At 39.0% G+C, this 69,614-nt stretch overlaps 1 protein-coding gene across 6 annotated transcripts; it reads right to left on the bottom strand.

Moving 5' to 3' along the window:
• Window positions 1–9,147: 9,147 nt before the first annotated feature.
• Window positions 9,148–53,694, bottom strand: LOC140228486 (uncharacterized). 6 transcript variants are annotated; one of them, XM_072308698.1, is made up of 22 exons: window positions 53,532–53,694; window positions 52,560–52,847; window positions 49,485–49,715; window positions 49,003–49,125; window positions 46,964–47,143; window positions 44,269–44,526; window positions 43,182–43,376; window positions 41,548–42,276; window positions 37,285–37,402; window positions 34,826–34,977; window positions 33,679–33,894; window positions 31,302–31,452; window positions 29,391–29,587; window positions 23,891–28,537; window positions 21,433–22,886; window positions 20,660–20,764; window positions 18,727–18,910; window positions 17,891–18,045; window positions 15,810–15,870; window positions 14,812–15,028; window positions 14,102–14,156; window positions 9,148–12,967 (listed from the first exon to the last, which is right to left on the bottom strand). In XM_072308698.1, exons 1-22 carry the CDS (start codon window positions 53,646–53,648, stop codon window positions 12,859–12,861), a joined length of 9,942 nt encoding a protein of 3,313 aa, XP_072164799.1. In that variant the 5' UTR covers window positions 53,649–53,694; the 3' UTR covers window positions 9,148–12,858. The 6 variants fall into 6 exon arrangements, with proteins under 6 accessions (XP_072164799.1, XP_072164800.1, XP_072164801.1 ...); XM_072308699.1 differs by having other exon boundaries at window positions 15,813–15,870; XM_072308700.1 differs by having other exon boundaries at window positions 33,709–33,894.
• Between the last annotated feature and the right edge of the window lie 15,920 nt (window positions 53,695–69,614).

Below are 69,614 nucleotides of genomic sequence, written 5' to 3'. Positions count from 1 at the left end.
TGCATGCAAAGACCTGCTCAAGCTGTGCAGCAAAAATTGACAAGCTGAAAAAATGCCTACAAATAATCAGATATTTCACACTTTTCTGGTAAGTGTGACACTTGAAATATGAGTTTAGTGGTACTAGTTAAAACCCTGTCAGCCACAAATCAAAATTTTGATTTTTTATCGGTACCTCAAATAAAATCTGATTTTTCTCGGTTGTAGTACAATGTACCAGCGAATTGTGGCTGCTTTTGATGTGATAGGTCACATACATGCATATATATATTTCTTTTTTTTTTTATAGGAGATACATGTATAAATGCATTATATTGACCTTAAAAAATATAACAAGCAAAAATATAAATAAATGCCATTAATGAGGGTGAAAAGAAACTAGAAATGTTGATATGGCAACTCCTAATATTCTCCTAATAGGTCTATAGTACGTCTTGACAATGTGTGATAACAGTTTCATCTAATTGACAAAATATTAAAATGACATGTTATAAGTGTTCACTTTCCTTGTAATAGGTTTATTTGGATGAATGGCTACATTTTCTAAGAGAGCATGTATTTGGGGATTTGATGACATGACCCTTTTATAAGTCTATTCATTGAGTAATTTTCAAGGTATAGAGAAAAAGTGTAATATCTGTATTAAAGTGAAAACATAGTTTTGGTTAACTATACACAGCCCAGTCGCTGTACATGGTACGTCGCGACAGGGCTGTACGCGCGCGACCACCAATCACTAGGAGAGCGACGTAATCGTATCACGATAGCTTTGACTTTTGATACTTACGATCATTTTTGTCACCTCAAACTCATCGAGTATACTCTTCAATATTTACTCTACATCTGATGCTATCAGTATTCAAATGTACGTAATGAAACTTACCGAAATTGATCATCATATCCAGCATGTCCACACCGTACACAATCTTTCACGCCAGGCCAAGCTTAGATATCGGGTGGTCACGTGATGTGAATGCCCTTTCAAAAGGTCGCGCTGTCGACCGTGCTGCTACACTCAAGCAGCGTACGCACGGTTACTAGTATACAGCTATAAACTGTACTGGGCTTGGCGGCGGCTGGCGTCTGGTCGGGCGAGGAACATTGAGCTCCATACCACGGTTATTGTGTAGCAGACGCCAAGGTTTGTTCGACACTTTCAACGCACACGCGCTCGCTCTGGAGCACATCCGGTCACGCATGCGCATAAGTCAAGGCGCCATTTTGAATCCTGCAACGACGAAGCCCGACGGTCAGGAATTGCGCCAGAAAGTGTCATTTATTTGTTCCACGGACTTATCGCAAGTGGTCTCCATGGACCCAGTGTGGCGAACTATTCTTCTGTAATAGAAACATGCATTTAACGTGAGTAAAGTATTCTGTTTAAAGGAGAAAAGTATACATGTTCCTAAGTTTTGTAGTTGTATTGAGGTTCCTCACTTCGAGGCTGCATGCCGTGCTCGTCAGACGCTGTTTTCGCATAGCGTAACAGTGTCTGGTCGGGCTAAGTTTTGGTAAGGGTTTTAGAACCCGTCTGGCACCATTTCATATTTGCTTGCAATATATCAAAAGAATCTACCAAGAAACTTACCTGGCTGACGCGATTTGCCGGAATGAGGAGCTGTTTTGGAGTATTTCGAGATCAAAAATAAGAGTCGGTATACCGACTTTTATTCCAGAAGGATCCAGACTAACTTGGTCTCGGGGCAAACTCGGCCCTATAATTTGTATTTCAGACAATTTACACGCAGTTTGTGATCTCCATACTGAAAAGACAATCGAAGACACTTGATATACAACAACAACTTCAAAGACAGCGCGTCGCATCTCAGGTGATGTGCGTAATATGCTTGAGGACCGCGCGCTGACCATTTGTTTTAGTACAGGATTAGCGCGCACTTTCCTGTCTTTTCAGTCAAGCGTCTTTGGGTATCAACTCGGACCATAACTGTGACTAGCCAGAACGCGAAGTGCTACAGGCCGCTCGCAGGCCGCTCCCATAGTACAACACTGTAGAAACTACTTAATCCAGAGGGACAACTCGTCCCGCCGTCAAAGCGAGGCCGAGTTGTCCCCGAGTCTGAGTTTAGCCTGACCCCGATCGCGTAAGTTCTGAGACTGTGACTCCGGCGAACCTTTTCGGTTATTATTTCGTATTTTCGCCATTACCCATTGAGTATCTTGTTGTTTACAGCGTTATTCCACACATTTCTTAGGCATACGTGCACATTTGGGAGTGAAATTTGACAACTTTTGCAGGCGTACCAGAACTATGTTTTGGCTTTAAATAGTAAATTGTTAGCATTTTGACCCTTGACCTCTGACCCTATAACCTTAGAATTCCCAACAGAATCACTGTCACGCAGAACATGCATAAATATTAGTTTCATTATGATACCTTGAGCAACTTCCAAGATATAAAGATGAGGTGAAATTTAGCACTTTTACTTGACTTTTGACCTTTGACCTTTTTGGCCAAAAACTTCCCAGAGAATCTCTATTGGGTAATACATGTATTTACTAAGTTTCAAGAAAAATCCTGCAGGCATTACATAAATATGATGGAAAGAGTGAAATTTAATGAGTTGATCTTGACCTTTGACCTCTGATCATTGACCTCGTGACCCCAGAGTTTCCTAGATAATCACTACCAGTCAGTACATGCATATGTATCATGTTCCATCAAGATACCTTGAACCATTTCTGAGATATGGAGAAAAAAGTGAAATTTTAACATTTTCACTTGACCTTTGAACTTTGACCTCATGACCCAAAACTCTCACTAGAGAATCTTTATTCAGTAATACATGTATATACTAAGTTTCATGAAAATACCTTTGGGCATTGCATAGATATGGGGGAAATAGTGAAATTTTGAGCATTTGACCTTTACCTTTGACCTTTGACCTTGAGCATCTGCACCCAAAAGTTGATAGGCACAACTCAAAGAGATTTTCCCCAGTGACTGCTAGAGTGCGGAGTCTTCATACGCCCTGTACTATTGTTTTGTGAGCGCAAGGGGAGCATTGGATGACAACGAGGCGGTACAACGGTAGGCTCACCCCTCGTGCTAACACGCTATAGCAAACGAGCAACCGAGGAGCAGCCACAATCAAGTGCGTACTCGCGTAAAAGTTCAGAAGTTCGCGTAATACGCGCTGTAGAAATGTATACATAGTACGCAAAGTCCGCCATTGTTAAGTGGAACAATGGCGGCCCCCATGAAATCACTGACTCCATTGTAGAGTCCGCCCTCTAGCTCTTTATGCGCCATGGTGGAAACCCCCTGTGTGCCACGTTATTCTGAGACATGAAGATAGTCATGCTTTAGAGAAAGAATCCTGTTTTTCCAATCTGTATAACTTCTACAAATTTCTGTTAAGCTGGACATAATAGTGAGCAAAGTTAGGGGAATGCCAAACTTTGCTTCCATATACAATGTATAACAATTCTATTTTCAATTTTTCTTTTGAATAACCAGTTGCTACATTACTGTAAAGGAATGACTTTTGCACATAAAATAGTGACAGAAACTTAAAGTGTGTATGCAAAATCTAGTTGGAAACACTACCTGATAGTCATTTACCACATAGAATGCAAGCCGTATGTGAGAGGAACAAAAGCGCGAGAAACGCTTTGATTGTACCGCAGGATTAGTGATTTATCGATCGGTTTTTGGCAGCTTTGTTTGTTGAGTAGAATATGCGAAGTTGGCACGCCGTCGACTGAGTCGGAGGTGCGAACGTGGCACATAAAGAGCTAGTGGTGGGGAGGAGGAAAATCTCTTTGGCACAACTTCACCCCCTCATACATACACCTGCCAAGTTTCATTGGGATACCTCAAATGGTTGTTTAGTTATGCTGTCCACAAACTTGATTACGGACGGACGGACGGACAGACGGAAGGATGGACAACCCGAAAACATTTATGCCTCCGGCGACACTTCGTGATGCCATTAATGAGGGTGAAAAGGAAAAAAAAAAACCAAAAGACTCTTATAATACAAAAATGCTATAGATGGGGAGGGATGCTGAAAAAGCAGTGCTTGTATGATACATTCCCTCCAAAAAACATTTAAACCAATTATGTATAAATGATCTTCTATTTTTGCAAATAAAAAGCAGAATTACAAATCCGAATTAGATGAACCAAAATTACAAACCTAACTAGCCCTCAACAAACACCAGACAAATCCCAACTCTAAGTCACTGTCATGCAGAAAAGAAAATAGGAAAGAAGAGGGAAAAGAGGGAGAAAGAGAGAAGACACCTGCATGAGTACTTTCGTGACTAGTCTTTACAGCTTAACATTTTAAATGGAAACATCTTTGTCCCATTCATCAAAAGGAAGTCCATGATGTTGCTTGCTGTTGTGTCTGATCTAGATTGTATTACTTTGTCAAGCCTGCATTACAAAGTTTGTGAAATAAGCTATTGTGACAATCCTAATACTCACCTTTAAATCAGCAGAGGAGAGTCAAGCACACACACCAACATTCTGTAGCCTACCGTAATTAACCCGTTGAAGATGGACTGATCTTGCTACAATACGCATTTCCCACAGACACCTCCCCGAGTATACTCAGGACTCGTCCTCAATGGGTTAAGAAACGTGTCTCTACAGGCATTTTATAATCTCCCATTTGGCATTGACAAATGACACAAAGAAATCTGGACAAAAAACCCAACAACAATTAATGCATTTTGGCATGCTGGGACAGATTGATTTCATCATGTTTTTTATTTTTTATTATTTTTTATTTCAGGAAGGACTGGTTACGGTAGGCCTAGGCCTACATGAAGCTTGATATGATACAAAAAGTAGTGGAGGCATAAGCAGCGGAATCAGATTACAGAGCACTACCTGATTTGGTTACAATATTTGTGACCCGCTACATCAAAAGGATCCGAAAGTCAAGGAAGGTGGATTTTCTGAAAATGACATGACATTATTCCCTTACTCTCCCGCTTTGATTTCATGACTCGAAAGTACTTGGTTGCGGAAATATTGATGATTTTATGAGACCATGTCGAGTGGTCTAGGAAATCAGCGTTTTGAGAAATCCGCCTTCAAAGTTTTCTTTCCGGAACAGTCGTGATCAAGGGGAGGAACGACAGTTTTCATCTTTGGACAATAGAAGGTCTGTTCATATATAGCAACCTCTGCGATGTTAATTCAAGCTTAGCCCTAGCGGTCTATGCATGACCAATCAGTAACCAGGATGCCCCACACTGACCAATAAGATCACTCCCTTGTTGTTAGGGGCGGAGTCTATCTGCGGCACTAAATCCAAATCTTCAGGGCCCTGTCTTATAAAACTTGTGATAGATATCAATCAATCACAAATCTCTTGAAGGCCGCAATCAATCACAACCTGTTATTGATTGATTGCAGTTCTCCGTTGCATTTTAATAATAACGTTTTTATAACATGGATTTGCATTCAATCTTAAAGTTGTGATCGATTTGAATCAATCACAAGTCTTTATAAGACGGGGCCCAGATGTTTCATTGAAAAATCTGAAAATCATGGCCCAGAACAACACTAATTTTGTGCCTTTTCCTTGATCATTTAGCTTCGAAAGTTCGGCAGATGATAGATGAAACACTAGATTACAATATCATGCCAAAAACAGAAATTTTGTGATTTTGACCGATTTTGATATGATTATGACTTTAAACTCAATTTTCTCGGCCCAGCTGTCAGCGACTTTCAGATCCTTTTGTCGTAGTGGGTCATGTGTACTTCTGATTTTGACAAAATTTTTGACCAAGTATTTCATTCCTCATGGTAGACCTGCACTGGTAAATGGGCACTTTGCTGTCAGGAGGTACAATGTAAAATTGGTTCAGATATGTAGACTTGCAAGAGTATTAGTATTCACTATTACGGTATATTTTGGATTAAAAATTTGTCCTCTGGTGATTGGTTGGAAGGGCTTCACATGATTACAGGCATTTTCAGCTATGTCAGAAAGTTGACAATCCATTTTAAGTATTTGCAAAATGACGTCACTTCTATGACGACATTTTGCAAATAGTATATTTATATTGCAAAATGATGTCACAAAGCAATTCTGAAACTGTACGTAGCTCTGTACCCGTCACTCTGTAAAATGTAACAATTTCTATTAAAGCAATTGTTACGTTACAAATCAATTTTGACATTGCGCACTGCTCAAAGCATCAGTCTGTGAAATGTATATAATTTCTAACAAAACAATTGTGATGTCATAAAAACAATTTTGACATTGCGCATTGCTTTGCACTGTGCGTCGCACTAAAAACAAACATCACAAAGCAGTTCTGACATCGTGCGCTGCCCCCATTTCCCCATCTTTTGTTTGAATTTTTGATCCAAAATATAAAACAAATATACTTTGCCTAATTTCGAGTTTCTTGTTAAAACTATGGGCCTTGGTGCCTACAAAAGAACTAAATTCACTTCGGGGCTGTGCCCCTCAGTGAATAGTTCTTTTGGGGTCACCTCTGCCCAGTTTTAACAAGACACTCTCAAGGCCAAGTATTGTTTTATGAGTCACTATTCGAGTCTAGTCTCAGGGAATAATTTTCCTTCTCGAAACTGAATAGCAATTTTTGTCGATGCCGACGATGGACATACATTTTCAACAAAATGGTACCGGTATACAAGTCTACGTAATGAAACTGCAATGCAAATTACATTTTGTATAGACAATCTAGCAGTCATACCAAAATGCATGGCAAATTGCTATGCGATACCAGGAAAATTATTCTCCCTGAATCTACATTATAACAGAACCTAGTATTGAATCCTTCTGTTCTCCTCGATGGCCAATAGTATCTTGTAATATGGATCCCTTTATAACAAACTGGACTCTCTGAATCTGATTGCGCAATTCTGATTCTGATTTTATCACCGGTACTCTTGAGTCTTAGAGGATAGGCCTATTTTAATACTCGTGTGGAGCCCATTAGTTGACAAAATAATAAACAGATCTAGGGGCCTAGGTCTAGCAGGGTCTAGCTGTACTAACAAAACAACTTCCCTTTTTTTTTTTTTTTTTTTTTTTGAATTCAATGCAATGTCTTGGATCTATCTGAGGTTCACACTAGACTCTGGATCTGTAATCTAGCTGGAAATGAAGCAGGTTTAGACGAATGAAGGACAAGACAGTAAGACCAGGGAGGGTGACCTGGTAGGACCTAGGCCTAAAGGTTTAGGTCATCTGAGGTAACGACCTGCTGAATTTTTACTGCTCCATCTCACCTTAATTTAAACCAGATGCCGCGATGTCCCCTGTGGTCCTGAGAGTTGCCGTGTGACTCGCGATACGGTTTCCGTCAAAAGATAACAGTGTCTTGAAGGAATGGACCGTCTGTCAACAAAGTGACAAGATTATTGTAGAATTGTGGGCATTCCAGATGCAGATCGGCATCAGTATTTTGCGATATCAATCATTCAATACCCTATCACTCAGGCTGCTCATCTCCTTATGTTACCAATCGTGTGCAAGCCTCGCGCTCGTAACCTTACATCGTACCTACGTAGCCAACTACTGGTGCAGGCGGCAGGCGCTGGGTGGCATGCACGAAACAAATTACGCAGCTGGTTGACAGCGAGCAAGTCGCGTGGAAAAATAAATAAAAACAAAGTAGAGAAAACACCACGTGCTCGCCGATGTTAGTCTATTTTTATGAGCCCTGTTACAGAAGCGTGAACCATCGTCAGTTGTCCCTCCTCACGTCAAACAATGCATCAGGGATAATCTGTCGGCGAAGTCCTGCATTATGGTGAAAATGAATCAGCTGTACATGTATTTCTTTATTGCATGCTCGTTTGGGTCATTTTGTTCTGTGAATTGCTGAAAGCTGACTAATCATAAGACGTATTCGGTGATTTCAAAAGGACTTGCACTTTCAAATTGATCAAAGCATTTGATTTTAAAAAATCTGATAAATCTCCCCTGATTTGAAGACTAGCTTTTGAGAATTACGGGTAGTTATTATTAATATGATCTTCACAACTTTCCCGTTTTGTGAATTTCTATTAATGAAATTAAATAAAAATAACAGATTATATTACAGCAGTGATTTATTACAACTTTGTAACACTGACTGTTGAGGGTAGGCCTATGCCAAGTGTAATTACTAAATAGACAAACCACGTTTCTATATTTTCATGTATTTTAACAATGGGGAGTTGTAAGCCAATAACATCTTGTCTTACCTTATTTGCATATATGACATGGCAATTGATGCTATCATTATTTAGTGAATATTGAACATTTCCCAATTAAATGTAATTTAGTACAGTAGGCCTACATGTAATAAAGCTTCAAGATTCTGTTAATTCTTTGCGACTTAACTCTATTTAAATCAAATTAAGACTGGGGTCATTTCTATAACTTCAAGACATTGGGAAATGACACTCCTATATTCTAGGGAAAGATAATATAAGGAAGCTGAACATAGCCTAGGCCTTAATTTCTCATATCACTGACCAGAAAACATACAAAATTACATTTGACACAAAGGTCTCATCTCAATGGGAGAGCATGCCAGAGAACTATTAAGTTTGACAGACAAGGATGATTGGCTAATTAAAAAAAAAAAAAGGGAAAGATGTCATAATGAAATTTTCTGATAACATGGGAAACAATAGGAAGATACGCGATCCTTTCAGTTAGAAATTATGAATATCTTCATCTACGTGCTGTATCCAAGTAACAGCTGGAAGAACAGGCAACAACAACAAAAAAAAAAAACAACAAAACAACCCCCCCCCCCCCCCCCCGGCATAATTCCGCAAAATAATAAGTTTGATAAATTTCAGACCTGAAGGTAGTAGAAGTTTGGTCCAATTACTCTTTAAACTGGTTTTGGTAAGATACCTGATGGTCTCATCAGAATTTAGTCTGCCACTCCCCCCCCCCCCCCCCCTCCCCAGGAAAAAAAAAAATATATATATATATAAATTCCTTATATATATATATATATATATATATATGGTGATATCAATTCCATACATAATATGTGAATGTTGTTAACGTTAAGTGTTGATCTATTCTTTCCATGTCCTCTCTTTCTCAGTCCCATACACTCTCAAAAGACAACCAGACTGTCATTGATACAATGTGCACTCCTTGACTTATTAAATATCATCTCTTATTTATTTCATCTTTTTATATCCATATACGGTACTCTATATGGATGGAGACTTAGAATGCATATTCTATTAATTAATGTACAGTGCATGCATCTTTAATGCATGCTACTCATATAAAGGCTAGTGAAACAATGTAATCAATCACTGAAGGGCAATCACACTAGTATTGCAATTTCAAATCAAGATATATCAAACATGCATCCACTCTACTGCTGGTACGTCTTGAAATAAACCTTTATATTGTAGGTAAAGGGATGACTAATCAGCCAGACACTAAAAGAATTTCTCTTTTAAATGTACCCGACTTCTAATTATCTTGTAAATACAATTGTTCTCAATATCAAACAATATGAAATGATATTCAAAGAATATCAAGATTGCTTAACCATGACAAAGTTAATATAAGAATTGACACATACTGCTTGTGATACAAAATATCATCCGTAATTCTGTGACAGCATCAAAATGAATGAATAGCAGATTCTTTTTACCATTATTTCATTCACATCCAAAGCAAACCCACAACAGCTCTACATCTCCTTTTTGATGATTTCTTTGCTGCTGATTAGAAGACTGGTTTCTGTGCAATCTTGGAAATACCTTGGAATGTAGGGAACTGTCAACAAAGGACAAGTGCTGTCGGCCCTGTTTGAAAGCTCAAAAGCAAAGTGAACAGTACAGTAACGTGACAATTTGAGGGGTTTGAGTGCTCTGTTGAGACAGTGAATACCTCATGAGTCTACTATTTTGGATCTCGAGTATCAAGAGGGGTCACACCTTATACAGCAACGGGGTCATTCACCTTGTGTGCTTATGCTACATACAGGTGTCCCTAACAAAGAGGATCACATCCCTGTACTATGATGCAGTGTTTCCTACACACATTCTCATGTCAACAGTTGGTACCTGGCATGGGACGCTTTTGGACCACTTTGCGCTCCGAGCACTCTCTGGCAGGATATTGTACAGTACAGTACACTTTTGGGAGTACATGTATTTGAACACTCCTCTGACATGGGTATGGTATGACACATTGCACTCCAGGAGAATGTTCAAATAACCCCTTGTCTCCACTGTCATTTAACTCTTTATGTGCCACGTTCGCATTCCTGACCAGTCGACGGCGTGCCAACTTCACATATTCTACTCAAACACACGAAGCCGCCCAAACCAATCGATAAACAGCCAAATGCCACCGTACAATGAAAGCGTTTTTTGCGATTCCATTCCTATCACATGTAGCTTGCATTCTATGTGGTGATTGGCTATCAAGTGGTGTTCCCAACTGGATTTGCAAGTAAATTCTAAGTTTCAGGCACTGTTTTGTATGCAAAAGTCATGCCTCTACAGTAATGTAGCTACTGGTCATTTAAACGAAAAACAATCATAGATCTGTCATGCAATTTACATCAAAGGAAAGCTTGGCATTTTTTCTACAATTTTGCTTACTGCAGGTCCAGCTAAACAGATTTAAGTTACATGAATTTGAAATACAGAATGTCTTCCCAAAGCATGACTACATTGCTGTCTCAGAATAACGTGGCAATTAGAGGGTTTATATCATTAGCACATAAAGAGTTAAAAGTCTACCCCACAGGGAACACAGCAAACTTGTAACATATAATATATCTATATATATATATATAATGGCAGAAATTAATTTTGTATCTGGCAGCACAGGTGATTTCTTAACATTTCACTTTTCCACAAAATCATTTGTGAACATCAGAAAAGTCTGCATATTGGTTTATGTCATTTGAATGCAAATGTCAAATTTGACAGAAAAACTTGCAATATATGCATGCAGTGAGTTTATCCAGGTATCTTGAAATATCAACACATCATATGATTTGGCTTACCTACAACTAACATGAGTAACCAAACTGATATTTAGCAAATAATATTACTGTTAAAACAGAAGTCACAAATGGCATATCTCACTCTCCTTCACATATGTTGGAAGAAAACAATACATACTTCAGATACATGGCAATTTTTGATCTGCACAATATGAAGCATGCAATTCATTTGACGTGTTGCAAAACTGTAAATTGGCTTGAGATTCTTTTTCCCCCACTACACCCTAATTGCACAACCTATGCTGACATTTATTCAAAAACAAAACAGTGAAAAATTAGCTCACAAGCATTCAGTGTGCAATTTACAGACATTAGATACTGACAGCTTCAGGAAAATTCATTACTAACACCATCACCATAGATACATTACTCCTGATGCTCTGCCTTGTCACTACAGTGTGGCATTTCATGAGGTGCTCCATAATGGAAATAGTAAGATGCTATTCATTGATGACATCTGTGTCACTTCACACACACACTCACACATACACTCTGACACAGACACGTGCAACACATACTCACTGATAATATAAATGACAGAGGAATCAGGTTCTGCCAGAGGAATATATAGGAAATATTGTCATTTAAGTCATTACACCCTGTGCTTGACAACAGTTACAATGACAAAAATATGTTTTGAAGTATCAAGTAACTGGCAGTATAAATTCTAACAAACGTGTATTAGTGAAAATATCAGCCACAGTAGTGTATAAACAGAAGAACAGACATTGACAATTTCATTTCATCAGATACTGTATATGCCGAAAATTTCACAAAGGTTTTAATTTATGCAAATTTTGTGAATCAGGTACTATTTGCGAATTTAAAAACACGCAAAAATAGTACCATTAATCCAGACATGAATGTGACGTGCACGCATACATTTCTCCGTTCAGTACTGTACTCCAAAATCACGAATTTTAACTTGCAAAATTGTCAGGAAGTCCCAGTTCGCAAAAAAAATTAGACTCAATAAGTATATGACGTACAGAGTACATGTATCAGACATCGAATCATATCAAATGGCACAGAAAATGCAATTAAATAAAAAAAGACACTGTGACAGGGCTCTTGTTATTTACACATCACTGATTTTTGATACACCTAATTTGACTGATGATAATATATAGAGAGAGTTTGATTATGGACATAGAAATTGAAAAGTAAAAGATGTTAGCAGTACATGATACATGTTGTTTATCTTTTATTTCAAAGAATACTACAGTCAAGTAAGTCAAGGCCTATTTCATACAATACATTCTGTATCAAATGGAATGAATACATGCACACCTCCCTAGGCTAATGATAATATCCACATTGGCAGATGTGGCAAAACTCTCTAATCTTAAAAGAATTGTCACTTAGCAACATAAAATAAAAGAGATGATAAGCATTGAACTCATCAAATTGTGGATAAAAAAAATGATAAAAACCTCATCTGAATAAAATTGAGGGAAGCTGAATGACATATGATTTACTATGATATTTCATTATCCTTAAACATGGCATGATATTTCACCATCCCTACACATGGCACTACAGAATCATGGTTGCTCATTGTCGTTGCTCTTCACCAATACAACATTCATAATCATCAAAGCACTTCAGTTTTCTTCAAGTCATAATACAAATCAGTTACAATAGATATATCTCAGCCCCTGCATTAGACATATTGTAACTAACAGGCAATGTCCGTATTCACTACGAGGTTGCAAACTTAGGAAATTGCATCACTGGTCATGGAAACTCACTACTGCTGGCAGCAGCTTTGAGGGTGATTACATTCCTCCAGTCACATGTTCTGTATTTAGTATCCTCTTTCGATGAGGAGCACAGCCAGAGAAGTTTGGAGAATTAACAGCCAAAAGCCAGGAGGTAGACAAGTAAGACATGAAGAGCAGCAGCATAGATGACAGCAAGAGATCGTGGTCTGAGTCCACCTTGAACAACTCTCGTCAGACTTCTGGAGATTAAATACATGATAATGAAGAAGAGCATTATCATTGACATCAAAGTCAAATGGTATGTAGATTACTTGCATCAGACATTTTACTTTATTTTAGAAGAGGATAAGACCTAAGTCTTATTCAATATGATTTCCTTTCCTCATTCTTCCCAGTAAACACAAAACAATGAACTTGTCATAACCATTTCAGCTGCAATTGTGCCTGATATGCATAGCAATCATACCAACCAATTCCTGCTTGAGATGGACTGGACATCGCAGCCTCACTTTCAGAGAAATACATGAAACAACATGTGTGACATTATAGATTAAAAGAGATGAGTTCTAATGGATGAAAGGAGCAAGCAAAATGATGATGTATGTAAAATGTACAAAATAACGTCTTCACAAAAGGTATTGCAGAGGAAGAAATTCTCAAGATATAAAGATAAAAGACATAAAAATGAATGTCCTTTTCTCGATAATGTCAGGTGCACAGTGCCAAGCACGGCACATGAAACAAGGATCCTTATGTTCAAGAATAATGCATCAATTTTCTGAGTTTCTGATAGGACGATATGACCAAAGTATTGGCCAAAGACTAAAAAATATTTTGAGTACAGATAGAAAGTACCACACTCCATCCCGCAAACATCAGTGCCAAGTAAAGCAGTTCCAAGTCTCTCATACAAACAGTGACATCTCCCAAGTAACTGATGGGTCAACATGACTCTATTCACTAAGCCAATCAAAGCTCAGATAATGCAGAGCACACATGTACAACTGAATATATGAAGCTCATCTGTGGGGGAAAGCAAACTGTTAGCATGCAGCGATTAGAAAATAGTAATCTGGTACTCAACAGTATTTTGCTGGTTTTGACATGGTGCTTCAATTTGACCACTGTTTGGTTTGGAACAAATATTTCCTCATTATATTTGCACAAAGTCTGCTTTGTTTTTCTTCATTTTTTATTGAGATGGAACAATTTACCTCATCATTTTTGTGTCTGGCCTCGCTATAGCGGGACTCCCCTGTACTTATCAAAATTCCAAGATCTGATATCATCATGCATACATGCTGACTTAAGCATTTTCAAAAATACTATCAACTAGATGTCCCAATCACCTACATGTATTTCACATCACTTACCCTCTTCCTTTGCAGCATCTCCTTAACTTGTTCGCAAATGTATTACCATGGCGAGCTGTCAAACACAGAAGAGAAATATCTTAATGCAGCGTGTATACACATTTAAGATATCTCCATGGCAACTAGAAGTATGTAAGACAGTTTCATTCATCTACATAAATTTAGAAAGGCAAAAAGCCCCTGTTTGTAATTCATTGCATGCTCTTGAACAGCACTCAATATGGCTTTAACTGAAAGCTCCTATGATATGTACATGTACAACATTACTACACTACACACAAACGGTAGCGTTTCCTTGAAGCTAAGATTTTTTTTTTTTTTTCCCCCCCAATAGAGGTACTTGTAACCCAAAGTTGACTCAAATGGTCAATGGAGTTAGGAAGATATCATTCGAGAATATTTCAACTCTTCATGCTAAAACCTGTAGATGCACATGTATTTGGTGTACAATGTACATGTGTATGTGCCTAATTGACTATGTAAGTTTCTGCTCATGAAAACTTTGCTATATGACTGAATATAGAACCTGTTGCAAATCAACTTGAAAAATAATTGAATGCTAAATTCAATAAAGGGTGATACGTATATTTCATATATTTACATGGCTTGGTCTGACGTACAAGCACAGCCCATTACATGCTTATAAAATAATAAAAATTATATTATATCATAAATAAGGTAGAGTTTGACAGCAGCACCAGAGCACTTACTCAAGCGATGGCCAGCCTTGTATGCCTTCACCATAAGTTGAGTGTCTTCATCATCTGAATCAATGTAAAGACTGTACTCCTTCCTCATTGCCATAGGGGTCGACATTGAGGAGTGATGAGGGTCAGTGTGCTGCTGCTGAGCTCGTAGTCTCTCCTGGGTATGGCGTAAAGCTTCCTCAACATAGGCCCTCTGTTCTTGCTCATACAGAAGGGATGCCTGTAGAAGGAATTAATCATCAATCTTTAACTACAGCAAATCTTAAAAGAACTATAAAAAAAAAATGTGTGGTGTGCAATATGTGGTGCAAATAGGTTGGGGGGGGGGGGGGGGCTAAGGAAGAGGCTTTTTTTTTTATTTTTTTATTTTTTATTTGTGCTGTAGAAGTTCAGTCGTGATATCAAAATGGGGCCCAAATGCTTCTTTTGACTTTAACTAATTGAGTATAATAGTCTGTTGTCGTCATACTAAATACTATTCTTTATAACACTGACAATAACAATAAAACAAAATCATAATTACCCCATAAAGTGTGTTTCAGTGAGCACTGGACCATAGCCAACAGAAGTTCAAAAGTTAAGATCCTTTCTTCAATTTGTAGAATGTGTAGAAAGCATCAAAGTTGAGTACAATGCCCCAATAATAATAATATTCATAAGTTCCCATCCTTACGATTGCTCAATAAGTCACAGGTCTACCAGTACCATTTTAGTCAGCAATGATTTGTGGCACTATGTTGAAGAAAAGTGCCAATGATGATATCTCTTTTAATAGCTCTGTGTATGACCTCTTCTTAATCCTCAATATACCCCTGACTAAAGCCTTCAAAATGACATCCATCTCCAAATTTCCATTTTATTGGAAACAACACATTTCACTAATTTGGTATAATTTAAATTTCACAAAATGCACACACACAGACTCCTTGTAATCTTCAGATAAGCTCATGGGAAAGCATTCAGGCATGAAAACATCAATGTAAGATGAATTAAAGTACTACTACCTCCACTTGGGATACTGTCCTGGCCAACTGTTCTCTTTCCTTCTCAGCTTCCGTCAATCTAAAAATGAGAGAGAAACAAGAGGTCAGGAGGTAGATTGATGTACATTGATATCACAATGGTGGCTGCAAGTGGATAGCAGCTCAGTAAGAGTTTGGTTCTTATTCTCACCAAAAATAAACATTTAGAATAACAAATACGAATGGAACAAAAAACAAGGCAAGTGCCATAATGTGTCTCGCCTATTCGCGTACAAGAAATTGTACGCGAATGGGATATAACAGATAAAAAAAGAGATATAACAGATAAAAAGAGACGTAAAAGGGTAAAAATTTATGGCAAAAACGAAATGTGCCATAAAAACTTAACATTGGACCCTTGCCTGTGATCTTTGATCTCGTGGTGACCATCCACTCCCCAAGGGACATCTACCATCCAAGTTTGGTCACAAACGGACCTATGGATCAAAAGTTATTACCCATAATAGAAACACGCCATAAAAACTTAACATTGGGCTCTAAAAGTTCGTTGACCCATGCTTGTGACCATTGACCTTGTGGTGACCATCCACTCCCCAAGGGACATCTACCATCCAAGTTTAGTCACAAATGGAGTTATGGATCAAAAGTTATGACCCAAAATAGAAATGCGCCATAAAAACTTAACATTGGGCTCTAAAAGTTCGTTGACCCCTGCTTGTGACCTTTGACCTTGTGGTGATCATCCACTCCCCAAGGGACATCTACCTTCCAAGTTTAGTCACAAACGGACCTATGGATCAAAAGTTATGACCCATAATAGAAACACGCCATAAAAACTTAAAGGGACTGTACAGTCCTGGTCGAGGTGGGGATTCAGGTTTATAACATTCCTAAGTGAGATAATGAGAAACCTGTTACGAAATTTGAAAGAGCATGTAATTTTAAGAAGGATTCAACATTTATTTGATGAAAATTGGTTTTCAAATGGCTGAGATATCCAAAAAAGATAATAATAAAAGGCGACAGGCCACGCTTTTATTAGGATCTCTTTGTTTCACCTTGTTTTTGGATATCTCAGCCATTTCAAAGCAGATTTTCATCAAATAAACTTTTGATACCCCTTAGAATTGCATGCTCTTTGACATCTCATTGAGTGGTTTTTTAATATCTCGCAAAACGTTAAAAGCTAAATCCTCACCTCAACCAGAACTGTACACTCCCTTTAACATTGGGCTCTAAAAGTTCGTTGACCCATGCTTGTGACCATTGACCTTGTGGTGACCATCCACTCCCCAAGGGACATCTACCATCCAAGTTTGGTCACAAATGGAGTTATGGATCAAAAGTTATGACCCATAATAGAAACGCGCCATAAAAACTTAACATTGGGCCCTAAAGTTCATTGACCCCTGCCTGTGAGCTTTGACCTTGAGGTGACCTTCATATACGGTAAAATGTGATACTTTGTATGACCCCTCTTCCCTCGAAGTTTGATTGCAATCTAAGCCCAGAATAAAGAGTTATTGAAGTTTTTGTAGCGTTACGGACAGACGACAGACAGACGGACGGACGGACGACGGACGGACGATGGACGGACAGACGCCGCAGGCGATCCCTTAGTCTCCCCTCACCTCCGGTGGGCTCGACAAAAGATGGACTCTCTTGCAGTCTAAAAAGCTGTATTGACAGGCATGAAAACATGTATTTGTAATACTCTCTTAGAGCCTGTGTTTTGAAAGGGTTCACCGATATCCAGGAAAGTTAGATGCTGCCTTATCCAAGGATAGGGAGCTTTAGATTTTTGCGATGTGGATGTTTAGGGAAAAAAACCCAACCCTGTTCTGTACACGCGCAAAATCGCTTATCAAAATTGAATTTGCGTCAGCTGAGATTTCACCACGCGTCCTGGGCAATTTTTGCGTCCACTTGACGCACTGATCACAGGGGTGCCATTCTACTTTGTATAGGCTGCCTCTCCATGTAATCTAAAACTGCTCTGCAATGTGATGCGGGGAGTGAGGAGAATGGTCAATGTAATCAGTGTCTGAAGCGTCCACACAAATCTAAAGCTCCCAGATGTCACAGTGAAAGTAACTAACTTGTTTGTCAGGAGTGTGACTTCTTCCTCTTTGATGGTCAGAGGGGATGGTGAAGTAGAAGGAGCCATCTGGTCTTGGGTTGGAGCCATCTGGTCTTGGGTTGGAGCACTGCGCTGGACAATCACTTCTTCCTTCATCATTGGTGATTCAGCCACCTGCAGCAACAGCAAAACAACCATTTTTTTTTTTCACAAAGATGAATACAACTTACATTTTTTTATATGATTTTATGAAAAGTTATACAGAACATACACAGAACTGTACTCAACCAACCCAATGTACAAAGAACTCGCTATGATAATTCCTTGATACAGAGGTACATTGTATGAAGGTACAGGAAGTCTGGAAAAAATCAAAATTACAAAAACAGTCTGAAGTGCATTAAACTGTTCCTCCATTTGTACCAAAGACCATGCAATAAACTGACAATTTCCAACAAAACATTTGCTGTAAAGAAAGGCATTTTAATATTGCCTTCAATAATGGTCATTACTATGAAAACAAAACCAAAACTATAAATTACAGAGTCATATATTGGTGAGTTACTTTAGGTCTGGAATAATTTTTACATGAATTAATAAAATACTTTTAGCAATGAGGAAGTACAATTATGAATAAATATAAGTTTTTCTTTCTGTGACGTTGTTGTGGTAGCTCTCTTTGAAAATATGTTCACTTAATTAGTCTACATATTACAACAGACTAAGCGTTTTTTGAGGTGTAGATTAAACATGCAGTTAAACTAAATGGAAAGAATATTCTCATAGAGCATTGGGAATACATCACGTGGCATATTGTCATCCACACATCTATTATGATATAACATGCTGGCATACCATCATCTTGCTGACATTCCCTTGACTCTCTTCCACCTGCTGAGTGAGGGCAGCAAACTCGCTCTTCAATCTGTTGATGTATTGCTCTGCATCCTTCAGATTGCGCTCCTTATTTCTGAGGAGGACTTTTAGACTCTTGTTGTCCTCTACAAGGCCAGCTACCCTCTGTGTCAGAGTTTCACATCTACAGTATAGGTCAAAGTGTAACATACAAATATGAAAAATAAATACAAACATTTTCATCTCTGAACTAGAAAAGCACTCTGAGAGTGCAGACCTCCGCCAAGTATGCAGCTCATTTCCACCACTGATCTTGTTCATCCACAGAGATATCAGTGATTTCCACCATACGTACTCATAGCATTGTGTGCTGCAAGTCGCCCAATTTCCCCATGTAGAAGCCTTTGTTACGTCATAAACCCTCAGCTGCATGGTGCGCCTTGCCCTAGCAGAAACTAGAGCACGCACTTTAGTGCGCGCATGCAAACCTCAAATACGCACAGCCTTAACTCCCAAGTTCATTGACCCTACCTGCCAAAATATAAAAAATCCTTCATAAATTCCCCCAAAATTTCGGATCACTACTAAAAGTTAATCGTTTGTTACTTGTGTCATTCTCAAACTTTCCTGCAAGTTTCATCCCAATCCGTTAACTACTTTTTGAGTTATTTTGCACACAGACAAACTAACTAACTAACTAACTAACTAACTAACTAACGAACAAACAAACAAACCAACGGTAATGCTCCCTTGGTGGAGGTAATAACCAATGACTCCACAAGAGAACAACATTCGTGCAATCTTTTGTGGGTTGAAAACTCTGTTAAGATGTACACTTGTAGAGCAACATACATTGCATTGCTTGCCATTGTAAGCTCAAAGTTGCAAACACTGTGTATGCATGTATGATAATCTAGCTAGTCTACAATGTACACATGTGTGCACTGCCTGATGCTTTTAGTGATCCTGTGGGCCCAAAAATGTAGAAGCAATAAGTGTTGAACATGTGCATATCGTTAAAATGCGCAATCAGAGTCATGCACAGAATTTACATACTCAATAAATTCAATAAAGGCCATTCATTATTTCTTGGTTTTCTCAGTACAGAAATCACAGCCATGTTATAAATATCTCATGGATATATTATACAATATATTTAGATATCTATCCAATATGGGGATGGCGTACAGCTTTTTCCCGTTACCTTATTAAGGTAAAGTTATCAAATCGTCGCCGGTCACACGAACCGACGAATCCCTCAGGTTTGCGTAAGAATGACAATTCAAGAAAATCGCATTTGAAGTTAACCCATTTTTTACTTATGGTTGCTACACTTTCATGTCTATAATTTCCAATTATTTTTGTAGTACATCAGACTTCAACTCTTGCTCTAACTTGTGAAGTTTTTATCGAATTGTATTGTTAACAAATAAGCGGGAAATCGTCAAAGAGCTGCATGCATGTATTTTCGGTCTGCAAAGAACGTTGTCATTTTCCATGTGTGTCCATATGTACATGTACATTGTCATTGTCATTGTCAACACATGTATTACATAGTACGCGCACTGTGCGCGCGGTCAATGAACTGTTGAATCTCAAAAATTACACGCAAGTCAATGCGCACTGATTCGTCGGTTCGGTGACCGCGCGTACTAGTACGCGCGGTCACCGAACCGTCGAATCGCCTGATTGTTTAACACACGCGTCTATGGGGAAAACAAATAATTTTCACAAATGGAATTACATACTTCTACAAAAGTGATAACTACGTAAAAATTACACCGAATTACACACTGAGAATTTCAGAATATGTAGTATGGAATATCTACTATCGAAATGATTGAAAATCTCAAAATCGAAAATTTGACCCAAAATCGAGTGATTCGTCGGTTCGTGTGACCGGCGACGAAATGTTGTGCCCCTAAAAACTTGCCTGAGTTCCCTCTGATGTAGGCCTTGGATAGCTCTATCCCTGTCCTCTGTAGACCGGGCCAGCTCGAGTCTTATCTTTTGCTCAGAGTCCAGCAGTTGTTGCAACCTAAAACAGCACAATCAGGAAAACAGAATAAATAAATAAGTCTTGGAAGAAGCCCTTAATATTGTCAAAGAAATTACATGGATGAATTTTTAAAGAAAACCTCCCCCCCCAAAAAAAAAAAAAAAAAATTGAGGAATCACTATTTGCTCAAAGACATGTCATGGACAATTATCATGCAGTTTCATTACTCATTAATGCATTCAACATTCCTTGTCCTTTTGCCTGTCTGCAAATTATAAGAACATCTGTTTGTTAATCTGAATGCACCTTCAGATTTTGGGCTGTTTGTTTCTCTTTGTATTGGCAGTTGATGCATTGAAAACAGTAAAATTAGAGAAATAACCTCTGTGACCCAGACAACATTGTCATCTGCCTCTTGACATAAAGGATAAGTGAGCAAGTTCCCCGACCCCAACCACACCTACACCTGTCTTAGATTCTGGAAAGAGGATAGACTTATATGAGCAAACAAGCTTTTCAAAACTTGGTTTCCAGAGATAAATTTTTTCTATATTACTGCACTTCTGTTTCTACACATATTCACTTAAAAATGTCTTGATTAATCATATCTGTTTGGACAGATTGTGCTCATGGAAAAAATAATGTACTAACCATCAAACATTTCCCTGTCTCTTCCCTAAGCTGTAGAAGCACAAATTGTGGCTTACCTCTCATCCACTGACCCCTGGCCCTGTAGCTGTTGCTCAAGTCCTTGGACACGTGCAGAGAGCACCCCAGCTTCACTCTTCAGCTCATCCCTTTCCTTGGTAATAATCTCTGCTTCAGTAAGAAGCCTAGAACACTCCTCTTGCAACCTCTCCTCTTCCTCCCGGAGACTACTGGTATCATTCAGCACATCCTCATACTGCCTTTGAAGTGACTCCATCTCTACAGCCACGGACGACTTTTCCTCCTGGAAGATGGCAAGTTGAGAAGACATCTCACTCTGGAGGCGTTGGATTTGGTCTTGTTTTCCTGCCTCCATGTCCCTAAGCCTCTGCTGCAGCTGCTTGTTTTGCTCCCGCAACTCCCTCATCTCAGAGCCAACTTCATCAATCTCTAACTGACAGTGCTCTAGTTCATCACCAAGCTCACGATTCTCTTGGGCAAGGTTTGCCAGTTCCTGCTCCAATCTTGCCTTCTCCCCACTCAACTGTTCTGCCCCTTCATTAATACCATGCATCTCAGCAATTTCCTCCTGCAGTCTCACCACCTCCCTTCTTGCTTCATCCAAGGCATGGTCTGCTGTTTGTAGTTTCTCTGCTGCTTCTGTAAGGGTGTTTGCAAGCTCAGTGTTCATGACCTGCAGTGAATTTTTCTCTGTTGTTAATTTACCAATCTCCACATTGGCACTAACAACATCATCATTACTCTTCCTCAGCTCCTCAGTCATGTCTGCTACTCTCCTTTCATAAATAGCAACATCCTTCTCATATTTATCTTCCCACAACTTCTGCTGAGCCTCTAGCTCCCCCTCCACGGATTTTAATCTGGCTTTCAGCCCATCCCCTTCTTTACCCCGTGTCTTCACCACTTCCTTCAGCTCAGCTGCCAACCTGTCACCCTTCTCTCTTGCTACCTTCAGTCCCATCCGCAACTCTTCTAACTCCACCTTGTTAACTTCATCCTCACCCACCAGTCTCTTCACCTCCCCTCGCATTTTTATGTTTTCCTCTTCTAGTCGAACCTTCTTCTTTCTCAAATCCTCCACTTGTGTCTTCATGGCATCACAGTCTCTCCTTGCCTTATCAAGGCTTGATCCTGACTCCTCTACAACACTCCTCAGAAGCTCACTCTCCTGCTGCAGCTCCTTGGATTCCTTGGTAAGTCTGTCAATATTCTCTTGAAGGGATGATTTTTCAGACCAGCTCTCATCTCGAGACTGGCGCAGGACTTCAACTTCCTTCTCCATGCTGCTTAATCTGTCCTGATAACTCTCCTCCTTCTTGACAATGCCCTCAGAGGCACTTTCCTTGTCCTGACGAAGCTGCTCCATTTCTAACGACATCTTCCGCTTGGCCTCCTTGATTTTCTGAATCTGCTCCTTCAGTTTTTCACTTCTCTGCTCAGCTCTGGTCTTTAGGCTCTGCTCCTTTTTAAAAGCATCAGCAAGCTTGGTAAACTGAAGAAGAAAAAGAAAATTTAACAGCACATTTCCCTAGTCCATGTACTTTATTCTACTTGTTTTTCCCCCAAATTGATAGAGCAAACATTTGCATACCTCTTGTTAGATACATATTTTCTATATGTGATTGCACTTTTGCATTTTTAATTTTTCCCCCCATTTTTTCCACTTTTTTTTTCAAAAGCAGATATCTCTTGACATTCATTCAAGAACACATTCAAATAACCTTCTTTCTCTCTCTCCTTTATTGCTATTGTTGCACTGAAGGCCTTATTCACAGGTAGCCTTGGTAATATGAAATATAATTGAAAATGGCTTCGTGCATAATTTTACACATCACTGTTCCTTCACTTTCTGCAAGAACTGGGTTAAGCTTTTTGATACAAGGCAAAACTGAGGGAATTTTGTGATTGCACACAGAATGGAAGGCATTTTTGCATCAGTAGACCAAGAACTCCTTAGATGATGGACAACTTAAAAGCAGAATATAATTGCTACAAAGCATTTTTCATTTCACAGAAAACAAGTACCAGATCCTTTTGACCATATGCATTAAGATAAAGCACTTAAAAAGAGCAAAAGGGATGTTAAGGACCTTAAAAAAAAGGGGGGGCAAGGGGAGAACCAGTTCTATACCGCCAACACCTCTCATGGACAGGTCAACTCATCCATTAAGCCATTAGACTGTTCTAAACTTGTTCAACATGTTATGCTACCTCATGCTATTCCACATCACTACACAGACCAAATGCTGTGGATAATGCAGTAGAAATAGAGAAGACACGACTTCCAAGTAAAAATTTCAATAAATGCCCATATTGCATCTTTACAATATCTTGCACGGAGGTTTGTATTTTCTTGCTCATGTGATCTTGTATTGCCATGTCAAGGAAAGCAATAAAAGATCTACTTGATCTATGCAACAGAGTTTTGAAGATATAGCTACTGTACCTTCTCATTACCTAATTACTAGATTTATTTTTATACACTGGATAACTTACCTCATTCCTGCTCTCCTGTAGTTCCTGTTCAATCCTGACGAGTTCTTCATTAGCTCTCTGCAATCTCAATGCCAGCTCCTCGCTTTCCAATACTGATGTCTTTTCTTGGTCAACCTGATCTTTGAGGACAACTTCTCTTTCCATCAATCCTGCATTTTCAACACGCAACTCCTCCAGTTTAGAGTGCATGTCAGTATTCTGTGTCTGGAGTCTTGCCATCTCCTCCATTGTGGAATTCAGATGTGCCTTCATCGCCTCTTTTTCTCTTGAGTACTCCTCAGCTGACTTTGCTTTATCACTTACAGATGCATGCTCTTCTTTCAGGCACTCAAGTTCTCTCTGATATGCAACATTTTCTTCTTTCACTTTGGCTAGCTGAGCCTCTACCAATTGTAATCTCTCTACGGATGAATCACGCTCTGCTGCAAGACTTTCCACATGCTTGTTTAGTGTAGTAACAGTTTTCTCCATTTCTCCAGAATCTTCCTCAAGTTGCTGTGACTTCACTGCCAATTCCTCAGTGAGTCGCGAAACCATTTCATCTTTTTGCACCAAACGCTCAAACAATTGATCTTTCTCATGAGCTATTGCTCTTAATTCCTCCAGCATCTGTTCTTTCTGCTCAATGGATCTTAACAACTCCTCAACCCGTAGATCTGTATCCTTCACCTGGGTTTCAGCTTCAGCAAACCGTTTCTTCTCGATTTCTAACTCCTGTTTGAACTCACCTAGTAATCTTTCCTTCTCGTTAGCATCATCCTCCAGTTTTCGGATGCCCTCTTCCTTCATCTGACAAGTGTCCATTAGCTCTTTGATCATTCTCCTTTCATTGTCCAGCTTCTCCTCTATTAACTGATTCTTCTCCTGGGAATCCTGTAAGGATGAGTTGAGTTGATCAACTTCAGCAGTCAGCTCAGTTATTGTACTCTTGGTCACATCCCAGTCAGCCCTAAGGTTTGAAACTTCCATGTCCTTTTGAGTGAGTATTTCCTGAAGCTTTTTGAGTTCATTAGTGGTATCCCTGAGCTGGACTTCTTTGTTCCTCATTTCCATGTCCTTGTCTCGGACAGTGGTATCTAGTGCTGAAACCTGAGCATTCAGTTCATCATTTTTTCTAAGCACCTCTAATAGCTCTTCATGTGACTCTTTCTCCTCAGCTTCTGAGACTGCAGCAGATTCCTTCAGACCAGCCTCTTTCCTCAGGGCTGCATTTTCAGCTTCTAATTCCCTATTTTTCTGGTTGGCAGCTTCAAACTTGGATTTCACATCTTTGGCTTTGGTGAGAAGTTTTCCATATTTCAATTTTCCTTGTTCTATCTCCTTCTGCAGTTTCGCGATTTCATCTTTAATGCCATCAGACTCATCAGGAGCTGAAGTCTGTTTCATCTCTTCAATCTTAGCAGTATGAGAAGACAGCTCTTCCTGCAGGCTGGCAATAAGCGAATCTCTTTCCACAAAGCTCTGGTTCATGCCTTCAAGAGCTGCCTGACGCTCTGCTAAAGTGGTCTGCAAGTCTTGGATTACTTCATCTCGCTGCCTTACCTCCGTATTCAGTTCATCAATCTTGGCATTCACCTCTGCTAGTTTTTGAGTTAAGACATCTGCCTGATCTTTGACGTCAGCTTCTCTAGATATCATCATTTCCTTCAAGGTCTTCAGAGCCAAGTCCCTCTCTTCTAATTCTTGTCTCATCCTTGCTAGCTCTTTCTGGTATTCATTTGTTTTCTGAGTCACAATATTCAGGTTCTCTTCTATGTCTGCCTTACTCTTTAGCCTTTCTGTGAGCTCCTCTGCCTCTGTAGTTTTCTGAGCCACTGCACTTCTCAGTTGTTTTACCTCTGCAACAGCCTTTTTCAGCTTCTCACGTAGAGCATGAGCCCTGTTCTCAAGCTCAGACTTTGCAGCAGCATTTTCTTCATCAGTCTGTTTTATCCGCTCATCCCGTTCTTTAATCTGTTGAATGAGCTCTGCGGTCTCCTCACTGTGGCTGGACATAGCGGTCAACTCACTCTGTAGTCTTTCTTCAGTCTCTAACGCCTGCTGGGTGAGATGTTCAATCTTGTCCCTACTGAGTTTAAGATCCTCCTGTAAGGAACTCACTTCTTCTTCTTTGTCATTTAACTTCTTGATCATATCTGTTCTCCACTCATTGTTTTTGTCATCTGCCACCCTCTTATCATCCTGACTGCGGGAAAGTTCAATCTGAAGAGACTGTAGCTCTTCATTAAACAGTTGTTCTCTGTCTGCCTGCTGAATGCTAATCTTTTCCAGTGTTGCCTTCCTCTGATCCAACTCTTCCATAACTTGTTCTTTTTCCATCTTGATATCCATGATGGCTTCTTGAAGTTGCTTAATCTGTTGTTCCATCTCATGTGTGATGGTACCTTTCTGATTTTCTGCATAAGCTAGCTTTTCTTGCAGCATTTCAATTTCTTGTGCTGTTATCTGTTCATTTTCTAGAACCTTCTGAGTGAGCTGTTCTAGAATGTCATTCTTTTCTTGTAGCTTCTGTTGCAGTGTTGTCTCATTCTTTTCTTGCTCTGCCATCCTCTCCATTAGTTTATCAATGGCACTTGTCTTGTCAGCAAGCTCAGTTTTCATTGTCTCCAGAGTTTTCAGAAGCTCTTGTTTTTCTCCTTCATGGAGACTCTTGATGTCCATTTCAACACTTGCTGCTTTCTGAAGAGATTCTTGAATGGCAGTCACCTCTTCCTCCTTTTGCCTCTGTTGGTTTTCAAAGACTTGTTGAGTTTGTACAATCTCCTCTTCTTTCTCCCTCAAGGCTAGATGAAGTTTCTGCATCTGTTCTTTTGCAACAGCTAGCTCTTCAGCAAGCTGAGTCTTTTCATTTTCACTCTGACTACATCTATTCTCTGCTTGGCTCAAAGTCTCTTTCTCATCTTTGACTTGTTTTTCAAGTATTTTTAGCTGGTCCTGTAATGTTGCTTCTTTATGTAAACTGTCTTGCAGCTGTGACTCTACCTCATGCAAAGAGGTTATTCTATTTTTCTTCTCTGTGATTAAATTCTGCATTTCCTGGAGAATCTCTTCATTCTTTCTTTTCTCATCTGCCTTTTCATTCATCAGATCTTCTAATTTCGAAAGTGAAGATGCAGATTCAGCTTCGCTTTTACTCTCCAGGTCTCTCAGCTTCTCAGCTATTGTGGACAACTGATTGTCTCTGTCACAAACAACAGTACGAAGACTTTCAAGTTCTTCACTGTGATTGTGATTGCTCTCTTCAGTCTCAGAAAGAACTTTCCTCAGTCTTTCAATTTCTAGAATGCTCTCCTCATTGCCCTGTGACATTGCTTCTATCTGCTCATCCTTTTCTTTTAGCAACTCTTTAATATTATTCAGTTCTTCTGAGCACTTTTCAAAGTTTGTTTCCAAATGCCCTACATTCTCTGTAGCTTTGCTCCATTTCTCTTCTACATCTTGAATTTGTTCTTTCAAACTAGTCAGGGATGCATCCTTTCCCTGCACAATTTCCTCTTGCTCAGCACCATACCTGACTGCTTCATCCAGCTTCTGTCTTATTGCCATCAAGTTTGAGTCTTTAAGACCTAATGCCTCCTCAAGCTGTTTCTTGTCTGTCTCGATGGAAGCAATCACCTCCTCATGGTGGATAATTTGGTCTTTCAGTGATGAGAGTTCTCCTTCCAACTTTCCTCTTGATTCCTCCAGCTGGCTCTTTTCAGTTTGAGACCACTCAAGTTTCTTCTTCAAGTCATCAATAACATTCACAGACTCCATTTGCTGCACACTCAGCTCTTCCTCTTTCCTCCTCAACAATTCATCAAAGGATTCTGTATTTCTCTTCATCTCCCTTTCCAATGACTCTTTTTCTCCCCTGAGATCTTCAAAGATCTTTTGAGATGATTCCAACTCATTCTTCAGGTGAGCAATCTCGTGACTAAGTTTCATTTCTACATCGTTTGCCTCTTCTTTCTCTTTCTTCAAGAGTTCTTGATAAGATGATTCCTTGTCTTGTACAAGTTTCAGGGAGGTCATGAGCTGCTCTTGTAGGGAGTTAGCATGCTTCTCCTTCTCATCTAGTTCCTCAGACAATTTTGTAAGTTTGGACTCTGACTCTTTCTCAGTGTCTTTCATCTCACTTTTTGTTTCCTCTAGATCTCTCTTCAAGTTCTCTACCACTCTTTCCTGCTCCGTCTGGCTCCTCTGACTATTCATAAGTTCTGTCTCCAGTTCTTCAATCTGACTGAGAAGTGATGACATCTTGGATTCATGTTTACGTCCTTCTTCATTCTGTCCTTCTTTCAGTATTTGTACTTGTCTCTCTAGCTGAGTTATCACTGTCTGCAAAGACTCAACTTTGAAATCCTTTTCAGACACTTCTGCCTCCAATGTCTCAGACTTTGAACTTGCCATCTTAGCTTTTTCTGCCAATTGTTTCAGGTCTTCATCCTTTTCTTGACAATTTTGCTGCAACTCTGCAATTTCTTTCTCTTGTTTTTCTATTGTTGCATCAATCTTGCATTTTTCAGCGGCAAAGATTGAGCTTTGGATCTGTGCGTGTGAGTGAGCTTGTTCAAGGTCCATCTGAAGCATTTCAATGTTGGCTTCAGCTCTCTGCTTCTCCTCAGACAACTTAGCATTAGATTCCTTCAACTCACCAACAGCAGTCTGGAAGACAGAAATCAGAAACAATCCAACCTTTTCAGAACATATTCAAAAACAGATGTCCTCACAGTCTCACTTACTGTTGACCCAAGGGATACATTAGTTGTTGCTTCAACATAGGGCTGTTTTCTTTTTTGCTATGTGCATAGGGGCTTAATCTGAATCTTAAATATTGTACTATGATAGCATAAAATGCCATAAATGTGGGAAGCAGACTAATTTATCTTGAAAACTCAAGCCCATATGACACTTTTCAAACCATAACTGACCAATAAAATTAGTCAGACCAGTAATTACGAATAAAACTGGAGTAATTCAACTGTGGCGCAGTTGACTATCTCTGCTTCTCATGCAATCATTATATGGGCCTTAAATGTTCATGGCCCTTCATGTTGAAGTTCACTGATCTTGACCTTTGACCAACGACTGACCTCCATCCCTCTCTGCATTAAAATTCTTCTCATTCAAGATGTTTTGGGGGCCTATTAACCTTTATCCCTATCAAAAAAGACCATATGAATCCCTTGCTACCGTAAACGCCATATATTTAACAAGTGTACATTTTTGCAAATTGGGACTTTGTGACAATTTCGCGAGTGGTTAAATTCATGATTGTGGAGTACAGTGCTGAATAGAGCAATGTATAGTGTATGCATGCACTTCACATTTATGTTGGGGGGCAAAGTTATTATTTTTGTGTGTCTATGAATTTTTGAATAACACCTGACTCGCAAAATTTGCAAAAATAATTACCTTGCAAAATATTGGTCTATATAGTATCTCTTTTAGAACATAAATAAGGCAAGAGTTCTAGGGATGCTCTTTACAAAGCCACCACTGGGCACGATCAACTCACTTCTAGCCGAGTTTTGGTATCCTGAGTCCTGGTGAGGTCAGTGGTCAGTGTCTCCACCTGTTCCTTCCAATTCACCTGCTCCTTGAGGAGGACTTCCTTCTCCCGCTCCATCTCCACCAAGGACTGGAACTCTGTCTCCATCTTTCTCCGTTCCTTAGCCAGCTCCTCCTCCAGACAGGAGAATGACTTCTCTAGGCCTGGTAAACAAAGGACATTTGCTTTGTTTCAAGTGCACAGATTACTGAAGGGGAGGTATATTTCATATGATTTTTATTATGTAAGATCACTAAAGACAGAGACCAGGATATGAGAACAGATAAAAGCAGACACAATCAACATATCTAGATGTGTTCCTATGAATCAGTCCCTTTCTTCAATTAACAATAAAAAGTTTTGGAGTAAATGTTAACATTCTCAACATTGCAAACAGAGGGAAACTGGCCAGAAATGAATATAATTCATTAGAGGAAAAATGAGCAAAGAAAATGGGATTCCATCAGGATGGAATCCCATTCTGTCTCCATCTTTCTCCATTCCATCGGGATGGAATCCCATTTTCTTTGCTCATTTTTCCACTTATTCTCAACATTGCTCAACATTCTGTGTTATAGAATGATATACAGCAATACAATCTATATATTTATTTGTATTTCTCCCCACCACCCCCCCCCCCCACTCAGTTGAACATTTGCAAAGAGTATAGTATGCATTTATACGATATAAGCACAATCACATTATATATGTGACCCTAAATCACAAAACCAACAGAAAGTCGCCAGACATCTATTCTGAAAGAGCTGACATTAAGCCTTAAAATGTATAACTCAATTAAAATTCACTCTCATAACCTATCCAAATATTGCAAAGAAAGCACAAACTCTGGAAAAGTGTTTACTGAGAAAAGAGTCTCTGAAGAAGAGTCTATTCAAGCGCTTAATCTTACTAAGCCTTGCTAGCTGTGCAATGAATGGGACAAAAGACAGGATGTAAAACACCACAGCAATGACAATGAAGGGACTATCAGATTAAGCTGCAATGAAGCATGCTCTATTAACACATTCTATCCACAGTACTGACTTTCAAAGCAGTAGCATAATCCTTTCAGTTATTAGAGTTGAAAGTGAAGAGTGTGTACAGAATATCTAAGAAATGAAAAGAGGCCTTGGGGATATACCTAGTCACACTATTCCACACAAAAAAAAAGTGTTATGGAAAAACTGCATAGAAAAAGTGCTACAAAAATTGTTATAGAAAAAATGCATAGAAAAATTGCTAAAAACACACTTTCCTATTTGTTCTATGATCCCAAACTTTAGAATAATGTAGAAGAATTGCTCTTTCAGGCAGTATGAAAAACTCAAGATGGACTAGGTTAACTCATTTTACTTATTTTGAGTCCTCAAGTAAAATCAGGGCATGCAACTCTTGGTTGGTTTTGTGATACATGGTCCCATATTATATGATCACAATTTTTAAGCTTTGAGTATGCAGGAGCCATCCACTACCAGACCCATGGGTACCTTTTCAAAGATATCTTAGGCTGCCACTAAAGGTACTTCTGAATAACTTATTATCCAATCACAATAATATTACACTACTTTTTAAATCTAATTTGTCTAATTTCTGGAAATTTTGCTTTCATGCCATCTTCATAAAGGAGTACATGAAATACACAGGAAACATTGTTACAAGCAAAATCATGTACCCAACTATGATATGCCAGTTTCATAATAAAGCACAGATTTTTCTCTTCAGGAACAGCTGAAAGAAACACTATGTGCACATATTTCTGGATCTAGTGCAAAATTATGGTTACCATAAAGGCCTACCTTAGGAGAAATGTAAGAAAAATTATGAGAGCTTGTGAGGCCTACTATCCTTGATATAAGTTTATTAAGAAAGTAGAATTACCCTCTTTTTCTTCCTCAAGTTGAACCATCTTGAGCTCCATGGAAACCTTCTCATCAGCCAAGCCTGCCCTCGCTATCTCAGTGTCCTTCAGAGACTGGGTGGATTCATCCAAAGACTGCTGTAGTGAGGCAATTTTTTCCTCTTGTTCCACCTGCACATAGAAAATCAAATGTAATTAGGCAAAACAGAAACAAATAGTGTGTCAGGACATTTTAGTCAGTCCTAGTAATGTACACCTAGTAGTTTCTTGGAACATATGAATGTTATTTCATTTTCACATGAATGGAAATGCAGAAACAAAAACATATCTTCACTAAAAGGACGTTGACAATGCACATGCACACATATTCTCAACACTGAGCACAGAAAATATACATAAAAAGTTTGTTTCATGTAATATCTTTGCACTTATTCACTTACATTTTTCAACACAAAAGACAATGCATTTTAACAAACTTAATTAACCATGTCTATACTATGATATAATATTATGCTACATTATGTGCATTCATATAATGTGAGCACACTATAAATCACAAATGCCCTGATAGAGCTACATGTATATTTGTCTACTTCTCACATATTTTCAAAGGAGGTAGATGTTTGAAAAACAAGTGTGTTTGTAAATTTTCATGCAAAAGTAATGTGAGACGACCATGATATAAAATCATGACACACTGTGAATATACACCCTATACTCTATACACTATACTGAATGGTCATGACAGATTTGTGACATACTGTAAAACATGATAGATTTGCAGCATGAAAATTTCGTGAACTGGAGCCGACGGCCTTTCTCGCAGCATGAAATTTTAGCGACTTGGCACTGGCATCCAATGCATATTGTGTAGGCAAGAACTTTCGTGTGCATTTTAATTTTGCAAATGTTGCCGCTCGCGAAATTTCCTCGTTTTACAGTATATATTTTTTAACAGAGCTACATGTATATTTCAGAAAAAAGAAATAGTCAAGATGCACATTTTTGATGCCTCGTGTAAAGGAGCTTCAAAGTATCTTGACAAATAAATGGTAACTATCAAACAGGGACTTTCATAAAGCACACATGGCATACACATGTACTGATAATCTTTGAACAATGTCACCATTACAAGATGTCTGCCATGTGAGGAGTGTGTAATACATGAAGTGTAAAGCAGGGCATATGTTTAAATCACCAATGACCTCAATATGTTTGCTTTATAGCAGAAGAACAGGACTTCATTATGTCCTCTCCTTAATTAAACACATATTTTTTTTTCATTTTAACTGAGACAACAAAAGAGAAATTTTGTTGATCATAATTTACACAATATATCACCTATGTGCTATCACTAGAGAACTTGTCCAAGTGCTTGTGATAGCTGTAATAGGCAACAGCAATGTTTGTTTCTGGTTTTCTGGCCATATACAATGTGTACTTTGTGTTTGGGTCAAATCAGGGTACTCACTACACTGCTAAGGATGCTATAGACTTTTGAATAATATTTAAAACAGAGGGTACAATACAATACATGTTTACAGAATCTGGACAGGCTGCATGCATGAAATTATGAATGAAAACAAAATCATTGTCCAAAACACATGCATATAATCAGCATAAAGAGAGCCTATGTATGTATCACACTGATAGGTAAAATTGCATGGTTGAAATCGAAAGAGATACAAATTGTAAAACCTCATAAAGAGAGGTACATCACACTGAGTGCACACCTAAAGTGGACTGATTTCACAGGTGTCTTGTTATCAAAGCTCCAAGAATGGTACATGATCCCTAGTTCTTTTGACCCATGCGCTGAGTTCAAACTAATAATGATGCTTTTCTCTGTTCTGAAGCAAATGTAGGATGTACTTTATCACAAATCAATTGCAACATCATTATATAATAGAGTCTTAGCTATGGGTGACTGAAAGCTTTTTTTTTTTCAGTATCACTTTTGATGGGTAACTTGACTTTAAAAAAAAGTCTTCAACATTCATTAGCAACAAATGTTTATGTACATTGTATGAGTGCATCTTAATAAATGTTTCATTTTCTTTTTTTATGGGAAGGAAACATTCATTGCTTGTTTTCAAAGTCCACAGAAAAATAGTGTGCAGGAAGAACCAAACACAGGTTATATGCAATGAATAAGTCATGCTGTAACATAATTCAGGTGGATATAGATTCCCACATTAGAAATACCAGTACCTATTCTGTCTCTGCAGATGAATTTGAATGTTTAAATGGTGAAAGTTATCATGATGTTAATAAATACTGACAATGCCAAGGACATGTAACATGCAAACATAGAAGACAAAGGACGGTCAAACAGTGAGTTAGAGGGCAAGGGGAATGGGTGGTGGATGGGTTGATGGGGGATGCAGGAACTTTTACTGGTTTGTTGTCTTCTAGTATGTTGCTGACCATTTTGGACTGAGAAGATTTTCTATAGTCAGTGAGCTCCACCAGCCGAGATTCGACACTGACCCGCCATTTCACTTCCTGATGGCACTTCTCTTCAGCTTCATTCAGCTTGCCCTGAAGGTCATCGACCTCCTGGCTCAGCCTGTTGATCTTGTCCTGTTCAGCCTGGTTGTGGTTGACTTGATTCTGGGAGAAACCCAACAAATGACATATCCACCATTACATCAGTGACAAATGTGTAGCACATTACTTTATATTTTGTAATCTACAAGGAGGGGGGCAAATGCAAGGATTTCAGTGGCTTGTCAGTTTGTCAGAGAAAATTTGTCAGAGAAAATATCTGACAAAAATCAATGCTTCATGAAATTCCCCACTTGTGACAAAAAAACTTGAGTGACAAGTGGTTGTGTGTGGCTTGAGAAGTAACTATCACAGCAAGCCAAGTGTTTATTCACTAGTGAAGATGTCTACAAAGGGTAGGCAGTAAAGGAAATGGAATGGCCACATGACTGCACATAGCTTTACCAGAGCATGGATGGAGAGACAGGAGTATATATAGAAAAATCAAAAACAAAGAAACCACAGAAAGAATGACCAGAACGGGATAACATAATAGTACAGTACGATGATACAGATGGCATGTGATGACTTTTTCAGCCAACATACATAATAATCAAAAGGCATCAAATTATCTTCTTGGCAAATTTCAGTCAGGTAAACACTCTCTAGCTTCACATGCTATGAGTTAAAACAAAATATAAAGAATTTATTGTAATAAAACATATTTTACAACATACTCTATCAATTCTTCATCACTTGGTCGAATGGCTACCAATCCTAGAAAGACAATTTAAACCACATCTTTACTAGAAAAGTGGCCAAATATGCAAGAACTTTTAAGATTATGTATACATGTTTTTAGTTTCCTGTGTGAGAGTTATTTGCAAAATATATCCATTAAAACTTGTTGTCATGCAGGCATATGATAAAGTCTACACACTGCTCACTGGGAGTTCAAGGTAACTAATCTCCTCCTTCAACAATAAAGCAAAGCAGTTGAGGATTTTGTTGTAGTATTGCAATCACTAAAAGTAAGAAGTTTGTTTTTCCCTCTAACCTGTTCAACCTGAGCTGTAAGTTGAGAGATTCTTTCCTCTAGCTCCATCTTCTTCTCCTCTGCCTGATGGATGATAGTCTGAATCTCAGTCTTCTCCTCCTCCATCTGTCTCTTCCTTTCCTCTCCTTCCTCAATGGTCTTCTCTAAACTCTCTGATACACAGGACACATTGGAAAGAATGTAGTAGAATATTTATGTCCTGCTAAGACATCAGGAACAACTCGTCTCCTAAGGTGTAATGACATATTGTACCAACATCAGCTATCTACAAATGATGTAAATTACACTAACACACGTAGAGGTATGTGCAACTTTAAGTGACATTTAAAATTGTATGTACATGCATACTTTTTTTTTTTGCTGTTTGAATTTCCTTTATTCTTACAAGTTGTCTTATCTACAGCAGATTATGTCAAGAGATGTCATTTCATCCTTTCGCAAGATTTCTCTAGAAGTACATGTAAAAAAAGCTTTGATTTTGTGTCATTGCATTAACAAGTGGTTTCACAATGATTTAGAATACCAGTAGTGTTAAGATTGTGCTAGGCATAATTATTATCATTATTATATAGTAACTTGATCTTGTTGGTTGACTCTCACTTTCCTTTTGTAGCCTCTTCTTTGTACACCAGGTTAGGGCACACTGTTTCTTCAGCCCCTCACCCTCTCATTCATGCTGTTAGCAGCTATTTCACTCTTTCCCTATTCTTTATCCCTTTGTTGTTCCTTACCTTGTTTGATGTTGCCTTGCTATTCATCCGCATCCTTCATTTTGCCCCCAGTGATCCTGGGGATCATCACTGGTCCATCTCTGGCTATTGTTTGTCCACCTTCCACCTCTAATCCCCCACACTTTATACTTGTTGAGCTCCTTGCCCATGACTTCCAGCTCATGCTCATCCCTTTTGTTTTCTTTATTCTGTGTCCCTAGCCCTCCCCTGACTGTGCTTGTTGTGTGTAGTCCTTATATGTGATTGCTTTCCCTGCCTGTTTGTCATTCTGCCTCTGACAGAAGATTCTCCGTTATGCTAGGCTACTGGAAAACACTATAGAAGCCTCTGTTTATAAAAACAGCCATAAATATCGACAAAATTGTACGAAATTGGGTTTACAGTAGGAAATGAAATAAATACTTTTTATTGAAAAGTGCAAGGGAATCCTCTGTCCCAGAGGATGCAGAGTAACTTAAGTGATGTTATGAAGAAACTAGAAATATCATTGAGTTGATACCCTTACCTACTAATGTGACATTACCATAGCAACACACTTTTCACTACTCTAAAAAAATATGTCCGCACAACTTTACATAACCACAAAGAGCACCAAATTTCTTCTGAATCACTTACAAACTTGAGATATTTTGATCTGCAAGGCTTTTTCCTGATTTAGAGCCATAACACACTGTCACCATGGCAATGCCTTTTCTGCTACTCTTCCAGCTTTGTCCTGCATAACTTTGCATCAACTTGTTTAAGTGTTCCAAAATTCTTGTGAGTGGCTGAAAAACTAACCAAGCAATGTAATCTGCAAACCTTTTACATGATTTGGGGGCTGGTCCTGTTGCCATGACAATGCACTTTCCCCTACTGTCAAAAATGTGTCTTGCAAAATTTGACATTGAGTTTAACATCTGTGCCAAATTTATTTTGAATTGCTTTAAAATTGGAGAAATTTAGATCTGCAACATTTGCAAAAGACAAACTGCCCATCCAGCCGACTGATCAACTACACTCTGATTCCTATTTTCCCCTTTGTACTTTGTTTGGCTGCGGTACGCACAACTATGCATTTTTTGGTGAAATAAATGGCATTTCACTCACAAGATTACTGTGTGTCTGTAGCCACTGCCCCTGTTAAGTGATCATGATGACCATTTCATAATGCCTATTACATACAAAGCAAATTGACTTTACTAATATTCAAATGTCCACAGCCTTCTACATACTCGTATGCCCAATGTTGCTGCAACTTGCATGGATATGAGAGACTTACCCTGTGTTCAAGCACTGTTGATCTTGCTGGGGCTCTTTCTCTTATTTATGCTGCTTTCCCATGTGGATTACTATGTCATGTTTGTCATGGCCAATACTCTTTTTTGGCTTGATGGTAAGCCATCTCTGAAGGAGTGTTTATTTTCCTCTAACACTACCTCAATAGCTATCATATGACCTATCTACATTCTCAATGAAGAGCACATGGTGAGATTAAGTACTGTCACATTGAATACAAGTATAGCAATGCATCAAATGACATGGCATGAAAATATATTAATTATAATGTAGTTAAAAATATAACAATAATGTAGCTGTAATGTGGGATAAGTTTCTCCTTTTCTAATATCACTCTGAAAAGAATTCCACTAAAAGCACTGACTGATTGGTGCAGAACAATCAAACCAGGACATCTCAGGAGAATGACATCATTTCCTCATGTTTAATGCCATACAATGTATACTATACCTATTTGAGCCTTGGTCTCATCAAAGTCCACCAGTCTCAGCTGCAGGTGACCTTTCTCATCCTCCAGCTCGGCTACTTTGTTCTTAAGGTCTGTCACCTCCTCAATCAGAGCATCCACCTGGTACAAAGGTAAGTAGTGAAAGAATGTCAACTTCTTGCATTTGAATATTGTTGAATATCTCATAAACATACAGAAAGACAGAGACACATAGAGACAGACTGTCAGACTGACAAAGACAGACAGACAGATAGACAGAAAAAGAAGGAGAGACACATGTACAAATGTTAATACAAATACAGTGTATAATGGTTTCACAATAGCTTTTTGGACTCATCCAACTAACAATTCATAATACAGAACTGTCTGCCACAAGTTGGAACCAGAGAAATTACATATAATTGTTATCTGGCAGCATGCTTATCTTGATGACTATGAGCATAAGGCTTCAAAGAATGAAGTCGTTGCCACAATTATACAAGCAGCTACATAAACAAGTGCAGATAAAATCTCTGTCTTGATGAAATATTGCAGTAACATGAGACATATAACAGCCAAGTGGCACTTCAGTCCGATCTTCTTTGTCACAATTTCACAAGTACAAACTGCATGGCATGCACGCAATCAGTGTGAAATATTTTTCCCCCAAATATAACAAGCACTCATAATCAGAGAGAAGGTTGCAATTCTCTTATAGAAACAAGAAATTTTGCAGCAACAGAGCAGTTCATCAGTTTCTAAGAATTAAACACATGTATGAATACACTATGCTGTTTAACAGGTTGCTCAAGTTACATGCAAAAATAGACTGAACAACTTACAACTTGGCACAGTTTACATAGGATATTATTTTCTGCACACCTCCTGCAGGCATTCACAAGTCCCACTGTGTACCAACACAGATTCAATGTACAGTGTACATTGTGTTCTATGGCAGAAATGTGCCTACAATATTGATCAATCTCCCGTCTTTATTTACCCTGTAAATATCACACAGATGCAGTATAAATGAATACTGCTGACATGTAGGTAAGTATGTACTCTATCAGCTTTTGATAACAAGGCTCCCAACACCTGCCTTCTCTCCCACTAAGTAGGAAGTAAGGCATGTGTCCTTACTGCAAGAAATTTATGATCAAGTTGGACAGTATATTTTACTCAAAAGATGGATGGTGGAAAGCAGAATCACAAGTGAGTTAAAAATACATCAATTTAAGATTACATATTTTTCAAAGATTTTGTGATGAATTGCACTACGAGTGTTCAAAAACTCATTTTACAATATACAGCATTAAAAACAGGGCTAACACTCGTGCTCCATTGAGTCACTGAATGACTTATGGTTCTTGTGTACATTAATGCACATTGCACAAGCTTGTCCAACTCCATAATTTGCATGAAATTGTGTTATGTAACTATAAGTAAAGGTTGTTCAGAGATATAAGGTTTTGAGGTCTATGAATTGACACCTTACAAAAATATCTGCATACAACCAACTGTTTAGTGATTACCACCAATAAACTTGTGCACCACTTGCAGATATATGTATACTGCACAACAAAGAAAAATCCTGACACTGCTAACAGATTACTGTAATGTGTGTGTATCAGAGATTTGAATCATTCTCTCACAAGCTTTTCAGATGCACTATTAGCTGTTTGTTGTTATATTTTGGTGATTGTTGGGTAAATGTTAGAGGAGGAATGTCCATTTCCAGCCACCTGAAATCAACTAAAAGTGTGTGTGTGTGTGTTGGGGTGGGGGTGGGGGGGGGGGTGGGGGGAGGACTCTTGCATAACCAACTAGACATTCTACAGTCACTGTCTATTGTTCATTACAAATTAACTCATCTAGGCACACACAAAAGCAAATGAAAAAGATTTGAAAATTTTCTGTCGGCAGCTTCAACACCAAAGTAAAACAGAACTGCTGCTAACCAAAATATTTGAAAGACCTCTGACATCTCAACATTTTTGTTGAGTACCAAAATCACTTTTAACATCTTACAGTGAAGTAGACAAGAGTGTTTTTGTAACTCTACACATAAGTGATAGCGTGTTTGCGTGATTCAAACTTCAGCATTCAGAGAATGTGGCTCCTGGTGGATAGATGGCATTGTTACTCAAGTCCAAACACAGAGAGAAACGGCCATCCAGCATTTGAACAGTTCTACACAAATCAGCATCAGTGAACTCACATCCAATAAGTTGATTTGGGAAAGAAGGATGAAACACATTACAAACTTAAATCCTTTGAAAGGACTTAACATTCATTTGACTGTCTCTACAACAAATGCAGGATAAACAATGTAACAAATAAATATCTGCTTCATTTTCTGAAACCTGTCTGCCCAAATAGGAATACACACAATCACAGTCTAGAATAAACTCTTATCCAGAGAGTTTACCAAAACACATTACACTCTAACCTCAGACTGCTGGTGATCCATTTGAGAGAACACATATGTACAGTGACTCTCCATGCCTGGTCTGACTAAATGTGTCAGTAGAGTCTGTCCAGAAATCCACAGAAACTTGAGAATTTTCAAAATGATATATACAGTCCACATACTGGTGAAGCACATGGGTGCTCACTGTTGAGCTCCCATACATATAGCAGTACTCCATGCACAACATATAACATGCAATGAAACACATGTGGATACACTCTGACTAATGATGTAAAATGTGTTGCATTGTTTGCCTTGAGGATCACATTCTCAGACTGCCAATGGTTGCATATCTTCAAAGTTATGAATATGCAAATGTTTTTATCTGCATTTAATCACATACCTGAAAGCCCACTTGTGTATGTCTGAGATGAATAGATATCACCTACTATGCTGGAGATCAAGTCATTCCAAAGAACCATGGAAACAATTAATCCTGACACCTGTTACTCATTTCTTGGCGATCATCTGGGTTGCTGAGTAGAGCATGAAGAGGTTATGTGTGTGTGCATGTGTTATTAAACTTCCCTATTGTAACTGTACTGCTGCATTTAAGTTTAAGAGCTTTTCTTCTTAGGAGTTTTTTTTTTTTTTTTTTTTCTCCTGCTCAATTGTCATCAGCATTTAAAACTTTCCTGACCTTTATATACAAAGCACTACTAAGCTGTGGATGTGTCACCTTGAGGGATCAATATATAAACTTAATCATTTACGTAGGAACTAGAGGGCACGTATCAAATGCTTGTTTTCGGATGGTTAATATTCTGTGGATTTAGTGGGTGCTGAATCCAGTTGTGCGGCCTACTTCTGGTCTTTTACACCACCTGCAGTATATTTCTATACATGATTGCCAGTATCTTACAGTTACGCAAAGGATTTGTCAAGTTCTACCCATTATTTCATTTTTGTATTACAATGGAAAGTGGATGTAAATCTGTATTACAAGTATTGTCTACATGGCAGAGGAACTTCACTAACAAGTAACTTTGAATGAGAAACTTCAAATGGCTTGTAGCACGAGCTGTGATCCTACAGCCGATCACCCTCGAACCTTCAGTTTCAATGCTGGCGTGGCACCAGTGGATTCCAATAGCTTCTCTTCATCAATGTGACATCTCACATCCACAGATACCTCATTAGACTTCTCCTCTTACTTTCCTCTGACCAACACATCGCTGCTTCGTAATGGAACCCAATACTCATAAAAACGTTTTCATATGGACTGTGATTTGAACTAGTGTTTGAGACATTTTCGATACCGTTTTAGATTCATTCTTGCATGAGGCACATCATGATATTGGCCGATATCAATAGGAAAACTATGAACATATGCCTGTACTGAAAGTAGACTCCATAACCAAAGTATGCCAAAGCAACATAATGCTGCCACTGGCCAATATCTTACAGCTATTGTTGATCTCTTGAACTGTGATTGGGTGAGGTAAGGTAAGGTACTGCATGACTGTCACTGTAAATCTGTTCGGGATGTATCATTTTTTTTTTTTTTTCATAGTAGACACCATTGTTGGTGGAAGTCACACAATGGTACTAGTGAAACTCCACATGTGACATTATCTCATCTTTGTTTAGTATCTTCTAAGTCTCATTCACACAGCAACAACAACACAGCTAGAAATGACAATTCTTTTTTGCAGGGCATACAAGGTATTCTACCATGAAGATGGTTTAAAAAGAGAGAGTGAGAGAGGGTGGGGGGGGGGGGAAGAGAACACAATCTTGAAACAGTTGTCATGGTACAGAAACACTATCTCACAAATTTATGTCTGTGGTGTACATAACAAGAGAACTTACAAACCTTTTTCAAACCTTGCAATTCTTCCTCCAGGGCCTTGACCTTGTTCTTGGCCTGGTTCTTGAGTTTGTTGAATTTCTCCTCTGCCTTGGATTTAAAGTCTGCAATCTCCTCCTCCTTCTCTCTCAGTTCTATCCTCCCTTTCTCCACAGCCTCCTCTAGCTCCCGTATCCTAGTCTCCAATCCTTCCTTCCCTTGCTCACTGATGCGATCACGTTCCTCCTCTCTGTGCTTTATCTCCCTAACTTCAGCCTTGGCTTCATCCAGCTCTGACTGATGAGCTTCCAGTGTGGTTGCCATGTCCAGTAATCTCTCTTCCATCTCTTGTTTTTCTGTAGCAGCTTTCCTCATCTCTTCTTCTCTCTCTGATTTAGTCCTCTCCATCTCTTTCTCCAGAGCTATAATTTCGTCTTCCAGTTGTGTCCTTTCTGCCTCAATACTCTTGACCTTCTCCTGTCCTTCAAGTTCTGACTTCTCTTTGTCTCCTTTCAATGATTCTAACTGAGTGCGTGTCTGCCCCAGCTCCTCTCGGACCTGTTCAAAGCTCTGAGCCAGTGTAGAGTACTGGCTACTGGCTTGTTGGTAGGCTGTCTCATATTGACCGAGGGCTGTCTGAAGAGCTGATATGGCATTTGATTTCTCAGAGAGTTCTGACTCCCACTTCTCTCTCACTTCTGCCGTCTTCTTCAGCTCAGTCTTCATCTCCTCTTTTTCCTTCTTCCACTCCTCCTCCTTAGACAATGAAAGAAATGAGAACAGGAGTCATGAATGGAATTAGTCATACAATGAGAATAGTGATGAAATTTATACTTTAGTCACTGCCATGATGGAGTTTATCAATCCATTTTCCATTCTTTAAAGTCTGCATTGTGTCACACCAAGTTATGAATATATGCATGCCAAACATCATAGATACTATATCTTACTGACAACTTGTGTCCAAAACTAACTTTGTCCTTCAGTCATCAAAACATTCCACAATGGCGAGTAAAAAGAACACAACTACTGAATTTAAAGTAATTATATAGAAAAAAAAAAATGTCATCACTGTGACAGTCATACTTTATCACACATTCCAATAAATATGGTGAATATAACTGAGTGTCAGAAAAAAAAAAATTATGCTCAATCAAATCAGGATCTACTGTGAGACATTGCGGTATATGGAAAAAAAACTATCTTTTTTGTAGATCATACCCAGAGCAAGAATTGCTCATAGCTGGAGTAAGTCAGCCCCTAATTGTAATTACTTGTATATAACTAAATTACTAACACCTCTACCTTGAAGTTGCCTCAAACTAATAATGTACAATGTATGAATATAGAATATATCAAGCCCAGGAAATCAATCTTTCACCTGCATATAAACTTAGATAATATATGAATGACCAACACGGGAGGGAACACACAAATGAGCCAAGCACAGGGACTGAAATGCTGTTGAAACAACATGTCAGCAAAGATGACACCTTGCCAATTACCGACTGGTATTGCACTAAAATATTTGATGTATACGTTGTACATTAACGCTCCCCTGGTGATACATGTGACACTTTAACAGCCAATTAGTGACTGGTATTGCACTGAAATATTTGATATACAATGTACACATTGATGCTCTCCTAGCCCCATCATACCCTGTCTGCAAACTGTTCTTGCATGGCTCTCATCTGTTCCTTAGCGATCCCCAGCTTCTCTCCCACTGATGTCATGCTAGTCTGGTGATCAGCCAGGGAATGCTCCTTCTCAGCTATCTCTGCCTGGAGTGCCTCTATCACCTTGGTTTTACCAGACAGATTCTCCTCCATTTCCAGACAACTCCGCTCAAGGGTCTGCAGGTGACAAAATACAGATGATATTTCCTTCTTGCCAAAATATTATCACTATCTACACACACACAAGCTCATGTACATGTAGTCATGGTTACACTCCTTGATAATACATATTCAGATTTAAACAATGTATCTATCAGTCTAGTGAATCACATGCAGCAATGTTTATCAAATCTTACCCATTCAAAAAGACTACCCCACTACTCATTACCCCATTAGTCAGTACCCCATTGTGTTGAAGGTTTTTTTTTATACATTTTTAACATATTTGATCATTGTAATGACACATATACATTTTTCTCATTGAACCAATATTCACTTATACTCACATTGTGAATATTAAGTTAATGAAAATATGACAGATTCTAAGCCTAAAGAGATTTGATGTCATTTGTTGATGCCTCTCCGTACAAAGAGTCACTGGGCAACTACCTCAACTACATACAGCTTCTTTACATAGTCTTGCAGAGAAAAGAATACAATGTAAGGAACTGACACCATTCACTGTGCAAACAAGCATTGATAACTACCTCAACTAGCCAATGTATACAGCTTCTTGTAACCTGTTGAAGACAAGATGATGTTGCTGTAACAAGTTTCCAATAGACACTTGGCCAAGTATATTTGAGACTACTCTTTAACGGGTTAACATAGTCTTGCAAGAATAGAATGCTATCAAAACAGAATAACAAGAAAAAAAAAGCAATGAGGACTAATTCAACTAGATAATGTTACAAATTCTTCACATGGTGTCTTAGAAGATGGGCTGAATTAATTAAAGTGCCACTAGATATATTTGGGAATGCTGGAAGTTGCTACAAAGTTTAAAAAAAATATATCAGTAATAAAAGTGAGAAGTATCAAGTCTTCCCTACCAAGGCTTCCATCATACCTTGATTTGTTCCTGTAGCTGAGTTTCCCTTTCTCCCTTCTCTGCTCCTTCATAGACTTGTAGCTTTTCCTCCATCAGTGCCTTCTCCTGGTCAAACCTCTCCCTCTCCTGCCTCAAGAGGGCAGTCTTTTCCTCTAGTTCATCGGCTAGCTGTGTTATTCTCTCATCAGAACTTTCCATCTTGGAACGCATATTCTCAATGACCTTGTTCAGGTCACCGATCTCTTGGTCCTTCTTGGCCCCCTCTTCTTGCAGCACCTGCCCAAGTATAGAAAACAAAAAAGTTAACCTATCCAGTGCCTATCAAGTGCTGTGAATGAAACTGACTTCACTTCAAATTTTCTCAGCACACTCAGCTACAAGATGATGTTGGACAATAGTAGTTAATACAGTAAAGGGCAAATATTTAGAATTTAAAGCATACAAAAGGTTGGCGGTACCTTGTCCCTGTGGTACTGTTGGTTTTATAGCTTTTGCTCAAGCTGGACTGGTATTAACCACAGGCCAAATATGTCTTCCTTTCTTCCTCAAATGTTTATGATTATGTCTACAATGTATGTTGAGGACCATTTCAAGGTGGATTCTTTGCTCCGCTGTTTTTTTGGTGTCATGCAAGTTAAACTTACAATATACTAATCATAGGCTAATAGACACATCATGTACTAGGGACTATGACAAAATAACAAAACTGCTTCTAGTTCATCAAACACATCAATAGAAATAGCATGAATGTAGCCAAGCACAGCAAAGTGATTTTTACAAATAGTGGCTATTTCAAGGTTGAATTCAAATTTACACTTATTGAGTGTGTTCAGCTCATTCTGTTTGCTCATTTTTTAAAGACTTCATTTGTAGGAAAAACATATCAAAAATATGAGATTTCTAGAAAGATAGTGCAAGAAGGTTAGGTGTTAGGAGGGATATAGATAAATCCAAACACCAACATTCTGCACAGTTAATAATGTATTCTCTTTCACAGGGTAGAAAGATTTAAAGAGTAAAACAGGAAGAGGAGAGCACAGTCTATGTGACATGCTAATGTGAAGAAATTACTTAAAAACATCCTCATAATATCCCAGTGAAACATGCAACACAGAACAGCCATATTAGCTTTTGAGCGCACCACAACCAATGAATAAGACACTAACAAATTACAACACACACACATAGCAAAATAAATGTGGAGTGATTGGGCGGTTTTAATGGAGTGAAAACATAGAAACGATCAGGCAGTATTTTTTTTTTTTTTTTTTTTTTTGGGGGGGGGGGGGTAGGGAGACAAAGTAGCCAAAACTTTTGACACATACATGTATATCAACAACTGCTAATCCTTCAGCAATCCTGACTCAGTGTAAGCCAGCTTTTGTATTTACATTTACACCTGACTAACCCTTTTTGACTGATACTCATGAATTCAGATATAATTTTTGTCTACATTTCTTTTATCAGTCTGAATACATTACATGCTTTAATCTATGCATTCACTGAATGTTGATTATTATAAGCTGATCCTTAAACCTGAAGCTACATTAAGACTAATGATAATCATAACTATAAAGCAATAAACAACAATAACAGTAATAGTACTACCAACAATTATTCCTACCCATGATGAAAACATTGTCCTACAGAACTGAAAAAAAGTATCAATTGCTAAAACTCCAAAATCATAGCTTGCAATGGTAAACTACATGGTGCACGAAAATCACTGCAGATGGGACCTCTATTTCCAGGGATACCTTCTGAGCTCAGACTTAGAACAAGGCAAGTGCCAAAATGTGTCTCGCCCATTCGCGTAGAAGTAATTAATGTTTTTCTAAATCCCAGAAGTTCGTTGACCCCTGTCTGTGACCATTGACCTTGTGGTTACCTTCCACTCCCAAAGGGACATCTACTGTCCAAGTTTGGTCACAAACGGACATATGCATCAAAAGTTAGAGCCATAATCGAAACACGCCATAAAAACTTAACATTGGGCCCTAAAAGCTTGTTGGTCCCTGTCTGTGACCTTTGACCTTGTGGTGACCTTCAACTCCCCAAGGGACATCTACCATCCAAGTTTGGTAACAAACGGGCATATGCATCAAACATTATGAGTCATAATCGAAACACGCCTTAAAAACTTAACATTGGGCCCTCAATTTCATTGACCCCTGCCTGTGACCTTTGACCTTGAGGTGACCTTCTTGCTTGGTTAAATGTGTAACTTTGTATAACTACTTTTCCCTCCAAGTTTGATTGAAATTAAAGTCCTCAGTAGAGAGTTATTCAAGTTTTTGTAGCGTTACGGACGGACGACGGACAGACAGACCCCGCAGGCAATCCCTTAGTCTCCCCGCACCTCCAGTGGGCTCGACAAAAACAGGAAAAATGCAAAAATAATTCACACCGCAAACATGGAGGAATATAACAGCCAAAGAAATAAAGAACAAGAAAGATTATATTTGAAATATATGTTAAGTGTGTGTGTATCACAGCAGCAAAGAACAGCAAGTAAAACTAAATGTCAATCACTCTCAACCAGGGGCCCTTTGCATAAAAGTTACTATCATGGTAACTTTGCCATCCAATGGTAACTACCATGGCAACAATACTCAACAGCCAATCAAAATCAAGAATTCCATGGAAGTTACCATTGGATGGCAAAGTTACCATAATAGTAACTTTTATGCAACGGGCCCCTCAGGTCTCTCACCTTAATTGCCCTATCTCTACCCTCTATAACTTCATCCTGGTCACGACTCATCTGCTTGGCCCCTTGAGTCTGGTATTCCAACAAAGCCACCCTGTCACTCTGCTCAATCAGGAGCTGGTCCTTGCGAACAAGATGGTCCAGGACCTCTTGTGACTTTGTCTTCTCCTCACGTAATAATTTCTACATCCATTGTCATGAAGAAAGTCAGTCACATATTAAGTCTAACACAGAGTCCGTGGATGTAAATTCTATTCAAACCATTAGCCTTCAGCTGGTATGTGTCTTTGAAACAACAGTAGCAATAATAGATAAAAGAATCAGTATGGATATTGAAGGTGATCCAAGAAGACTCTGTGATCACCTAAAATCCCAAAGGTTGTGAAGACTCAATGCTAATACATGTGTATATCAGGTTGGGATTATACACAATACACACATGAGAATTATAAAAGGATAAGGAGTGCTACAAATTTCCCTTTTCATGGATTATGGTGTTTTTTTTTTTTTCCCTAAATAATCAAGCAACAGATTTGGATGCAATTCAAGCACTACCTTTGCTGCTGTCACATTTTTGACGGAGTAAACACGTACATTAATTTGTGACTGCATCACAAAACCAACAAAAACTCGCAATACCCAATTTTATGCGACGACTCAAAATAGGTAAAATGGATTAACCTTATCAATCTTGAGTTTTTTATATTCTCTGAAAGAGTAATTCTTAAGTTTGGGATCATAAAATGAATGGGAAATTGTGCTTTTTGCAACTTTTTAGAACACATTCTTTTTTTCTTTTTTCTTTTTTTGGTAGAATAGTGTGATTAGGTATGTCTTAAAGGCCCCTTTACATTTCTTAAGAACACTTTACAAACTCCTCACTTTCAACTCTAATAACCTTTGAAAGGATGATGCTACTGTTCTGAAAGTCAGTAGTAATCATGTATAGAATGTGCTAATAGACAGGGCAAAATTTCAGCTTCATCTGCTAATCCCTCCATTGTGGTTGCTGTGAAGGTTTACATCCTGTTTTTTGTCCCTTTCATTGTACAGAACACAGCTTGGTGAGATTAAGCAATTGAATAGACCCCAAACTTCAAACCCTCTTTTCTCAGTAAACACTTTTCCAGAGTGTGTACTTTCTTTCCATTATTCAGATACAAGGTTTGATAAGAGGGTCCATTTGTACCAAGTTGTGCATCATTTTAAAGCTTAGAGTCTGATCTCTCAGAATCTGCCCATATCCATGTCTAGTGACTTTTTGGCAGTTTTGTGATGCAAGGTCATATTTGTATGGGCAATGTCTTTTTCTGATTTTTAACATGATTTTGCCATGCAAATATGTTCAACAAATATGAATGTGATACATCAAGGAAGTGGAATGGTAAAGCAAAGTTTTAGTGAGGATTTCACAATTCATCAGTGATGATCAACATGCCATCAAAACACTCAAATAAGCTCTCATGCATTTGCTCATTATGAATGACACATTGTCCTTGCATGCAGAGTTTAAGTTGTCTTCTTAAAATATAGTTCATGCTTGTTTCTACATCATATGAACAGATTTCCATGAGCATGTACACGAAGTAAACACAAACATATTATTTAGACATATGAGCATGTACACGAAGTAAACACAAACATATTATTTAGACATATGAGCATGTACACGAAGTAAACACAAACATATTATTTAGACATATGAGTATGTACACGAAGTAAACACAAACATATTATTTAGACATATGAGCATGTACACGAAGTAAACACAAACATATTATTTAGACATATGACACAAGTATCATTTGATGGATGAAATACACATTGTATACAGTTTAGGCAGTGTGAAAAACAGGAATTGTAAATATGTTGTTATAGCGACAAACAATAAACATGCACAATTAGCATGCAAGTGACAATACTGGTAAGAAGACTGTGACAAGGGATGATAACAATGACAGTTTATATTGGGGTGGATTTTTTATATGTGAGGAAAATGATAATGAAAATACAGGAAAACAAAGATGAAGACATATCTATACCTCTAATTCCTTCACTCGGTTATTGAGTTGAGTGGTAGGACCAGTATCCATGACAACAGCAGCTCCTCCACTCCGTAGAGCCTCTAACATGGCATCTCGCTTCTCAATGATCTTTTCTTTCTCCTGGAAAATACATGTGACATTTACAGAGATGGAAGCAATAGAGAGCTAGGAACAAGGAAAGTGTGAAGTATACAGTAGTCCAAAGTCTTTTCCCATCACAAAGGAAAAATTCAAAATGATGACAATGGAAGAACAAGAAAGACTGGTCTATGTGGCTGCATGGTAGAAAACAACAAAGAAGGGATTTATGTGGTTTATACCCGATTCAGTCAATGGCGGACAGTCCATGCATTGGGAGCTACAGCATCTATAGAATCTACACATGCATTTTGATTGAATTGAATTTTTCCCCTTTTAAAGAAAGCTTCATTCATGGCAAAGACAGATGTAAAAGCATGCTTTAAAGCTCTTGTACGAACCAGAAGTTCTCCTGTTGTTCTCCTGTCCTGTTCTTCTAGTTCTTCTATCCTTTGCTCACACACTTTGATCCTGTCATCTCGTTGGTTCAGCATAGCCTGCTTCTCATTCACAACTTCTTCCAGCTTGGACAGTTTGGACTCACTCTCTGCCAGAACCTTCTCTTTCTCATCTAGCTTCTTCTTAAGGACCAGGAGTATACCTCTACTAGAGGCATCCTCACTGACTCCTTCCTATCAGCATGAGGACACACAAAAAGTAATACAGAATAACTGTATCTGACCTTTCAAATACTTTCAGAATACTGGCAAGACAGAAGGACTTTGCATCACACACCTGTGCAGCTAATTTACTGATACATGCATGTTAATGTATTCACTGGTGATGAGGCAGCAGTGTAGTATAAGCCACAGACCGATTTTGGTGACTTGTGCCAATAAGAAATGTGCAGTAAAACTTCATTGTGATAAAAACTTGCATCACTTTTAACCTGTTGAGGATGGGCTGATTTTGCTACAACACGCATTTCCCATAAACACTTGCCTGGGTATAATCGGGACTCGTCCTCAATGGGTTAAGAATTTAAATAACAATCTTCATTTCTATTTCAGCTAATCTTTACATTATTAGAATTGATGATTCTTGCATCAAGTTGTTTTTATTGCAACTAATTAAATTGCCCTTCATTGAAATATTAACACCGATAATTCAGAGTTAGAGTAACATACTAGCACACGATAAACTAGAAGAGCACTCTGAGAGCGCAGACCTCCACCAAGCAGCTACTTTCCACCAGTGATCTTGCTCTTCCCAAAGAGATTTTAAAAGCTCTTTGGGCTCTTCCACAGGGATCAGCGATTTCCACCCATTGGTATACATGCTGAAAAATCACCCGATTTCCCAATATAGAAGCCTTTGTTACGTCATAAACCCTCAGCTGCACGGCGTGCCTTGCCCTAGCAGAAACTAGAGCACGCACTTTAGTGTGCACATGCAAACCTCAATATGCGCAGCCTGAACTCCCAAGTTCATTAACCTTACCTGCTAAAATGTCAAAAATCCTTCATAAGTTCCCTAAAAATTCTCGGATCACTACCAAAATTTAACCATCTGTTACTTGTATCATTCTAAACCTTTCCTGCAAGTTTCATCCAAATCCGTTAACTACTTTTTGAGTTATTTTGCACACGGATAAACTAACAAACAAACAAACGAACACACAAACCAACATTAATGAAAACATAACCTCCTCCCTTGGCGGAGGTAAAAATCATGGACATACATACTCGGGTGGTACAGCTTTTACAGGTTAATTAAAAAAAAATAAGTTTGTGTCTGTTTTATTTGAAATTTTACAGGTATGGACTGAATGATGCATGCTTGCATCAGGATTTTTGAGCATGTAATGTGAAGAATAATTGAGCATGTGTTCACGAAATTTTGAAGCGTCAAACTTCAGCATAAAACTTGTGTAAAAAGATAATGTAACAAACGAAAACAGAAAAACTGACCAGAAATGAATATCATTTATTAGTGAAAAATTGAGCAAAGAAAATGGGATTACATTGGGATTCGGTCTGGGTTTGAATCCCGATGGATTCCCATTTTCTTTGCTCAATTTTTCACTAATAAAAAGATAGTGCACACAAAAACGTTTGAACAGTAAATACCGGTATCTATTGTGATATACTACCAGAGATAGTGCTATTGTGTAATGTCTGCAGGGCAGGTTATCATATCACAGTCGCTACTATGGCTATGCAAACTTACAAGTTTGCTTTGCGCTTCATATTCAAAATTTCATTTTGATCTCCTCAAAATTGACACAGAAATAGCAGCTAACAGAAGCTAATGACAACAAAACAAGTTGCCACTTGATTGCAGAACACAGCACTGTCTGTAAAATTAATGAATTCATTGGATGTTATGGAGTTGCTCAATAGGCATATTGCAGGGTCCTGTATGATTGTATGTGGTTCATTAAGCAGGTGATTTGCCGGGTTGGAAAGACCATGATTTGGTTGTTGTGGCATACATTTATAGGCCCCACCTTGACTTTACTGCTATATTTCTGTTAAAAATAGTGTGGCCTTATTGCTAGAAAATACAGTAATATAAAACATGACATGATTGTCTGGTTTACCACAGCAACCAACATAATCATTTCTTTTATATCAGCCATTATGGAAAGGTGCATATTGTTCTGCTTCTTCAATTAGTTTTGATGAATTGACAATACACCATCAAGATCTTATCAGTTCACAAAATAGCTACTAATTCTCCAGTTTTTCAATTTGTGTAAGTTACAAGAAACAATTTACTAGATAAGACTTTTTCTGCAGTGAGAAGACACTTTTGGTGATACTTTGTCATGTGGATGTGTTATTCAGTGAGTGCAATGGCAGACTTGTAGTCCCTTCTGTTTTTTAAGGCACCTTCTACAATAGGTTTCACACACAGGAAGCAATACGTATCTTATCAACAGCCAATCTATGTGATGATTTATGAGATTTACAGGCTACCCTGTGGTAGAATCCAAGGTTGATTATATTCCATTCCTTTTTTTTTTTTTTTTTCTCTCCCTTTGGTTTGGCTCTTCTTTTGGGGTGCACTTTTTGTTTTTGTTTTGGGTTTTGTTTTCATTTTGTGTGTTTGTTTTGCTGTTGATTTTTGTTGGGGGGGGGGGGGGCAGTTTGCTACATTGCTTTTATTGGTCCTTGTTGCATCTATTCGCCCTTCCTATGCATTCATAAACCCTGGGGGTAACAGAAACATTAGTCAATTTCATATGTTACACAGGAGGCCACAGGAGAGGTTTGAACAGACTGCATAAAACCCTTACCGCTGGACTTACCGCTCCTTTCTAGCGGTAAGTCTTCAAATTAGCGGTAAAGCTTATAATCCTTGATGCTGATTGGCTGTGACGCCTAATTTTGACGGTAGTTACCATTGAAATTCAACGGTAAGTTTTATGCAATGGGCCACAGCAGATGTAATACAAAGAAAGTGATTTCAGCCAAATCCCTTCTAGCATCTGGTAGGTTTGAGAATGGTGCTGCCCAGCTGGAGTTGATTACCTTATCATCTCCTGCTTTGCCTTTGCCACCTTTCTTGGCTTCTTCCAGCTGATTGGTCAGTGTGGCAATCTTGGCCTTGGCCTGCAGCTTGAACTTGGAGAGCTTGGCTGTGGACTCCACCAACTCTTTGTCCTTCTGACGGATCATGTCCTTCAGCTGGCTCAGCAGCCGGCTCTGCTCTTCCAGCTGCTCCTGGGCATCTGAAGCACTGGTGAAGCTAGAGTCTCCTGCTGAGACAAAGCTAGCATCACCAGGAGACATGGCACTGGTGTCCATGGAGACAGAGCCCTAAGACAAGGATTGTTAGATGTAATGAATGAAGTGATTAGATGAATCATACAACACTTATGATATTCTATATCCTTTCATTTCTGAACTCAAATTACTTCACAATCTAAAATCATACTGTTGTCATCATTTCTGCCCCTCTGTTCCTTTATTTACCTTCATGCAACATGCATTTTTATCTGGTTCCTGAAACTCCACAGTACCAACATCTCATTACAATGTTGGCAGTGCATTGATTGCGTATAAATCACAATGTCAATGATATATTCAGCACCTCTCCATAAGCCAAGACACTATACACACAAACAGGTTGTTAGAATTGCATAATTTCTGTCTAAGATAATATTCTCCTTGTTACATGAAAGCTGAATGATCAGTGAATAATCTCTACTGAAGCTCTCAAGATGTGACATGTCATCTTTATCAGGTGGCACAAAAATGTCTGGATATAAGGAGCTATGTGAGGCTGTACACAAGGGAGTGGACACTTTCCGTACATACAAATTGTAGTTCACCATACTTGTGAAGCCAAAGACCAATGTGAGTTATTACAGTCATTTGATGATGGAATCAAAGACAGTATGAGCCAACATTAGACAACTGGAAGCATAGTCAAAACGTCTCAAAGAAGCACACATCACAAGCATGCCAAGTAATACATAATAAACATGACGTAGTCTTCACCTGCTTAGTGCCTCTCCCGGCATCCTCCTCCTCACTCACAGACTTGTTGACATTGTCCACCACAGTGTCCAGTCTCCCCTGGACATTTTGCACCAGGTTTGACATGCGCCCCCACATGTTGGTAGTCTGCAAATTTCCTCTTCTGCAAGATGTCACCCTCACTCTAAATCTACAGGAAGTAAATAGCATGCATAACAACGTTCATTGATTATAAATACTCTAAACATAAACTGCAAAACTAAATTTGATATTCAGTGTCTTACAGTGTGCTGTACGTGTGTTTCTCCAGTACTTTTTGCTGGGTGTCAACATGGTATATCATCTTAAGATCTATCATGGATTCCCCATAGATTGTGGATGCATGCTGAAGGAACAGTAAGTAATGCAATAAACTCCTTGGGATATATATGCTGAATATGTGGGATGTGCTAGCTTTTTATATGTGTACGGAGCAGTTAACAATAATGTTAGGTCTATTGAAAAAAAAATCATAATCTGCAGATTTTCAGATTACAGCAGATGTGTCCTAGGGCGCGTTCATGCGAATTTCGTAGCCAGAAACACAAACATGAATCATGATTCAAAACGGCGTTTCAAATCACGGTCTCTGCGGAAGAGCGTTCATGCGGATTTGCGCAACGTTGATTCTGGCTCAGCTCATCCTTTGCCATTGCGCAGCGCACTGCGCAGTTTGACCTTGTCTCTGCAACTCGGGCTTGACCTCCTGTTAAATCTTTCTGCCAACTGATCAGTCAGTTTATTGCAGACCTTCACGTTTTTATTTCGGTGAATACCTTCCAATAAGCTGTGGCATTCAGGCTCCGTCCATAGATCGAGGAATAATCTTAATTCTTCGTCTCTCCAATTGTTTCCCTTGGTAGGCACAGCTGCAGCCATTATATCATCAACTCAATCGGAGAGTAATTACATGTATTATTATAATAAACAGCTAGATACTAGCATAGAATCAGTGTATGGCATTGATGTAAACAAACTAGTGCAGGTATGGTACCAAAACACACGATTCATCTGACATAAGACGTACACAAGCACGCGAACAAAACCAGAAGCTGTGGGATACCCCGTGAGACACGCATGCACACAGCACACAATGACGTCCAGAATCATGATTGAAATCACGGTTGCGTTCATGCGGTTTCTGCGATTGTGATTCTGGCAGAATCATGATTCAAAACACCCTTTTTTCCGCGTTTCAGATCGGTGTTTTGAAACGCGTTTAAATGGAAAAATCGCATGAACGCAACGCAACTAAACACGTTCAGCGACTAAACGCTTTAGAAACGCAATTCTAGTTTCGCATGAACGCAGCCTTAGATTACCAGAACAAAGCAGTTAATGTTTTTGTTTTCCTAGAAGAAAAGAAATTAGACAATCGGTAATCATGAGATTTTGAGCTCCAGCTCCATAACACAGAAGCTTCAAGAGCTGAATTTAACCCTTCCGTCACAAAAAAACTAAAAACTGAAGTTGTCACCTAATTTGGGACAAAACTTAGGAGAACAGTTGATTTCATAAAGGGTCAGTCTCCACTTGAGATAATTGAAAGTTCAAGAATTTAGCTTTACTGTAGTGAGGCAAAGTTCCATCAACATACATACATGTATATCCTACATGAATAAAAAACAATGATCCAAGTCTCCAGCATGCTTCATTTGTGAAAGTTTGACAACTTTCCAATGTAATCGTGTTACGATGGCATTAGTGGCAAATCGTGTCTAAGAGTAAAACAGGCACCCTAGAACTTCTAGGGGCCCTGCAGTTACGATTGAAAGATTACACTTGATTTTATTCTAGCTTACAGGATGTTACTCTCACATGTCTCTGCTTTCTCAAATTTCATGATGATCTCATTTTGGTGATAATAATGACATTGTTACAAATATTGCCAGATGGCTGTTATTAGGAAATGACAGGGTAATTCATACATGTCATGCTTGCCAACATGTTTCTCCATATGATGTACTGTAAAAGTGGAAATTTTCGCAGTGTGGAAATTTGTTCGCATTTCACGCGACCACAATCTAATGCGAAGATATAACAGCACTCAAATATTTTTGCTTGTTATAGAGCTACAGATTTTTGTGCATTTGTCACAATGCAATGTCTTGGAGTCAAAAGGGGTGTGAACTTTCAATTCCAGCAGAATCTTCTTCAGAGGCAAAATGACAAACAAGTAGGGAAAGCAATCACATAAAGACTGTACATGCAACAAGCACAGTCAGGGGAGAGCTAGGGACACAGAACAAAGAAAATAAAAGGGGTGGGCTAGAAGTCAAAGGCAGGGAGCCCAACAGGTATTAATTAAGGGGGATTAAAGCAACAGACAAAAGGCAGAGGAGGGCCAGTGATGATCCCAAGGATCATGGGGGGGGGGGGGGGGGGAGGGCAACCTGTGAAGGATAACAATGAATAGGGAGGCAATATCAAACAAGGAACAACGGGATAAAGAATAGGAAAATAGTAAAATAGCAACAACATGGGGGGGGGGGGGAGTTGAACAAGCAGCAAACCCTAACCTGGTGTATAAAGATGTGGCAACAAAATGAAAGTACATGTAAGAGTCGACCAATAATTACAAAGTACAAAACACATCACCATGTATCAAGGCAAAACATACTGGATCGATACTAAGCAAAAATCCTAAAGGGAGAAATATATGCATATATGTGACCCGCTACAACAAAATGGTCCTAAAGTCGCGCACGGTCGAAGCCGTGAAAATCGAGTTTGAAGTTAAGGCATCAAAATTGGTCAAAACTTACGATTTTCTGAATTTGACATATTATTAGAGTCTGACATGTCATCTATCATCTGTCGAAATTTTGAAGCAAAATGATGAAAGGAAAGACCAAAAAATAGCGTTTTTCTGGGCCATGTTTGTTTTTTGGCGTTTCAACGAAGCAGAAACTGGTTTGAACATTTGGATTGAGCGCCACACATAGGCTCCGCCCCTAACAACGACCAGAGTGATCTCATTGGTCAGTTTGCTGCTTGCCGCTAACCGAAGCGTGAAGCTCGCACACTGCCCAGTCGACTGGTGCGTGCGTGTGGGTTGCGCTATGCCTAGCCGCTTCTCCTGACATCCTGGTCACTGATTGGTAGGTGAGGAGACCGCCAACGCTGTGTTTGAATGAGCATTTCGGGGGTTGCTAGGGCTCAACTTCTATTGTCCGGAGGTGAATACTGACTTGCGTGTCTCTTGATTGTGATTGCGTCGCAAGGAGAACTTTTAGGGCGCTTTTCTCGAAACAGTGATTTCTCAGACGTCTTGACATGCTGTCTTTTAAACATCGATATCTCCGCAACCGATTATTTTTATAAGACGTGTTATATATCAATTAAAAGCAGAAAGATTAGGAAATTGTGTCATGCAATTTTCAAATAATCGACCTCACCCGACTTTAGGATCATTTTGTTGTAGCGGGTCACATATGTATGTGTATGTGTATACTATACAATGTACATTTGTACATCACAATTTAAACAAATGTTATACAAGTTGTTGTATGTGAAAAGGGCTATATAAAAGTAACTTTGACAAGAGGAAGGAACATACCAGGAATAAGGGTTGTACATTAGGAACATGTGTAAAGTATAAAAGGGATGACAGAAATTACGTTAGTCATTTCCCTTCTGGATGTTGAAGTCATGGGGTTGGATTGTGTGAAGTCATCTCATCCAGAGCTTCTCTCTGCTGGTTTGGACTGTTTCCCGACGAGTGGTCAAAGATTTGATGCCCTGTTGAATCATGTCAGTGATAGAGTGATTGTATCAGGGAGATTGAAATGGTGGCCAACTGGAGTATCAAGCTTGGCCGTATTGACAGTTGATCTGTGCCCATACGGTGTAGAAGCATCTTTTGATTAAGTGTGGTCTTGGTTTCCCCTACATGCTGGATCCTACAAATCCTGCAAGTAATGAGATATGACATATAGTGGTGGTACAAGTCAAGTGATGTTGCCCTCGGTATGGTGAGAGAGACCGGTAGAGTTGCTGGCAAAAGAATCGCCCTTGTGGATGTGTATGTTACTTGTAAATGATATACCTCCTATAACCGCACCAGCGACCCCAACACGTACGAGTCGAGCGCCCCTGTCTACACCTACTACTGTACTATATAGTACGGTACTGGCTGTGCATTTGAAGGTGCCATGCTGTAAGGGAAAAGAATTGACAAAGCTCAGCCCCTTCTGACTCCAAATAAAAAAAACATGCAAAATTCATCAAACTTGGTAACTATACACAGCCCAGTCGCAGTATAAATAGCGACAGGGAGGTTCTGTACCGGCACGGCCCACAACACAAAGAGAGCTCAGCGATCGCTTTACGATCGCTTTTGAGTTTTGATACTTGACATCATTTTTTGTCACCTCAAACTCATTAAATGTAATCTTCATTATTGACACTACATATGTTACCGATATTGACATACAATGTACATTATACACACTTCACAACTTACCGAAAATGAAGATTTATGCAGCATGTGTGAACGGTACATCTGATAATCGGCAGTTCACACGATCTGAATGCACTTTTAAAGGTCACGCCGTCGACCATGCTGCTACAATGTACCAAAGAGTGCACGCACGCAATAGATCGCTGCATTTCCAGCCATGCATTTGCACGCATTTGCTGAGTGTGATTTTGAATTCTGCAACAATGAACCCCTACGGTCGGGGATTACGCAAAAAAAAAAAACGCTTTTTTTTTTTTGTTCAATGGATTTATCGTGAGGGCTCTCTATGGACTTACGTACCTTCTGTAATATACTGTAAGTATGCACTTTACGTGAGTAACGTACAAATGTCTATAAGTAATGTATGGCATCTGATAAGTTTTGTAGTTGTGATGTGGTTCCCCGCTTTGATGGCGAGGCTTGGTCTGTCTGACGATGTGCTTTGCACAGCGATGATTGCAAATGCATATGTCAGGTTGTCACTACATGCATATCATTCTTTCTCATAAGACTGCTACAGGAACATTGCACGAGGATACAATTTTACTGAATGACAGATTGGCTAGAATCTAATTGCGACAGCCGCCGCACGAAGTGGCGCGGTCTCCGGGGCTAGCTAGAATCTATATGTAGGACTGGTTGTTAAATAGACTCCAACAAGTTCTAAACTAGTTATACAACTGACAATTCTCTTTGCACTAATCTCATGCCTCAAACAAAATAGATGCAAGCATAGATCTAATGTTAAACAGATATATAGATACTACTAGCCTAGCCTGACCAGACACTGTGCTGTCGCGATTTGCGACAGCGGCTGTGTGTAGTTACTACTAGCCCTGCCTTTTTAATTACATCCCTGCAGGCATTCATTTCTGCAGGAATCCAGTAACGTTACAGTAAAAACTTCAAACATTATGTTGCGCTTATAGAACCTCATCCTAAAATACTCATTACCTACTGGTGTAGACTACAGAATGCAGTTCAACTAACGTTTTGATACACAGATAACATGATAATTTGATATGTTTGGACGTGGAAGTGGAATGTTACTTAAAATTAATTGTTAGATCTCGACTCTATAGACCGTATATTATACCTTTCAGCTTCACACTAGTCGCCATACCACTGTAAAATGAAACTTGACAACATCGAAGAGGAAACGGTTTCCTGTCTAGAACGATGGTCGACGGAGATCGTCTGGGATGAAATTCTCTGTTCTTCGATCATATCATGGCATCGTAGCTCGGCTCATCTCTCGCACTGAACTAGTACACGGATCATACGGATCGAGCTAGCTGATGGCTGAAGCAGCAGCTGGGCAAAGTCCATTCATTTCTGCAGGAGCATAAAACAGGAGAGCTGTAACTGTACACGTCAGTCGCGCATCGTTGTTTATATCTTTAGCGCCATCTACGACTGTTTTTCGTGGGACCCGTTTTTTGTTTTTTGTTTTTTGTTTTGGGGTGTTTTTTTTTTTTTTTTTTGAGGGGGGTCTTTCTGTCCTTTCTGTTTTCTTCCTTTTTCTTTTGTTGGTGACGACGATTGATGAAAAGCATTTACTAAAATACGCAATTTATCTGTTGGAACAGGCTTAAAACATTCGAAGGCGTCAAGCTCCCACATTATATTATGCTACACATTTTTCACAAAGTTGATGCAAAAGATGATAGGTCTTTAGCTCCGATTTGAAGGCATTAAGGCTGTTACAATTCCGATTTCCGAAGTCGGATTGTTAGAGGTATGAAAGTTTATTCACTTTGTCTCCCTGTACTAATGAACTTTGTAAGATCACAACTGCTAATCCACATCTTTTAACAAACGTGTCGTAAAAAGAAACTAGTGAGAATCGAACCTGTCATATGCTGTACGGAGGGAGACAAAATGAAGCAAATTCATAAGACCTATAACCCCATTATTATCTCCACCCCTCTGTATAATATTCTCTTTATTGCTTGCATTCAGGGCAATTACCCCCGAGGGCAATTACCCCCCCCCCCCCCCCGGCTAAATACTGGTTAGTGGTATAACATAAGGTTAGAGTAAAGATTAGATTTAGGTTTAGGGTTACCGGGTATTTGGGTTAGGGTTAGGATTAGGTTCAATATTACTATTAGGATTAGGGCCAGGGGAAGGGTGCGGGGTAATTGCCCATGGAGTAAATTGCCCTGCACCCTAGAATTGATATGCCTCGTCCGCCTTGGGCTTCTTAACATAACAGTGTCGGAATTTTGGAGCTTGTGTCACTGCCGACAACCTGGGATAGCCTGGTGGTAATGTCGCTGTCTGCGGAAAACAGTATCATGACAAACTAGTCTATGATCTCGCTGGTTCATTTTTTTTTTCCCGACAGATTTACAAATTTCGTTTGTAGGAGGACGAGACAAAGAAGACAACTCATACCACACATCTTCACCCCTCTGCTTAGTAATCTCTTACTGAACTTACTGAACTTACTGAAGGGCCGCATCCGTATTGGTAGTGTACCAATGTAGTGCGGCTAGGGTGAGGAGGGCTATTCGCCCTTAGTAACCCATTGATAGTCTTAATTCTGTTTTGAAGCTGTTTATTGACGTTGCGTGAACTGCTGCTGGGGGGAGATTGTTCCAGTCTTGAATTACCCTTTGACTGAACGTGTATTTCCTGGCGTCAACTCTGATGTGTTGCTTCTGGATTTTGAGTTGGTGTCCTCTTGTGCTCTGATGTGTTGCTAGTTGGAAGATCTCTGTTGGGTTGATTCTATCGATCTTATTGAATATTCTGTAGGTTTGGATTAAGTCTGCTCTTTTGTGTCTATCTTCTAGCGTAGTGAGGGGCTTGTGCCGAAAGGGTGGGTTGGGTGGTGGCGCGTCGCGTTAATGGGAACACCACCCTTCGTCCAAAGCCCCCCCCCCCCCCGGTTTTGCCGAAAGGGTGCGTTGGGAGCGTTGGGTCGCGTCGCGTTGACTGGAACCCCACCCTTCGTCCAAAGCCCCCCCCCCCCCCCCCCCCCGGTTTTGCCGAAAGGGTGCGTTGGTACTTTTTCTCATGTATAAATATTAAAAGACGAGTTTTGAATTTATATTCAACCTTCAAACAACCATTTCAAAGAGGCTATCGTACGGATCGGTTTACACTCTATTACCACTTGGTCTACAGCCAGTTGGTCTAATAGACTGTTTAATATCAGTTGGTCTAATAACCAGTTGGTCTAGTCATCATTTCGTCCAATTACTGCTTGGTCTAATTGTTATTTGGTTTAATTACTATTTGGTCTACAGTCAATTCGTCTAATAATAGCCATTTGGTCTATTTTTGGTCTAACACCAATTTATATCATCAAATACCGATTTGGTCTATTATGAGTTGGTCTAATTCCATTTCGTCTAATCATCAAATGGTCTAAAATAAAACCAAATTTGTCCAATATAAATTTGGTGTACACATCATTAATTTTGGTCCATTGCCCAGTTGGTCTAGCCTCTGTCTATCATCATTTAGTCTACACCCATTTAGTCTAATAACCATTGATCTTATTGTCATTTGGTCTAATAGCCAGCCTCCTGGTCTAATCAGGTACCATTTGGTCCAATCATCGTTTCGTCTATATGACCAACTGGGCTATTTTTTTTTTTTTTTTTTTGGGGGGGGCTTTTTATTGATGTGTACACCAAATTTATATTGGACAAATTTGGTTTTATTTTAGACCATTTGATGATTAGACGAAATGGAATCAGACCAACTCATAATAGACCAAAAATAGACCAAATGGCTATTATTAGACCAACTGACTGTAGACCAAAGAGCTATTAAACCAAATAATTAGACCAAACAGTAATTGGACGAAATGATGACTAGACCAATTGGTTATTAGACCAACTGATATTAAACAGTCTATTAGACCAACTGGCTGTAGACCAAACAGTAATTGGACGAAATGATGACTAGACCAACTGGTTATTAGACCAGCTGATATTAAACAGTCTATTATACCAAAATGGCTGTAGACCAAGTGGTAATAGAGTGTAAACCGATCCGGACGATAACCTCTTTGAAATGGTTGTTTGAAGGTTAGATATAAAAAACTCATCTTTTAATATTACATGAGAAAAAGTACCAACGCACCCTTTCGGCAAAACCGGGGGGGGGGGGGGGGGGGCTTTGGACGAAGGGTGGGGTTCCAGTCAACGCGACGCGACCCAACGCTCCCAACGCACCCTTTCGGCAAAACCGGGGGGGGGGGGGGGGCTTTGGACGAAGGGTGGTGTTCCTATTAACGCGACGCGCCACCACCCAACCCACCCTTTCGGCACAAGCCGTAGTGAGGTGGAGTTTCTGGAGTCTTTCTTCGTACGGAAGGTGTCTTATGCTTGGGATGAGTTTGGTGGTTCTTCTCTGCACTCCTTCCAACAGTTTGATGTCCTTTTTTAGATGTGGTCTCCACACTTGGATACAGTAGTCAAGATGGGGCCTGATCAGTGACTTGTACAGTTGCATGATTATTTCAGAACTTCTGTATTTGAAGGAGCGTTTGACCATGCCAAGTGTTTGGTTTGCTTTCTTGGTTGCTTCTGCACATTGTTTTGCAACTTTTAGGTCATCTCTTATCCAAACCCCCAGGTCCTTTTCTTCTGTTACACTGTTCAATGTTTTTCCATTGATTTGGTACTCATGTTGGGGATTGTTATGACCAATATGCATTACAGAACACTTATCGACATTGAACATCATTTTCCATGTGTCTGACCACTCAGTAAGTTTGTCTAAGTCTTCTTGTAGCTGTTGTCTATCCTGATCTTTTGCAACTGAGTTGGAGAGCTTGGTATCATCCGCAAACTTACTAACTGTACAGGTGGTCCCATCTTCCAAGTCATTCATGTAGACTATGAAACACAGGGGGCCCAGGACTGAACCCTGAACAACAGAGCTGTGTACTGTACTTTCCTCCGACTTTGCTCCCTGTATGACAACTCTCTGAGATCTATTTGCCAGCCATGCTTGGATCCATGCCAGTACTTGTCCTCCAATTCCATGTGCTCTCAGTTTCTCTATTAGCCTCCTGTGAGGGACTTTACTCTTGCTTTCAGTTTTAAAGATGTGGAGCTACCGAAGAGAAGGCCCTATCCCCAAATGTTTTAGGCGGGTTCCCTAACTTTCTTTCTTTCTTTCGTCTTTTTTAGTTCTCATTAAAACTTTTTATGCATGTATGTATTCGCTTGTTAAATCATTTATAATATTATAAACTGTATCCCATCTGAAGCTCTCGGCAGATACAAGATTTCTGAGTATCACTGATACTGCGTGACAGATGAATGGTAATAGTATCATAGCAATGCAAAAAAAAAAAAAAAAAAAAAAGAACTTCACACTGGGTGAAAAAAGGGAGGTACATAATGCACAATGATTGTATACAGGGCCGGCGCAGTGTTTTCAAAAGTGTGGCGCCCACTTCCGGGTTTCATGAGCTAACAAGCAAAAAGAAAAAAAAAAAAAGGTCCTCAGCTCATCTCTCCCCGTCCACATCCGGGTTTCTTCAGCTGACAAGCAAAAAAAAAAAAAAAAAAAAAAAAAAAAAAAAAGGCCTCAGCTCATTCTCTCTCCTCCCATTTCCGGGTGTTATAAAAAAAAAAGGTCTTCAGAGAAAACACATGAAATGAAATATGATTTATTTACCAAACAAACAAACAAACATCGTCAACAAAGTCACAACAATTCATAGTTATAGTTTGGCAAAAAAGAACTGGCAATAGCGTGCAGGCTAGTCGAGGCCAGTCCTTTCAATGATATAGATTATAATATAACGTATTTACAATATTTACAGAAGAATTGTTATATGTACATAATTATTTAAATGTTTTCATAGGGGATCATTGTTATATTGATAACAGATATTTTCGCAATGATATCCGAAAAGCATTACGGGTGTTTATCTTTTTGACATAATGAGGAAATCCTCTCCAAATTATACTGCCTTCATAATTATGACAAGGCGTGTTATAACCTTACCGCTGCCATACTTCAAGATCTCTATCTATTTCTTCTATTTTAGTGGCACTTACGTACTTCCGGGTTGAAAAAAGTGTGGGGCCCAAAGTGATGACACCTTATGTATTCCTTTGTATGGTGCATTAAAAGTGTGGGGGCCCGAGCCCCCACGGCCCCCACGGCTGCGCCGGCCCTGGTATAGTTTGTGTCAAGAAATTTAAGCATGATGCATTGTGGTCAGTCATTCAGTATCATATGGTTGTGAGCGTTGGTCAAAGCTGGTACGTTGGTCAAAGCGTTGGTCAAAGCTGGCACGGATATTAACGGGGAGGCGGTGCTCAGACTTGCGGTTCCTATAAGAAGGAGATTATGTGATTAGACATATTGATTATGTCAAGTAGTAATTTGATAAAATGGTGAAATATACATGTGGGGGGAGGAGGTGGGGTAATAAATTGGTAACAAAAGAAACTACGGGTCAATAATGTCATTTGGAGCCATAGTCGCCAAAATTACAACTTTACAAACCGTGCCTGGAATTCACAGTGACGTCTAAATTATCAGTCCACGTAGGCCAATTATGCAAATTTCGATACCCTAAATAATGAAATCCCGCCCAGTTGCTGCGTTGTATGGAAAACCTATTCATAATGGTTGTATTACAGCTTTGATATTGACTAAATTAATTGATTCTATCACTGACAGACCAAAACACGCAGTTTATATAGCTTTCTGACTTCACATTGATAAACTTTAATCCTACGTTAGTTAAAAATGCTTGGAAATGAGCCTGAACTTCAAATTGATGAGATTAATTTTGTTAAACACACACACACACACACACACACACACACACACACACACACATACGCACACACACACACACACACACACACACACACACACACACACACAATAATAGGGCGATGATTCAAAGGATAAATCACGCTGGTATGATCGTTCTCTCATATCAATAGGCCTATAGATATACTTCGGAGAACACGTATGTGAAGGTCTCTGAAATAATGTTTTCTTTTAAGTTTTAATCATGTACATCAAAATTAGTCACTGACAAAGTACCACATAATATCGACGCGCCTAAGGGACTCTTTTCACCTCCAACGTATAGGCCTACTCGTCGGGTGCAAGTCACGAGTTCGACGCACACGAGTCATATGCGTCATACAGCCCACGAGTTGATAGGAGCCTACAGCTTACGAGTCGATTACAACCCATAGTTCTATACTCTATAAAGCAAACACGGCCAACGAGACCGACACATTACAGGGGCGGGTCCAGGAATAAAGGGGAGGCGCCTTTACAAAATTAAAGGGGCGCACGCCCCCCCCCCCCCATCATATTTTTTCTTTTTATTTCTTCTGTTTTAACACTATAGGGGGCGCGCGCCCGGCGCGCCCCTCTGGATTCGCCACTGCATTAAGCTCCGTGTTGTAATGTCGAACTCGTGGGCTGTTTTTACCTATAATAGTGCCGAACTAGTGGGCCTTATTCGCCTAGTGTCGAACTCATGGGCTGCGTGCCTCGTGAGTGTCGGTCTCTTGGGATGACTCCTACTCGCCGATCGCATGCTTTCTCAAGAAGCACTTTCTTTTAGGACCCAAGTTTGGAATGGCTTTCCTGCTGAAGTTACTCAGAGTTCGTCATTGAAGCAGGTTCCAAATACGAGAAATTTATAATTGACAGCCGACTGTATCTTGACACTAGAAACACTTCTCTCAAATAATAACGATAATAAAAAAAAATGGTCATGAACTTGACTTAATACGACAAAAGTGTGTATCAGAGACCTTGTAGTTGCTTGGTGAATAATTTTATTTCAGGTTCAGGTGGCAACCAACGTCTACTAAAATAATGTAGATATTTGTTGAAAGTATACATAATTAACCCCACAGCCTCACCAGTAGAATTTAGCCAGAATCCCAGCCTCTCCGGGCACATACCTGAAAGACATCATAAGTAATATGGCTACATCCGGGATAACCACTGACTGTGTATGTGATATGATGCATGTTATGTGAAGAAAATCGCAAGCTTTGTTATACAACTGACTTTAACATGCAAAATATAAGTAGGTAAATATAACTATAAATGTTTATCAATATTCAAGTTTAAGTCGCCGACAAACCCTGACCTATTCAAAGTTATCATAAAGCAAAATCTGCCTTTCAAAATGAGTCGTCGCCATGACAACTCGAAATCGTCACTATTCATATTTTTTAAATACAAAATATTGTCCAAACTAAATGTGTGCGTCGCATGACAAGATATTTTTTCCCCTTAAGTATTCTTTGTGTCGACCTCAATTTATATATTTAGTCAAAATTCAATTTAGGGATAATTTCCAAATGGCTTCTTCAGATGACATCATTATTTCTTTAGGGCAAAATAGTGTCGAATTTGTTTCGTCCTTAATATGGCAAGTATACGCGCGCGCGCACACACACACACACACACACACACACACACAAATATATAAGATTTATGATAACGCATGCATATGGTTTCATGACTCAGCCGACACAATATGCTCAGAGACGTTTCATTTTACACTTTCTTAAACATTTTTTAAAAACATTTTCTCTCATTTTATGTCACTCTATCATCTCCCTTTACATTTCGTAGTAAAGTCGTTCTTTCAAGTGTGTTGTTGCTATTTTCGTACCGATAATTCGTCCGTTTTTGCTGTAGCATCTAGAAGGTAAATCCTTTTTTTTTTCGCTCTGCATGCGCTATTTGCTTTAACGTGTTTGTCTCGTTAACCCACTGCATGGAGTGTTGGACTGTTGGTATTTGTGATTTGTTTGATGGGGTGTTCTGATGATGATAGTGGTTCTGAATATTTGACAAAGGATGAAATGATTTGATTAGCGACAGTAATGGTGATTTCTAAAGCTGGTGTCAAAGACGGCTTGCTCAGCACGTGTTTCATTCTTTTCATTCCCTTTCTCGCCTGTCACCCCCTCCATGAATGATGCAAAAAAAAAAAAAAAAGAAGAAAAAGAAATAACAAACCAAAAACCACTCCCCAAAATACGAAACAGCTTTATACTGCTACAAAAAGGATAACGTGGTTAGACACTATGTGAAGCAACATGTTCAGACTGGTTTGTTATTTGCTTTTCTTTTTTATAAACACTAAAGTGGTAAAAAATTAACGAAAGGGTGTTAGACTTGGAAGGGGAAGATTAGAGACATTTGAGCAAAGGAATGCACCACACACGCATTTCTTGAGTTTCATATGAAATGTAAACAAGTATATCGTAACTTCATTGACTCTCTGCGTTTGAACAACTATGTCTAGGTATAGAGGCTGTTCTCCGTGATTTGATACACTTGGCAAAGTTGTAGCAAATATTAGAACTCAAGAAGAACATTTCGTATGAGTCATGTAGATAAATTTTATTTGAAAAAAAAAAAGATCTCGCTGCCATCTCATCATGGCATTTCAAATTTAAAATGAAAGAAATTATAGATCTAACGCATAACGCCAATTTGAAGATTATATCACAAGAATATTATATATACTATATCATTGAACATCAAAAACACTTGAAAAATCAATTATGAATTTTAATCTTTGTTGAACTATGGCGGTGGAACAACTATGGTTGAAGAGCAAATGTATCTTCAGAATATATTTGAGCTAATGTAGCAGAGCAATGTTGTCGATGGCGCGACTTTGTCACCAAGGAGCAATCGGCGGGGCAAGTGATGTATATTCGGAGCATACTTCGGCAAAGCAATTGTTGGCGGGGCAATATAATGTCTCGGAGCATTTGCAGAGGAGCTTTTGTCGCAATTTTCGGAGAAACTGATGTCGGCTGAGCATTGTTGTGTCATCCTCTCCTCAACTGCTTCAAGAAAGTCCTGTAAGTATACGCATGTATGCACACCAACCCTATCCCAAGTAATCAATTCAATTCAATTCAATTCAATTCAATTCAATTCAATTCAATTCAATTCAATTTTGCATCCAATTCAATTTTGCATCCAGTTCATGGATGACAATCCCATGAAGCTGGTGGCGGACCCAGAGACTACTGTACCCATAAACATATAGCCATCACCCGGTTTGGCCTAGAGGACAACCATTTGACGAAGTCCCGTTATGAGCAGGTGTCACTACAAGAAAGCTCCAAAGGTACAGAGCTGCTGCTGATAGGATAGGCCTGCAGACGATGGCCAAAAAAGTGGCTTAAAAAAGGCTCATCTGGCAACTATCGTATAACAAGCAAATTTTAACTTTTTAAAAAAGTATACATCCTGACAATATCCCACATGAAATTTACCCGAAAAAATCTAATCGGAACATGCTCAAATGACGTCATCAAAATGGCTTCTTAAGAACTGCAATTTTGCTAGAGTAATTGTCACTTCGACATTTCTAATAATAAAAATGGAATATTTCGGAAAGGAAGTGATTCTAGCTACAGTAATGCTATTTCTCATGTACCTCAGGTCATCAGCCATCAAGTATGCTCATTTTCAGTTGAGCTGGTGAGTTGTACGCATACCAATAGCGTTTCTATAGCAACCTTACACTGACGTAGTAGAAATAAACAAAAATTTTCATAATAATTTTCATAATTTTCATTTGATTTGTTAAAATATAACAAGAATGTCTAAATATTTGTTCTTTGATGTGTCTTGTTGGTTTCAGCGAAGTGCCATACCAACTTCCGTCTTAATCATGTGTTAATATGGGGGAAATATAGTCATTGCCATGGTAACGCTTTCATGAAAAAAACCCTAAATGATAGGATGTAATTCTTTCTACGCAAATAGTTATAAATTAAGCTTAATAACTTTCAAATAAGTAGGTGCCCAGTAAAAGTATCCAGTCACTAGATGATTCAACTCATTGTAAGGCTAACCATGGTCACCAAAATTGTTTCCATGGCAACGAGAAAGAGCTTCGGAAACAGGTTTAGGCAATGGAATAACAGTGCAATTTCAACATATCTGTCAAGTGTCATTTTGCTTGTGTATTCTATCTATCAAAATATATTAATATGGATGTCACACTTGAGGTAAAGAACTATGTGACAATCTGTATTGATTACATTGCATTTCTTGGAAACAAGCGTGCCCTTGCTATAAAGCACGACAGCATGTACGTTTGAAACATATTCGCGTTATAAGATAATATATGTTTTCTATATTGCCAAGAGGATAAAGGGCATTTTGGGGGCACACGGCACCGGGTCGCAATTCAATAAGCACCCTCTTTATCATGTAGATCTTAAGGTTAATCTTCTTCTATCATTTCGATGACTTTTCATTGATGTAAGAGTGTATTTGCTGCATTGCCGGACCTACTTTTAAAACCATTCACGTTAGAACAACTGTATTTGCGTTGCTAATATCCGTATTTTGTAATAAAGGCCGTGAGCGTAGGTGTAAATTTAGACACATCCCCAAAGATTACCTTTGAATGTTCACCTTTTTGACAATGTAGTTATTGTAGAGCAATGCTTCCTCTAGTAATTGGTTGCATTTTTGGATACAAGAGTGTCTTTGCTATACAGCACGATGGAATTTCGAAAACATGTGCGTTTGGAACATATTCGGTTTGCGTTATATGATATTATAATGTTTTCTATATTGCGGTGAGGGTGGAG

This window comes from Diadema setosum, chromosome 5 (genome assembly GCF_964275005.1).
Source record: "Diadema setosum chromosome 5, eeDiaSeto1, whole genome shotgun sequence".
NCBI lineage: Eukaryota > Metazoa > Echinodermata > Echinoidea > Diadematoida > Diadematidae > Diadema > Diadema setosum.
The sequence above is the reverse complement of the archived record's forward strand: the minus strand, read 5'-3'. Positions and strand labels throughout refer to the sequence as shown.

Excerpts from the sequence above, each read along its gene's own strand:
- LOC140228486 (XM_072308698.1), bottom strand. The coding sequence starts at position 53,648 with ATGTGGGGGCGCATGTCAAACCTGGTGCAAAATGTCCAGGGGAGACTG. Across the intron at positions 14,157-14,811 it reads CAAGGCTGGCCATCGCTTGA|CTCGCCATGGTAATACATTT; the intron begins GTAAGTGCTCTG and ends TGTGTTTGACAG. Across the intron at positions 12,968-14,101 it reads AGATGCTGCAAAGGAAGAGG|AAGTCTGACGAGAGTTGTTC; the intron begins GTAAGTGATGTG and ends TTTAATCTCCAG.